This window comes from Muscardinus avellanarius, assembly GCF_963383645.1.
Source record: "Muscardinus avellanarius genome assembly, chromosome: 3".
Taxonomy (NCBI): domain Eukaryota; kingdom Metazoa; phylum Chordata; class Mammalia; order Rodentia; family Gliridae; genus Muscardinus; species Muscardinus avellanarius.
Genome location: NC_137788.1, coordinates 40,032,917 through 40,103,611, shown reverse-complemented (window position 1 = coordinate 40,103,611; position 70,695 = coordinate 40,032,917). Strand labels below are relative to the sequence as shown.

Sequence of the window (70,695 nt, the reverse complement as noted above, 5' to 3'; positions counted from 1 at the left end):
AGATGAGGCCTAATCCACGTTGGCAGCAAGGTGGGAGACCTCAAGGCTTCCAAGGGATGCCAAGTGCTATGCGCCAGTCTGGGCCTCATCCAACTCTGCCATCTGGCTCCAACTGGTAATGCTCCGGCTTCTTGTGGCCTCCCACTACCACTCAGAGAGTCGGGTCTGAGTGCCCGGACCGCTTGGCTATGGACTTTGGTGGGGCTGGTGCCGCCCAGCAAGGGCTGACTGACAGCTTCCAGTCTGGAGGCGTCCCACAGCTGTGCCGAACCTCGCACCACGTGCTGCAGTTGCTGCCGATGCTCCTTGGGCTGTGGCACCTTACAAGGACGCCTCCAGCGTCCGCAGCCCCCACCCTGCCGTGCAGCCTCTACAGGTGCCCCAACCTGCAGTCCATGTGCAGGGACGGGAGCCCCTGACCGCATCCATGCTGGCTGCAGCTCCCCGACAAGAACAGAAGCAGATGTTAGGAGAACGCTTGTTCCCACTCATCCAAACAATGCATTCAGACTTGGCTGGGAAAATCACGGGCATGCTGCTGGAGATAGACAACTCTGAGCTGCTGCACATGCTGGAGTCCCCGGAGTCTCTACGCTCCAAGGTGGATGAAGCCGTTGTTGTTCTTCAAGCTCATCATGCCAAGAAAGAAGCTGCCCAGAAGGTGGGCGCTGTTGCTGTTGCTGCTACCTCGTAGACAAGGAAAAACCGATCCAAGAGCCAAATAACCCCTTACGGGATTAAGCTTAAAGTTTGAAGAATTCCTAGCTTGTCCTATGGACCTCAATATCAAGAACCACAAGTTAAAAATTTAATAGGTCATTTTGTATCAAAAGGTCAATTATAAAGCGCCTAGAATTTTTCAATTAAAAGAATATATTCTCTGGGTTCTGGTATGACCCAGGCAGTGTTGACTTCTTTTTGTATTGTGGGTTTTGATCCCCCCCCTCAAATTGGTTTTATTTGATGTACCCAAGTCTTAAGTTTCTCAATAAAGAAAAAATCTCCATAAAAAGGGGGTGGGGCTGGGGGTATAGCTTGGAGATAGAATGCCTCTGGGTTCAAACTCCAGTACCAGAAAAAAATAAATAAACAAATACTAACTTAGATGGTTTAAAATGTTTCAGAGGCCCTAAATTTCAGGAATGTGGTTTCTTTCTTGTTTTAGGAATTGTTTCCTGATATTGAAATAGATTTACAAATCAAATAAGAGTATAAAGAACTCCCCACAGCCAGGCGTGGTGGCACACACTTCTAATCCCAGTACTTGGGAGGCTGAGACAGGATGATTACAGGTTTATGACCAGCCTCAGCTACTTAGTGAGGCCTTCCACAACTTAGTGAGACCCTGTTTTAAAATAAAGAATAAAAAATAGGGCCAGGGGTGTAGCTCAGAGGTACAATACCTCTGGGTTTGATCTCTAATTTCCCCCCAAAAAACAACAAATTATTAAGTCAGTCAGTATGTACTGGGCATCACAGGCCTCTGCTCCATGCTCTGGGAAGCAGGGAGGTGTGCAATGCCTAGTTTCAGTCTTCAATGATTGTTGGATGAAGTATCTGAATACTAAATAAATGGGAACGATATTTATTCATATATAATCTTGATGATGACAATCACAGTTTTTTAAGGGCTAAGGAAATGTTTACATATAGTTTGAGGTCTTGTTTTATTTCTTTGTTGTAAGCTTTTCTCACATATTTTGAAATTCTTGAGAAACGTCATTTTCAAAGGCTACATACATCTAGCCAGCTGGTTTGCCATGCACCTTCTCATGGGAGCTTCTCTGAATAGCGAGGCATGTCCATATGCCCATATATGAAGTGGATCATCTGACAACTCTTCCTGCTACTTGGAAATACTGGATGAAAATATGAAATGCTCTTTGGAAGCTGTGAGAACTTCTTTATTGACTGGATGCTCAACCTAATCGTAATCTACAGACTAATTAACTGCAAAGGCTCTGGAACAAGGTTAACTGGAATAGAATTCTGGCTGCACATCTACCACCTGAGTGATCTTGGACACATAGCTAACCTCTTTCTTCCTTAGATTTCCCAACTATACTATGAAAAAAAAATTAAATATCCTGTTGGGTAGTGTTCTGTGAGTAGAAGCACATAAAGTTGTCTGTTCAGTACCCTGAGTATCCTAACTGCTCACTAAATGTACGCTATAATCACATTGTGAGCCCAATGGTAAAAACAAAAACAAAAACAAAAACAAAACTCTGGATTCAGAGAGGGAAAGAGTCACAATCATAATTCAAATCTAGTTCTGAAAAAAAGTATCTTCCACTACCACCTCTCATGTTGTTTGTGAAAAATGGTTGCTGATCCAAGTAGGGTAGAGTCACGGTCCAAGGGTTCTGGATGAAGGAGGGGTAGTACTATGTGCAGGTAGAAAACAAATAGTGAGGGGAAAGGTCAGCGGAATGGGGTATCAATTGTTCTATGCCTCTTTACTGGTTTTTTTTTTTGTACTAGGGATTAAACCCAGGGGTGTTCTACTTCCAAAGTACACCCTCAGTCTTCTTTTTTATTTTGAAACAGTGTCTTGCTAAATTTCTGAGGCTGGCCTTGAACCAGAAAACCTCTTGTTTCAGCCTGCCAAGTACTGGAATTACAGGCACGCGCTGCATCCAGTGCCTGGCTTTTCATTTTGGTTTTTTACAGGGCCCAGGATATAAGAGAGAAAGAACTCTGGACCCACAGGTTGTGTAAGAAAACATGGGTTACTGGAAAAGATAAAGGTGAAGGCTGTTGGGAACATTTCAGAAGCTGTTGGGGGAGTCAGTTTTGTTGGGGGAGTCAGTCCAACAAAAAAGTGTTAAGTCAGAGGGTACATGAGATCCTGGTGGGTCTCACAAGCATGGCTGCACCTTGGTAATGCAGGGCAGTCTGACCCAGTCTAAGGAGCAGTTACCAAAAATAGGAAAACAGTCACAAAGGAGTAATATTCCAACCCTGACCACAAAGGCCAACCCTCACCAACCATGAGCAACTGAGTCCGGCTGTTCCCAAAACCAGGCATTGCCCCCTCCCTTGCTCTCTCTCTGATATAAAAAGTTTCTTGCTTCCTCCTAGTGAGCTACTGTCTTGTGAGAGACAGCCCAGCAGCTAACCTCGCCTGCAATAAACTTTCCCTAAATGGACCGACCTCTGGGGTCTCTTGTCTCTTGGGTTGTGCCAATCATGGACTCTAGTTCTATTATGAAGTTTCAATGATGTCTGCCTCTTAAGAACATTTCTGTCATCAGTTTATATCACAGAAATAAGGGAAATAGTGCAGCCAGCAACTGGACTGTGGCGAACCAGACTGTGAATTCTTTTAAGTCAGGGTTCCTGTCTGTTTTCACTGGTGCTTTTCCTACTACCTACCATCCTGCTGGGCACACAGTAAGTGCTCATTGGAATATCATTAACAAGATGCCAGATTAGAGGCACCTGGCATACCTCCTTCCATAAACAAGGACCACAACAAAGAAAAAATAAATACTATGCAGGAGTGTTCGAAGAAGAATGCTGAAGCAATTGGGCTGTGGGAGAGATCTCATAGAGCCCAGAGACCCAGGATGGTGTTGTAAAGGAAACTAAGCACACAGCATCCACCACCACATCTTTCTAATGGAGATAAAACATGAACTCCACACAGTAGGAGGTCCTCAGCAGTCTGTACTGAATGCATGGTTCACGTGTTGAGCATGAATAGCCTTGATAAAGCATGCCCACCAAGGCCACAGGAAGAACCTGAGTAGCCCTTCCCACCCTCTAGCAGCCCTGGGAGGCAACAAGGCATCCCACCCTGAGCAGTGAGCGAAGTCACCATGAAGGCTCTTGTGCTCCTTTGGATAGTGACTGGCACCCAAGCCAGGCCCACTAGTCGTCTCAGCCCCTGCATGAGAGGGGTGCCACACCCCAACTGCTGGGAACGCTGTGCTCAGCCTGCCCAGGCCTGCCAGAAAAGCCAGACCCCCACACAGCCCTCAGACACTGCCAGGTGCCCTGCCCTTACCACTGGACACACAGCATGGTGTGCCCTGCAACCATGAAGTCCTCAGAAACTGAGCAGCACCCTCTCTCCTCTACTGTTGCAGGCAAGCCTCACCTACCTGAGACCAACAGATCATCCCCACCTGTGCAATCTGTGAAAAATAATAGGTTGCTCTATAGCTGCTAGTGAACCTGTTCTCCTAAAAGAGCTGCATCCAAGTCAGAAAACCCCATAAATGCCTACAGCCTAGGTCACTAAGGCATCTGAAAGCATTACCAATGTTGAGTACAAAAGAATCTATAAGGAGAATATACTACGTGCCCCCAAAGGACCCAAATCCAATGTAGTCTACCCAACTGTCAATCTAGGACACATCTCCAGGAAAAGTCTTTTACTACAAATGTCACTCTGTAAAAGTGGGAGAGGTAACTGGTCAACCAGATGCACAAATATCAACTTAAAGACACAAGAGGTATGAAAGAGCAAGTAACATGACACCTCCAAAGGAACACAACTGATTCTCTAGAAACTACCCCAAAGAAAAGTAAATTTAGCCGGGCGTGGTGGTGCACGCTTGTAATCCCAGCATTCGGGAGGCTGAGACTGGAGGATCACGGTTCGCGGACAGCCTCAGCTACTTAGTGAGGCCCTCTGCAACTTAGTGAGACCCTGTTTCAAAATAAAGAATAAAAAAAGGGCAGGGGATGTAGTGGGAGGTCGAATGCCCCTGGGTTCCATCCCCAGGCCCGCAAAAAAGGTAAATGTATGAATTGCCTTAACACACACACACACACACACACACACACACACACACACACACACTAATGATCCTAAGAAAACTCAACAAAATACAAGAGCATATAGACTAACAATTTAATAAAATTAGGAAAAAATTATCTGATGAGAAATTCAGCAAGGAGATGTAGATCATGAAAATGAAACAAATACAAATTATGGAGGTAAAGAACTCGAGAAAAGAAATAAAAGAATAGTAGAGAGCCACAATAACAGACTAGATCATCTAGAAGAAAGAATTTCTAAGCTCAAATACATGTCTTTTGAAATAACCCAGTTAGACAAAAAGAAAAAGTAAGAAAACAGAAAAAAGAAAGACTATGATTTATAAGATACCATTAAGTGAAAAAATATTCACATTATGGAAGTTGCAGAAGGAGAAGAAAAAGGAAAGGCTCAAAAAACCCACTGAAAGAAATAATAGCTAAAAGCTCTACAAATCCTTGGAAAAGATGAAAATGCAGGCCCAAGAAACTCAAAGAAATCCATTTAGATTCAACCAAAAAGTTCCTCTGAGGCAAACTATTATCAAACTCTCAAAATCCATGACAAAGAAGAAATTCTAAAAGCAGCAATAGAAACACAGCAAGTCATATATAAGCACATCCCCCTTAGACTAACTCTGTATTTCTTAGAAAAATCATTTTAGACCAGCTACTTAGTGAGGCCCTTTGCAACTCAGTTAAGACCCTATTTCTAAATAAATAATAATGATAAATAAGGCTGAGGGTGTCACTCGGAGGTACAGTGCCCCTGGGTTCCATCCCCAGCACCACAAAACAAACAAAAAAACAAACAACATTTTAGGCTAGGAGAGAATTGAATGATATATTCAAAATCTTGAAAAAACTGCCAGCCAAAAGAACTGTACCGGGCCAGGCATGGTAGCTCACACTTGTAATCCCAGTACTTGGGAGGCTGAGACAGGAGGATGTGGTTTGCAGACAGCCTCAGCTACTTAGTGGGGTCCTTTGCAACTCAGTGAGACCCTGTTTCAAAATAAAGACTAAAAGATAGGGCTGCGACTATATCTTAGAGGTAGAATGCCCCTGGGCTCTATCCCAGTACAAAAAAAGATACTGTTCCCAGAAAAATGATCCTTCAGGAAATAAATAAATAAATAAATAAATAAATACTTTTCAAAACAAGCAAAATCTGAAAAATTTTTAAAATTCTGAGAAAATTCATCACCACTAGACAAGCCTTACAAGAAACTCTTATGGAAGTTCTACATCAATAATAGGACAATAAATACCATCATTAAAATATATTAAAGTATGAAACTACTAGTAGAGCAGAAACTTAAAGAGAAATAGAAAATATTAAACCTTATAAATACAGAAAATGCCAAACCACAAAGAAAAGCAACATAGAGAAAGAAACAATACACAAAAGGCCGGGCGTGGTGGCACACACTTGTAATCCCAGCATTCGGGAGGCAGAGACCGGAGGATCGCGGTTCACAGACAGTTACTTAACGAGGTCTTAGCAACTCAGGGAGACCTTGTATCAAAAATAAAAAAAGAAAGACTAAAAAGTAGGGCTAGGGGTGTAGCTTAGAGGTACAATGCCCCTGGGTTCCATCCCTGGTACCACACACACATGCACACACACACGAAAAGATACACAAAACAGGTAGAAAAAAATTAAATAAATGACAGAAGTCTTTTCCTATAATTAATAACTTTCAATGTAAATGGATTAAACTCTCCAAATAAAAGATTTAACTGAATGTATGAATCAAGAAAAACTAAACAGGCCATATGATATGTTATCTATAAAAATTCTCCCCAGTAAAAGCACACAGAGATTAAAAGTGAAGGAATGGAGAAAGATACTCCACAGAAATAGAAACCAAAACAAGAGGCAGTAGCTATATAGATTAAATGGATTTTAAGTAAAAAAGAAAACAGCAAAACTTTCAAATAAGACACAAAAATTGTGATATGATTAAAAAAATTCAACAGGAGTGAAGTTCTGGCAGCACCTCTTATGAACTGAGTGCTGCTGAGCAAGTAACTAATCTGTTTCTGCCTCAGATTTCTACCAATGCTATGAGATATTAAAAATATTATATGATGTTGTTGTGAGGGAAAGTAGGTAACATTCTTTGCTCCATTAACTGAACATACTAACTGCTAACTAAATGTTAGCTTTTATCCCATTATGAGCTGAACTAAAAAGAATTCAGGATTCCAAGAGGGATGAGAGGGACAGAAACAGTCAAAGCCACAATTCAAAGCCAGATTAACTCAGCGGTCTACCATCCCTCATGCTGTTGTTGAACCAAGTAGAGCAAAAGTCAGTGTCCAAGGGTATCAGGTCAGGCAGGGAGAATCGAAGGAAGCATGGAAAATAACCACAGAACTAGGGGAAAGTTCACTGGATTGGGGTATTAGTAGTTGCATACCCCTTAACCATAGTGTTTGACAAGGCCCAAGATTTAGGAGAGGAGGAGGAGGCGACGACGATGACGATGATGATGATGATGATGATGACGACGATGACAACGACAACTCTGGTCCCATGCTAATGAATTACTTACCTATTATGAATGGGAAAGGTAAAGGCTGTTATGTGCTCTTCACAGGACAGCATAAGAAGTTGTCTCCTCAGGATTCATTTCACCATTTTTGGCCACTCCAGACAGAGGTTTCTGCATCCTTGTTCCAAGGGGACCAGCTCACAGCACATCTTGGTCTTGTGCACAGGGTGCTGGCTCTGCAGGAATGATCATGATCATGAAATGATCATGGAGGCTCCCACTGAGATTTCAAAGGATGACCTGGGAGGCCAGGACATGTGTGTCAGGTTCAGAATCCCTGGAGGCAGTCCCTGAGACAGAGATAGATGAAGAAGCTGTGAGAGTGAAATGGAAACCACAAAGGAGACCAGAGGAATTAAGAGATGCCGTGAACACGAACCTCTGCCAAGGAAGGCTGCAGGCTACAAAAAGAGCCAGACTAAGAGAGAACATGTGGGATACAATCAGCAAGGTCATGGGGCAGGCTTCCCAAGCCCATTGGAGATCACATCTCACCGCTGTATGACCTGGATTCTGGACATGGAGCTACAGAACTTAGTATTTACCCAGCTGGGTTTTGGGTGTTGCTTTGGTAGCATTCTTTTTTTCTATGCTCATATTACTCCCTTTTGGAATGGGACTATTTACCCTGTGCCACCATATAGTAGATGTATATAACTTGCTTTTGATCTTTACAGGGGCTCACAGCCAAGAGTTTACCTTGAAACTCAGAGGAAACTTTGGACCTTAGAATTTTGAGCAATGCTGGAACTATTAACACATGTCATTTTCATTCCCATGTAAGATGGGCATGAGCTTTTGGGGGCCAGGGGCAGAGTGTTATGGTTTAAATCTAGAATGACCCTCCAAAACCTCATGTGTTGAAAGCATGGTCCCCAAAGCAGCAAGTTTCAGGGTTTTCAGGGACTGGTAATGACAGGAAGAGGTAAGTCACTGGGAGCATGGCCTTGAGGATTCACCTCCCCCCACTCTCTCTTCTCTCCTCTCTCCTCTCTCCTCTCTCTGCTTACTGGTTACCATGAACTCAGCATATTTCCTCTGCTACACCCTGTTGTCAAAATGACTCTGCCTTATTACTGGCAGTCCATGAACTGAACCTCTGAAGCTATGAGCCAAAATTGAGTTAGTCTTTTTGTCAGAAATGTAGTCTTTTTGTCAGGCATTTTGGTCACAGGGATGCAAAAGCTGGCTAATATAATAGTTTAACACAATTTATTATATATTTTATAGAGAACTAAAGAAGAAGAATTCAAAGATTCCCAAAAGAAGGAAACCTTAAAAGCCAACTTTTTTGTGTGGTACTGGGGCTCCTGGAAGCCCTTCTACCTCCAAGCTACACTCCTAGACCTCTTTTTATTTTTTTATTTGGAAACAGGGTCTCTTAAGCCAGTGAGGCTGGCTTTCAACCTGCACCATCCTCCTGTCTCTGCTTCCCAAGCTCAGGGATTACAAGCGTGCGCCACCACATCCAGCAAAAGCCAACTTTTGAGTAGAAGAAGGTAAATGGCAGGTTCCTCAGGTCAAAGCTGAGTTGACTTTCAATATCAATTCCAATACTCCTAGTGATGCCAAGACCAAAGGAAAAGAGTACCCCACAGAGGAGAGGCTGAGGGCCCACACTTGAGGAATTAGAACACAACCAAACTCTTCTGCAAGAGGGGCTAAAAAAACCAGTGGTAAGTTGCATCAAAGTGTAAGGAAAACCAACCTGCTCCAGAAAAGTAAAGAAAACAGAAACCTGCGGTCCATTCTAGAAGGGCACAACATAGCCCTACATCACCTGGAAGTCTGCCATTAAAGAAAAAGCATGGTTATAAAGACCCACAATTAGAAATTATGAGGTCAAAGAAAGTGCCATCTTTGCATTTTACTGCCACATGGAAAAAGAGCCCAGATTTATCTGAAGTGATGCAATGATGGAACCCCAAACATTATTCAGATCCTCAAAGCTTTAAAGATGGAGAATTGCTTTGCTCAGTTTAACAGAAGGTAGAACAGAATTTATTGATAATGTGCCACCAAGAAAGAGAGAAGCTATGGGAAAAGGCCCATGAGCTGAAGCTCAGACTTCTCCTACTGGGGCAAGTGGGAGCTGACAGATGTGCTTGATGCCCACTGGATGCTCAGCCTCTTTAGGCAGTGGCTGAATGCTTTAAGGAGCAACACAAGACATTCCCCAGAGTCCTGGGTATCTCCAGACACAAGCTTCCCATGAAATCATGCACGTGGTGGGAGATGGGCAGTGGTGCCCGGGTGTTCTGCCATCTGAATTGGCAACCACTCACGGGCTGCTGTGAGAACTTGGCATTAGCAACTCAGACGAAAATGTGCAGCTTCTGGACTTCCTGAGGGAACTCGAACTCTCCACTGAAGCCATTAGTGGCTTTAATAAACCAGAAAGTCTGGGGAGAGGCTCAGGCATGGCACCCTCAATTTATATGTACTGTGTCAGCAGTACAGAAATTTGGTGTGACAATCTTATTTGATATTTAGAAAATAAAACTTTTGCAATAAAAAATAAAGAAGGGTGAATTCATTTGAATCACGAGTGGCATGGGGCTGTAACTGTCTCCTGTATCTCTATCTTTTTAATAAACTTCTTTAAAAAAAAAAAAAAGAAAAGAAAGAGCCGGGCGTGGTGGCACACGCTTGTAATCCCCGCACTTGGGAGGCTGAGACAGGAGGATCGCGCAGGTTCGAAGCCAGCCTCAGCTACTTAGTGAGGCTCTCAGCAATTTAGTGAGACCCTGTTTCCAAATAAAATATAAAATGGGTCTGGGAGTATAGCCTAGAGGTAGAAAGCCTCTGGGTTCCACCCCCAGTACCACCAAAAAAAAAAAAAAAAAAAAAAAAGAAAAGAAAGAAAGAAAAGAAAGAAATGAGAAGTATGTAATGATATGGAAATGATAACTGTCCTGATTTGATCAGAACACGCTATTTCCATGTATTGAAATATCACACTCTATCTCATCAATGCATACAAATGAAAATGGTTAAATAGCTTTCAAATTACAAAAGCGAAATCAGGGAAAGAGAAAATAAATAAACACATGTGAGTAATACAGAGATGAAAAAATGGGTGTTATGTAACCATGTCCACTGACAGCTGACAAAAAATGTCTTGGTCTCCCTAAATAGATATTTCAAGTTAATCAGTTCTGAACTCTGAAGCCAAACTCTGCCCTCAGCCTCCTCCCTCCCACAGGTGGGTGGGGCAAACTCCCAGGATTTAGAGAGAGCAGCTTTGGGGTCCCAGTGTCAGGAGAGACAGTGATACTTGAGAAGCCGCTGCACCATGGGTGTCTCTGCACTCAGCCTCACCAGGTTGCCCAGCTGCATCCCTGGGATTTTCCAAGTGGTTGCCCTGCTGGGCCTGCTTCTGCTGCTGTTCAAGGTGGCTCAGTTCTACCTGCACAGGCAGTGGCTGCTCAAAGTCCTCCAGCAGTTCCCGTCCCTGCCCTCCCACTGGCTCTTTGGGCACAAGGTAGGAACCAGGAGGAAGGGGGTGGGAGGCCAGGGAGCTCTCAGAGCCTGGTCAGCAAGTCCACTAGGCAGCACCTCTTGTGTGACAATCATGTAGCTTCCAAGGCATCCCAGCTTACCTCCCAGGCTGAGATAATCCTAAAGCAGGGAGCTCACTCCCATGTAATAGCACATCTTGCTGTTACTCAGGTTTGTCACACACACCTTCCCTGAGCAGATCTCTATCCTGGTAGCCCTGCACTTAGAGGTCTCTTGTTGGTCCTTTCCAAATCTCCTTCTCTTCTGGCTGAGCACCTATAACTCCCTGGGCTGTTCTCAAAGAATAAAGCTTCTCTGCCTCAGTCACTTGATGCCATCCTCTGTATCTTGCCCCAGGTTTGCTTGAGAACAGACATTAGTGTTATAGAATCCTTGCCCTGTGGTGTCCTTGGTGTGTAGTGGCAATAGACATACTCTCAGAACATGTCAGGCCGTAGCAAAATATCTCACTGTCCTGGGGAAAGTGGGTATTAGGTAGAGAGGCCAACTTCCTTGGTTTTCATGAGGCTGGAGAATTTTCCAGAGTCAATTTAGAGCTGAAATCCTGACTGTGGTGGGCACAGGTGAGAGAGATGACAGCAGTCCCGCAAGTGAGAGGGCACTGAGTTTCTAGTTTTCCAACTGAACATGATATGCATAACTCCCATCTTTCCTCTCACACAACCTGGGCTTGGAGGTGAACACCTCACCCCTTCCCAGCCTAGTGCCCAGCTCAGAGCCTGGCACAGGAAGGTTGCGTCTCCAAAGAAGAGATAAAGAAGCAGCTGGAAGGCTGGGAAGTGATGGCATTGATCCCCTGGACCAATGCTACTAGGAGTCTGGGGTTCAGAGCTAGGACACATTTGATGAGGAGGCCAAAGGATCATCAGCAGAGGGGAACTGAATATGGGAACACTTAAAATTGGTCATAAAAATAGCCAATATTTGATCATGTAAATTGTTATACTAATGACTTTGAGATTATTTGTTGATTTCAAGACATTGTGACCTTTTGTTTGATGTAGTTGTCAACAGCTGAATGATGCTCTTTTCGGAGCCAGCAGTTGATAAAATGAATGTTTCCATTCTTCTGAACATAAGATGATTTGCAGCCTCAAGAAATAGAGTGAGCCAGGCGTGGTGGTGCACACTTGTAATCCCAGCATTTGGGAGGCTGAGACCGGAGGATCGTGGTTCACGGACAGCCTCAGCTGCTTAGTGAGGCCCTCTGCAACTTAGTGAGACCCTGTTTCGAATATAAAGAATAAAAAATAGAGCAGGGGGTGTAGCTCGGAGGTCAAATGCCCCTGGGCTCCATCCCCAGACCCGAAAAAAAAAAAAAAGAAATAGATCATTTCTGTGCACATAATATTACTCATGATACTGACTCATGTTCTCAACTTCTGCTGGCTAATTACAGCCAAATATTTCTAGACTTATGATACTTAGATTTTTATTTATTCAAGACCTCTATTACTGGCTAAGATAAGGACTCATTGGTTGAACCAATGGCAGCATCCAAGAGCAGCATTAGCAGGTAGCAGACTGCCCTGGTCACTAAGCAATCAAAAAGGACAGTGAGACAGCGCTGAACACTCCCCTGGTCCTGCAGGGGGAACCTGCGGGGATCCAGGACAAAGCTATGTAGCTGGGAGTTAAGAGATTCCCCCTAGCTGGTCCCTGTATTAGATTAAAGGACTGGGGGAACTTGTATGGTGGGCATGATGAGAGAATATCAAGCAGCTTCCTTAAAAGCAATTTAAGCAGGACAATTCCCAGTTGGGTCAGGATTGTCTACCCATCCCCATCCCACAAGAACATTGGCTCCCTGTTAGTAGGCACTGTACTTGTTCCCTGATTAATTTCTAGCTCCTCAGAAGACACTTCATACACAGTAAGTGCACAGTAATTATCAAACAAATAAATGAGAGAATCCATCCTTCCTCTCATTAATCACTCACTGATTGTAATAGAAAACTTGCACACCTCTTACTAGCTCCCCTTCTTTCAGGTCTCTATTTCCCGAACAAGTTTCTCCTTAACAGGTGAATTCATCCACAGGCAAACCATGGAAATCGCAGTTAGCGGACTAAGTGGACCCTCTGGCTGTGTTGTCACAATCAGATTCTCAGAACAGGATTCGGCACATACCAGAGACATGACCTATGGTCTCACGGTGATGTGCCAATTCAGGAAAGGTAGAAATACCCTGACCTCCATGTAAACATAAGCCGTACAAGGGCAGGGAGGGTTTCTGTTGATTGATGGCTCTTTAGCCAGCTCTACTTAACTTGCCTAGAACATAGCAGGTCCTCAACAAATATTTGCTGGATGAATGAATATGGGAGAAAGGAGAGACTCAAAGCCTGGCAATACGGTCCTCGGTTCTGTTACTGCTACAAAGTGACTGACCTTGTCATTGAGCTTCCCAGGACCTCCTCCCTGTGACCCCAGCCTTCATTCATTCCTTTTATTTCTTATATTAGTTAAGATTATACCTGTCCCCTGAAACAAGAATTCTAATTAAGACTTGTCCAATCACTCTTCCACAGGAACTCATTGTTTCCATCATACACTTATCCATTTCTTTAAAATTAAAGCATGGTTTCTGTATCTCTGTGGGTAGACCCAATACTACCTCCCCACGGTTCTCCAGCTCTTCATCTATACTCCAGGAATTTGACTTAAAAGGAAAAGTAGGAATTTAACTTAAAAGGAAAAGTACTATTGTACTTATTTATCTTGGTGACAGTTTGAAAAGGATGAGGAGCTGCAATATATCCTGAAAATGGTAGAGAAATTCCCGAGTGCCTCCCCTCGCTGGCTATGGGGAAATGAGCTGTTGGTCCATGTCTACGACCCTGACTACATGAAGCTGATTCTAGCAAGATCAGGTGAGAGCAAAGCCACACCCCAGCAGCAGCAACTCTTTTCTCTTGGGTACATCTCCTGCCCTGGCAAAGTTTTATAAAATATGGAGTTCAAATGCTGGTATATAAAGCCACTTGCATCTCTCCATCCAGCTCACAAACTAGACCAAAGACAACAATACAGTACACTGATTGCTGAGTGTTTGATAAAACAGTTGTTTGGGGGCAAAAAACCTGTTTCTGATGTTCTCTTTTTACTTTTAATCTTGTGAACCAAATTTAGATAGTGTATGATGTAAATTACTCAGATATAAAAATGAACCTCATATCCATGCTGACTTGGGTTTGAAACCTCTGATACTCACCTTTCCTGTGACACATGATACAAAGCCACTGCCATCTATTGAAATAACACAGAGCTCTGTCTTCTTTGGCACTGACAACATCATCGATGTTTCTTACCAATCCTGGGGGTGTTCAGCTGCTGGACCATGGAGTCTGTCTTCCTGAATCCAACTGACTATCAGAACAGAGATAGATGGGAATGGGAGGCAGTGGGTGGTGGCACGAACAAACTGCTGACTGACAGTCGTCAAAACTCAAGGAAGCCCAAGGCCTCAACAACATGTGCCTGGGGGCGACCTTATGTGCTTGCCACCACTTTCCCATTAAGCCCTTGCTTACCTTTCAGATCCGAAAGCTCATGGCACCTACAGATTTCTGGCTCCCTGGATTGGTACGTATACTTAAATGTGGTTGCTCCCCTGTTAGAGTTGTAAACTATTATCTCTCTAACTCATGAAGAATAACAGTTGATGGGCCATCACTATGATGTCCATTCCTAAATGAAGGCTCATTTCTCTTCTTCCGTCCAGACCCTCACCTCATCCTCATGCTGCTGTGAGCCCTTCCTGAGGCTCAGCCCCTTCCACATCTCCTCCTACTTTTCTCCAGACAGTATCAGTCTGACATTGGTTTATGTCCCTCCTTGTCCTGTCTTCAATTTCTTTCAACCATTATCTCCTGTCATAATCACATCAAATATATCAACCTAAATGCAAAATTTACATTCTGGGAAAGTGCCAATCATTACTCTCTTTGTCCACAAAATTCTACCACCTGGATATATATATGTATATGTGGTACTGGGGGTAGAACCCAGAGGTTTCCTGCCTGCGGGCTATACTATTTTATATTTTATTTGGAAGCAGGGTCTCATTAAGGTGCTGAGAGCCTCATTCAGTATCTGAGGCTAGCTTCAAACCTGTGCAATCCTCCTGTCTCAGCCTCCTAAGCACGGGGATTACAAGTGTGTACCACCACGCCCGGCTACCACCTGGATTTTTATTCCCCAGAATAGCACCCTTCTCTACCTCATGCACCTGTCTCTCCCAGATTTTTCCTAGTCCTCTGATCCCATTACCCTCACACACATACATACAACTATCTCTGGCTCAGGGTACGGTTTGCTCCTGTTGAATGGGAAGACCTGGTTCCAGCACCGGCGGCTGTTGACCCCAGCCTTCCATTATGACATCCTGAAGCCCTATGTGAAAATCACAGCTAACTCCGTCCAAATGATGCTAGTAAGTCCATCTCTCTCTTTCATCTCCACACCCACTCATAGAACCTACTCAGGGTCTCCTCCCAACAAAGCCAGCCATCAGACACAGTCACATGGAGTAACTCTTCTAGGATATTAGTTTGATAACAGGTTCCTCAAAAGTAGACGGGGCAGAGGACCCAGCATCTAGCCACACTTTGACCATTGCCCAAGGCAGAGAGCATCCTGGTGGATACAGGCCCCACCGCTCACCACCCACTTCCAAGTCCTCACACAGTGAACTGGAGAAGCATTCATGCCCTCAGTCAGCAGGACTGCTGTCCCTAGCTGGCCTGCTTCAGGGCAGGAGCACCTCCCAGTATGTGTCTCCTTTGTATTCTAGCCTAGGTGCCAGGGCTTCTGCATGGACTTGAGTGACTCAAGCAGTGAAATGGACACCAAGTCCATATCTCACTGCCTACCTGCCATTCCGTTGCCTATCAGGACTCTTATTTTATTACCAAAATGTACTCGGCAAAAGCTTGTCAAAAAGCAATTGAAGTCTCTGATATTGCTTTCTTCGATCACCTCCTGGCTCTGTGGGCTCCATGATGCCAGGAATTTTTATTCCCTCAAATGGGGTTGCGCCTGCCCTCGCTCAGTTCTCAGAACAACAAAGTGCTCCCATTAGTTGTTCTCCAAAAAATAATACTTTCTGACTTAAAAAAGACAATTTTCATAACAACATTTTCCTAATATTAAAACCAAACCAATACCACTATGAGAAAACATGTTTAGCTTTAAAATAAAACTGTGAGAAAATAGGTATCACTTTACAAATCCTTGCCACAGAGCCTGAATTTGCTAAAATACATCTGCTCTATAAAGTGTAGACATCCCATCAGATTATTAGAGACACAGAGGGAGCTGAGCTATAATAGCACAAGCCTGCTGGGGAAACTGAGAAGGGCAATGCCCCCTACATCACAGGACAAATGGGAGCGGCTCAGTGACCAGGACGCCCCTCTGGAGATCTTTCAACATGTCTCCTTGATGACCCTGGACACCATCATGAAGTGTGCCTTCAGCCACCAGGGCAGCATCCAGTTGGACAGGTCAGTGACAACCTTCAGCTGCAGTCCCTTGTTCTCACCAGCTGGTGTGGACTCACCTGAGAGGCAGGTGGGCAGTATGGATGCTCATGTCCACTGAGAGGGATATTCTGACCAGAGCCCAAGGTCAACTTCTAATTCCTGACCAAACTCACCATGTCCAGCCACAGTTCCCTGATCCCAGCATGGATGGAAGCCTGGCTGCTCATGCCATTTTCTTTTCTCCTCCTCCTCCTCCTCCTCCTCCTCCTCCTCCTCCTCCTCCTCCTCTTCCTCCTCCTCCTCCTTCCCCTTCCCCCCCTCCTCCTCCTCCTTCCCCTCCTCCTCCTCCTCCTCCTCCTCCTCCTCCTCCTCCTCCTTCCCCTTCCCCTCCTCCTCCTCCTTCCCCTTCTCCTCCTCCTCCTCCTCCTCCTCCTCCTTCTTCTTCTTCTTCCTTCTTCTTTTTCTCCCCCTTCTCCTCCTCCTCCTTCTCCTCTTCATCCTCCTCGTCCTCCTTCTCATCCTGTTTCTCCTTCCCCTCCTCCTCGTCCTCCTTCTCATCCTGTTTCTCCTTCCCCTCCTTCTCCTTCTCCTCTTCTTCCTCTTCTTCTACTTCTACTTTTTCTTTTTTGTGGTACTGGGAATGGATCCCAGGGGCCTTCTACCTCTAGGCTACACTCCCAGATCTATTTTTTATATTTTTATTTGAAAACAGGCTCTCTTAAGCCAGCAGCTGGCTTCAAACTTGCGTGATCCTCCTGTCTCAGCCTCCCAAGCACAGGGATTACAATCGTGCGTCACCATGCCTGGCACTCATGCCATTTTCTAAAGGCCTGCAAGAACACTGTGTACACCTGTGTTACCTGTTTCTACCACATAGGGAATCCCCACTCAGAGTTCCTCTGTCTCCAGGTCAGACCTCCCACTCACATGTTGTGCCTCCTCTCACTCAGGAATTACCAGTCCTACCTCCAGGCCGTTGGTGCACTGAGCAACCTAATGATTTCTCGAGTAAGGAATGCCTTTCATCAGAATGACACTATCTATAGGCTGACCTCTGAGGGCCGTTCGGCCAAACAGGCCTGCCAGATCGCCCATGAGCACACAGGTTTGACTTTCTCCTACTGTCTCACCATTTTTTTTAACATGATCAGCTCTAAAGAGCTGGCTGTGACCCCTCAAGCAGAAGCAGGCCCCTTGTGGTGGACCATGGACCTGGGACACGCACATGCTGGGTACTTCCCTAGTGAAAGTGTTGGGAGCTGAGATGTTAGGGCATCGGGCAGTGTGTAGGGAGTAACCTGTGGCATCACATGTTGAGGTTGAAAGTGACCCATCCCAGGAGCCCAAGCAGAACCTCTATGGGCTGTGCACCTGAGGGGAGGCCTGTCCTGCATCTGATGCTGCTGCACTCCCACCCCTGACCCACGCTTCACCTCACACCTGCATCCTGAGCTCTACTGGGCATCCAGATCAGGGCAGAAGGGCACCTGTGCCTACTGGGGGTGGCTGTAGCTCTGCACTTGCCTGATAACTGCTGTCCTGGGATAGAGCAAGTGATCAAGCAGAGGAAGGCTCAGCTGCAGGACGAGGGAGAGCTGGAGAAGGTCAGGAAGAAGAGACGCTTGGATTTCCTGGACATTCTCCTATTTGCCAAAGTGAGTGTGTGGGAGATCCCTGGAGCCTTGCCCAGAGCAGAGGGAGGAGGAACCCTGCTCACTTGCCCATGGCCTCCCCCAGATGGAGAATGGGAGCAGCTTGTCTGACAAGGACCTGCGTGCCGAGGTGGACACCTTCATGTTCGAGGGCCATGATACCACAGCCAGTGGCATCTCCTGGATCTTATATGCTCTGGCCACGCACCCCAAGCATCAGCAGAAGTGCAGGGAGGAGGTGCAGGGTCTCCTGGGGGATGGAGTCTCCATCACCTGGTGAGTGGGAGCTCAAGAGGTGAGAGCCATGCCTCTGCTGGGAGAAGCCCCTGGTCAGCCCAGTCCCTGCCGGCCCCTCAGGATGGACCTCGTTTTAGGGACCACCTGGACCAGATGCCCTATACCACCATGTGCATCAAGGAGGCCCTGAGAATTTACCCACCTGTACCAAGTGTGAGCAGAGAGCTCAGCAAACCTGTCACCTTCCATGATGGACGCTCCTTACCCAAAGGTCTGAGCTTACCAGATCACTTACTTAAGCTCTCAGCAGGGACCAGGGAGGATTGAAATCCACATGGGCCAGAAATTGTGAACCTTGCTGTGTCTCCCTTTCCTTGTTCTAAATTATTGCTTATTTTGCAGTTAAAATGATATGTATGAGATGGTGGCACATAGCTAGATCACAGAGAAATTAATTAAATATTAGTTTCTTTTCCATACCTAAAGAGCCTTTCTAATTTGGGGACATTGGCTTAAATGACCTGTAAGATCCCTTTTGATTTTGTAATTTCACTGTAATAAAATGATAAGGTTCCTTCAATCTCCAGGGCTAATACTCTATTATATTTGGAGTCCATGGTCTCATGACTGTAGTTAACCTCCACTGGAGTTGTAGTGATGGTATTGATTCCAACACTCCAGGCTTTGATTCCTCCCTCAAAGATTACAGTGCACATACTCATGATTTCTGTCTTCCCTGTCAGACTTTTTTTAAATCTTTTCTGTTTGATAGAATGTGTAGACAACTCCTTTGTGATCCATGCAAAAGAATTATATCACATAACATGGTAAAATGATGCAACCTTGGGAATATTTTCCACATGGATACTGACAGCCTCTGGATGTGGTTTTTACTAGACTCTTAAAATTCTCATTCTCTGAGAAGTAGAGGGCTAGAGGGAAACAGACAGGGACAGAGGAAGCATACTTCTTTCCTTGTGTCGAGGCAAATTAGTAAAATCAGGAAATCCCATGTCATGGGTCAGATGGTGTCTAGTCTCTGAGGAGCCATCATACTGATGGCCATACCCGGGTCCCCTGTCATGGCAGAAGGGTGTCATTGTCTCACCAGCCTTGGGTCTGATCTTGGTCCTGCCACCTCCTAGCTAAGTGATCACAGAAAAGTTACTCAGCCTTTTTGAGCCTCTAGTTCCTTATCTGAAAATGAAGACACAAAAGTGCCTTCCTTGGAAGGTGTTGTGATCACTGAATCAATTATGTTCTCTAAAGACCCATGGAAGGCATTCAGTGAGCATGAGTGGTCACTCGAGTTAGTACAGTGAGCCTCCAGTGCTCTCTTGCTTTGCATCCTTGAACCATGTTTTTCTTCTCCTCGGCCATGATCAGGAACTTTTTCAAGGGCACTCCAACTCCCCGTAATAGGCTCATCCTGCTCCAGGTCATGATTTATACCACTGGGCCTTCTGTGCATGTGTGCCCCTGTTGTCTGAGGGACCATGGCCCTACCGCATGGAAACAATCTTCTTTCTGTCTCCTACCTGCCTCTCAGGTCTCAGGGTTTCTCTCTCCATTTATGCTCTTCACCACAACCCAAACGTGTGGCCAAACCCAGAGGTATGAGGGCCCAGGGAAGAGGGGAGAGGGTGATCTCTCAGGACAAATACTTCCCGCTACTCCCACCTCTGGGAACTCCCACCTCATAGGTTGAAAGCAGGGGTTGATCCCTACCTGACCTGGCCCTGGTGTTCTCTCTGCAGGTGTTTGACCCTTTCCGGTTTGCACCTGATTCTCATCGACACAGCCACTCCTTCCTACCCTTCTCAGGAGGAGCAAGGTGAGACATCCTGTGTGGGGAATGGGGTGGGGGAAAGATAAAAGTCTATGGGCACATTTCGGATGTGTTCAGTCCTCTCAGTTGCCATGTGGCATCTTCACATATGCCCTTGTTTATTGTTTTTTGTGGGAAAGAAGCCTCGTGTGGTTGTTTGTACCTGTGCCCCAAAGTAGGTGGCTTTTCAAGGCATACCACAGAGGTGGCGGCCCACTGCCCTGCCCAAGGGCTAGCCACATTCCAGTGTGAGTGAATGTTCAGTGTGTTCTGGAGTTTTCCTCGTGAGATGGGTATGAGATAGGAATTCTTCTGTAAACTTAACTTCAGGTGTTGTGCTCTTCAGTTACCAGGACTCCTCTCTCCTCACAAAGTCTCAGTTCAGTCTGCCACCCTTTCTGTTTGATGCACTGATCCTCAAATCACTGAAGCAAGTGATTAGTTTGCCTGGGTTTGTTTTCTGGAAGCCAGCATGTGCCCTTGGTTCAGTCACATAGTTGGTTACAGTCGCCCTCTGGAGACAGTTTTCTAGCAATGTGCATTCTTTCCACATTTACAGTCTCTTCCAGCACAGGTTTTGACTGCACGTTAATGTTTACATTTCTCTGACAACTTCACAAGTTGTCAAAACTCAACAGATAAAGTCTATATATTTTTGAAATTATACCTAGAGACCACATAGTTCACCATCAAACAAAAATTAGAACAATAAATTGACTATGAGTAAAAATACACTCATTTAGCCAGGTGTGGTGGCGCACGTTGTAATCCCCGCGCTTGGGAGGCGGAGACAGGAGGATCGCGCAGGTTTGAAGCCAGCCACACTAGCTTAAAAGACCCTGTTTCCAAATAAAAAAGTTATAAGCCAGGCGTGGTGGTGCACGCTTGTAATCCCCGTGCTTGGGAGGCTGAGACAGGAGGATCACGTAGGTTCGAAGCCAGCCTCAGCTGGTTTAAGAGACCCTGTTTCCAAATAAAATATAAAATAGGTCTGGGAGTGTAGCCCGGAGGTAGAAGGCCCCTGGGTTCCATTCCCAGTACCACCAAAAAAAAAAAAGTTATAAAAATGGGTCTGGGAGTGTAGCCTGGAGGTAGAAGGGTTTCCAGGAACCCCAGTATCACCACCCCCAAAAAATCCACTAATTTTACACGACACATTGCTTGAAAGCTTCTGGTGTATAGAATATAAACCCCACTTGAAGCAGCTATAGATCTGGACAAGCACTCCAGAATGGCTGTTCTGACCATCCACAAAGACTCAAGCAATAGTTCTGCTGAATACACATTGCCATAAACCTGTCAATATTACTAGAAACAAAGATTTTCTGAATTATTATGTGAATTCTTCCAATGTCAAATTAACTTTCACATAACAAACTTTAAGCAAATTGACCATTCATAAATTTGTGTTCCAACCGGTGTGGTGGCTCACACAGTACTTGGAAGTCTGAGATAGGAGGATCCCAGGTTTGCAGCCAGCCTCAGCTACTTAGTGAGGCCCTCCACAACTTAGTGAGACCCTGTTTCAAAATAAAGAATAAAAAAATGGGGCTGGGAATATAGCTCAGTGGCAGACTGCCCTGGGTTCAATCTCTAGTACTGCAAAATACATACATACATACATACATATATAACATACATACATACATTTGTGTTCCAAAATTTGGTTTATCCCAGGGCTGAGTACTTCTTCCTTGACATTAGCTACAAATAATGTTGCTGATGCCAAGGGAGGAAAGTACAGGTGGGTCAATTTCTACGTAGTCTGATATTTACTTTCAGTGTGTTCTAATGAGTATTTTTCAAAAGAATGAATTTAATTCCATGAAGATGTAAATGATATGATTCTCTGTGTTAAGTCATGTGCCAAAAACTGGGAACACAGAGGTGTAGAATACCACTCTTGGTTCAGTGACAAGAACAGAAATGGGTAGCACAGAATCAAAAACCTACACAGCATTCCTTCCTTCATTCTTCCACTAATTCACTGTTCCCTGAGCAGTTTGTAGCATGTTCCACCTCCCTGGCACTGTCTGAGACCCTGGACTGTGGTGTGTCCCTGAATAAACATACTTGGGCGTGGGAGCTGAGAGGGAACGGGACAACCAGCAGGGCCAGGTGGTCATTGGCCTGAACCTTTAGGATGTGCAGAGAGAGGTGGAGTTAGCACATCTTCAGTGGTCTCCACAGGATCATCTGAGCTAGAAAGTGAGCTGGATAGGCAAGAGGCGGGAGGAGCACTCAATGGAGGTGTGAGGGAAGCTGAGCAATTCTGACATTGCGCTACCTGTTGGATGGAATAAAAGGGTCTGTGTGAACAGAGGAAAGCCATGGACACCAGAGAAGTCTGGGAGAGAAGACCAAGAGATAGCAAGTAGGAACATTTCTGGAGTAGAATTAGAAGTCTAGAGATACAGGTGGAGTAAGGGGGTGAGAGAAAGAAGTAGCCTGACGACTAAGTGGGACACAGACAGAGCTGATCCCCAACCTGAGGTCCCCTCCAGGAGCTTCTTCACTGACATATGTCTCCTCTCTTAGAAATGTAGATACTTCACCCTCATAGAGGGTGAGTCCTCAAGGTGGTCCCACTCCTCCCCATGGGGCCCTGACCAGTAGTATCCACACTGTGGAACAAAAAACTGTTATCTAAGGGAGTGAACTAACCAAAGACGAAGCATTTAAACACTTTATGTGATGAGACTCTCTTCCTCTAAAAAGTTCATGCCTCTAAAAGTAGAGTAGGGTCAAGGCTAGTCTTGAAACACTGGTAGTTTTTGTCAAGGTCAGGAGAGTGTGAACCAAGGCCTGGGGCAGATGTGTAGTAGCCTAGAAAGAGAAGCATTGTGCTGGGACCAATGGCTCCTCAGCTAGAATGGGACCTGGGGCCTCTTCTCATCGCATCGTTTCTCTGTGGCCCAGGAACTGCATTGGAAAACAATTTGCCATGAACGAGATGAAGGTTGCCGTAGCCCTGACCCTGCTCCGCTTTGAACTGCTGCCAGATCCCACAAGGGTCCCCTACCCAGTATCACGAGTTGTGTTGAGGTCTAAGAATGGGATCCACCTGCATCTCAAGAAGCTCCAGTAACCCTAGTAGGACCTGATGCCTGACATTCTGCCTTCTCATCACCTTCTCCCTGCCCCTTCCTGTATGCACTGCCGTCTCTCACCTGCCTCCAGGATCCCTACCTGCTTGTCTATCTACCTACCTCCTACCTGCCCACATGTTTGACCATGAACCTAAGCCCTGATCACCTGTCTGCCCTCCAGCCTGCCAGTGCCTCTCCTGTCTTTTACTTTTGTGCTGCTTTCTATGCCTGTGTGATCTTCCTGATTTGCTATGAATCTCTATTAAGACTTTAATGTCTTAAAACAATACATATTTATTGTCTTACAGCTCTGGACATCAGATGTCTGAACTGGCTTTCCCTAGATGAAAACCAGGATGCTGCAGGTGCTATAAGGATAGCCCTCTTTCCTATCCTCCAGCTTCAAGATTTCATAGTGATTGGATAGATACACGCAGATTGTGAAAGACCATCTTCTGGACTTAAATTCAACTAATTGTAGGTGTTAACCACAACCATAAACATCTTGTAACAGCAAGAGCTGGACTAGTATTTAATTTATTAACTGGGTTATTTAGCACAACCAAGGTGAATCATAAACTAAACATTACATTCCACCCTTGGCAAGTTATCATCTATATACATCCTCATAAAATTACTTAATCTACAAATAAAGATTTACTCTTTGCCCTTTATAAGACATTTGCATATTAGGTATTTTGCTTATCTCTCTTGCTACATCAGGCCATGGACTACCAGTGTTCTCTTTAGCACTAGAAATAGAGTCATTAGTGACTTTCAAACCAATTGGATCTAGAGAACCAATTCCAGAAACCCCAGTAGCTGATGCTGGCTTTGAACCTGTGTGATCCTCCTGTCTCAGCCTCCCAAGTGCGGGGATTACAAGCGTGTGCCACCATGCCTGGCTTCATTGGTGAATTTTAAATTAATTGGATTTAGAGAACCAATTTCAGAACCAATTCAGAAAACAGATCATAGAGAGTATATTCCCCTTGAGTCATTCTTTGTACCAAGATCTGTGTCTGTCAGAGCATTATCAGAGAAACACAAATAGCAAAACAGCTGCCTGTGCAGGGTAGAGGACAACCCAGCAAGAGAAGGTGACTGAACTGCTCTTCTGTTGCCAGCCAGGGTCTCCTGTAGGAAACATATTTTAGTTCTTGTTTCTGTATCCATTAAGCCAACAGTCAGTATCTTTTAATTGAATAAGTTAGTCCACTTACAGTCAAGGTTAGTATTGGTTAGATGAGTCTTAGAATGTCAGTTTTTTGTTTGTTTGTTTGTTTGTTTGTTTGTTTGCATTATTGGATGTGCAAAGGAAAGGCAGGTGCTCACTCACCAATCCTGGAGGAAAAGATTGTGCACATCTGTGGCTTTGGGGTCTGCAGGTAAATAAGAAGTGGTCACGCGAGGACAGGGTATTCCCAGAGGAGGCTCACTGATGAATGGGTGGGCTTTGGTTGTCCTCTTCCCAGATATAGGACATGGGCCCGGCCTGTTCTCTACATCATGCCCTGAGACCTTTGTTCTAGGTCTTGGGCTTCCCAGTCTTTCCTGGGGGAGCACTTTATTCCAGTAGCTGCACACAGCTTTTATATAGTCAAGCTCATAGAGGTTCCGGAAGCCAACACACTGACCAAACCAGCGTGGATGAAAATAGGGCAATTGATGGGCCTAACATACTTTTTTGTCCAGGCTGCCCATCTACTGCATCAGAAATGGTGATAGAAGGCCAGGACCACTCAGGAACCCAATGTCACCAGCCAGATCTCAGGACCCTTGACAGGAAAGGGAGAAGCTGCCCATGCTGCCCTGGGCTTTTCTCCCCCTGCACACTTTCAACAGCGCTTCCACAGAGCCCTCTCCAGCCTCACAGCCACTGCTCTAAGTCCATGCTACCCTCTTCTCACAGCTGGACTAGCTCTATAACCCCAATTGGCCAACCAGCTTCCATCTGATGCCTCCCACCAACCCTCTCCCTGCACTGCAGCCAGGGAGAACTTCCTTCTCAACACGGAAAAGTTTCTCAGAGCAATGGCAATTATTGTGTATTAGAGAAACCACCTAGATCCCCCTTGATATGTTATTCAATAGGCTTTATTAAGGACCTATTTGTATAGGACTCAGTTCCTGACATCTCAGCTGAATGAGAAAGACATAGTCCTGGCCTTTATTTTATACAGAAGAGGGAAACAAGACAAGTAGACAAGTAAGTGTAATAATCATAGGCAGAAAGTACAGGAAGCAAATAAAGATGGTGCCAGTGGAGAAGCCAAGAGAAGGCCTGCTCAGAGACGGCAACCTTACAAAGCTTCTTGGGGAGCACATTTAAGGTGAACCTCGAAGGATCATAAAGATCTGGCTGTGTGGAGAGTAAGGGAAGGACATTGTGGGGACAGGGACAGCAGGCACAAAGACTGGGGGTGGTGAAATCATGATGTCTCTAGGAGCTGCACCATGATGGGACAATCACCTGAGATGAGGTTAGAGGGGCTATGGGAGGGGAGTGCTGCATGACAGGAACCAGAGAACGAAGGAGAATAATATGTAAAAGCTCTTGTCTCCATGCCCAGGACACAGCTAGTATTATACTAAATAAATGATAGTCAGGAGTTGGAAGAACAATGGTTATATTTTGAGATGATGCTCCTGACTCTCATATTTACTTATTGACATTGAGAAAAATCAATTAACAACTCTGAGCATTATTTCTCTCATTTGTAAACTAATATTAGTAAAACCCGGTAAACTGAAACACAGATGAGTTTTGCAAAGTCTAAGGACTGTGCAAATATAGAGGAGACATTCCCAAGGTGCCTTGCATGCCAGCACTGTGCAGGGTGTTACAGTGAAGGAGCCTCTGCTCCTTCATCTCTGCCAGCCAAGCCATGAAGAAGCGATAAAGCTGAGCGTGGTGGTGCACGTTTTTAATCAGTGCTTTGAAGGCTGAGAAGGGAGGCTTATAGGTTTGAGGCTAGCCTCAACAACTAAACAAGACTCTCAGAACCTAGCAAGACCCTGTTTCAAAATAAAATAGGGCTGGGGGTATAGCTCAAAGAATTCCTCTGGATTCAAACCACAGTACCATAAAATAAAATAAAAATAACCCCAAGAAGTGGTGGTACAGAATGTCCCTAGCCAAAAATGAACATCAGGATTCTGTGCCTTCCTTCAGTCAGGAAAAGCAGCAAATATTTAGGTGTCACACGTGTACGTCTGAGATATTCGACCTTTGTAAAGGAATAATTGTGAGAAAAACGAAATCGCATCAGTATCAGATTCCACTTTATCTAAACCCTGAAAGCAAAAACGGTCATCTAAACACAGAACTGCTTCAAGCACTCACCTCAGGATCCATGGTCTCTCCTCTGCTTTTCTTTGCTTATAAAGGGAACCAGTAACCATTCAGGAATATTTAAAAATATCAATTTACCTTTTAAAATGTGGCCCCCAAAACTGAAGCTAGACTGATTATGGTGATGAGCTAACCAGTCCCAAGGTTTACTCATTCCCTTTCTCTCTCATTTACCAAGCCAGGAAGTATTTACTGGGCACTATCAACAGGCGCAGGCCTCTGTCCAGGCCAGTGGAAGCAGCCCGACACCAATGGCCAGGAGTCTCTGGTAGCAGGGCTGCATGTGTATCAAGAGATGGGAGAAATGTTTACTCAGGTCAAATCCTGATCTGAGATAAAGTAAATCTTGACTTTGACCTCATTACCCAGAGAACCAAGATAGTAGATAGACGAGGAGGTGGGCAGCACATCTCAGCTCCTCCACAGGTTGAAATCAATGGAGTGAGAGAACAGTTGACCAGAGACAGGGACAGGAGGTATGCACAGGCTGGCAATATTGTAAGGTCAGAAGTCTGAAGGGAGTAACTCTGGTTAGTACAGGAAAGAAATGGTTAGCCCTGGACCAGCTTCTGCACCAACATGGCAGGGCTGGGGGTTGGGTAATAACAGGAGAAAGAGGGAGAGCTGACACGGACAGATAATTTCAGACACAGTGGTAGAAGAGAATGCCAGGCTGAGTTAGGCTGGGACAGGGGCTGTTTAGAAGCCCGCTGATCAAGAGCTCCTTTGCTTGGCTCAACTTGCTAGCAGAGAACTGTGGCAGCTGGCCATCTCCCAGAGCCTGCATCTAAGTTTATATCTCAGGAAGCAATTAAATCTGCACTTTCATCCCAACTACAGATGCTACTTAAAATCACAGGGAAAACCCTTGCAACTAGCTGGCCAAACAGGATGAGAGATGGACACTTTCAAGTTCCCACCTGGCTTCAGCAATGGGAAGGAGCAAGGCAGAGTAGAGTGTGTAACACTTTTAGGAAGCAACCTGGAGCCCACTGTGGCCCTGCTGCCCTGATAGGCATCTCCCTGGAAATGGCAGCCCTGCAGGGCTATCATTGGGCTCCATTGTTTATTTTGCCAAAGAGAGGGCTTTGAAGAGAGCAGCTCACACCTCAAATCCTGGTAATCACTGGGAGCACCTTTGATAGTGAGGAACCTGTGTGCACTGCTGCCAAGGGCCACCCTGGGCCATTACCAAGGAGGATGGAGACAGCTGGCATCCTAGCAGCCCCAGCCTCTGCCAGGCAGGACAAAGCTTGACAGATGGAGCCCAAAGGGAAGTGATAAAAGGTTGGTGAACACCTCTGAAGATGGAAGCCCCTGCAAGTGCCACAGAAAGAATGAAAGGAAAGGCCAAGTGTGGGGGGCTACACTCTCAGCCACAGGCAACCCTTGCCAGCAGAGTCTGTACTAGGAAAGGCGGAGCTTGCTGAGCACCTCTGAAGCTGATGACAGCCCAAAGTTTGGGGCAGGAAAAGCAGAGCCAGGGGAGCATAGTGCCCCATGCCACTAGCCGCTATTGGTCCCCCAGGCTCCAACCACAGCTCTTGCCTCCACCTGCACGCTTCAGTCCTGAGCTCTGGCCACTGCAGCTATTATATCAATTCTGAGGGACCATGTTAGTGATGACTGTGTTCATGACTTTTTATTTTCTGTCTGAAGATCACTTGCAATTGAATTAATAGACCCTTGAAACAATGTTTCAGAAAAAAATTATCGTAAGTTTTTTTTGACAATATGAAGGAAAATTCCAGGTAACTTTGAATGTGCTTTTATTTAGGGAAAGGAGTATTAATTTTAATGAGTTTTTAAAGTCATTCTTTGTATTAAAGACACAAAAACAATCATAAGTTTACATACTTGAATTCATATACTATAGTAATAGGTGTCTGATGGGTTTTCAAAAGTAGAAGAAGAAAGTGCTTTGTTTTAAATTTAATTTATAATCTAAACTTTAACAGGTCATAGACACCTAGTAATTTTAAGCAACTTAAAATTCATGATGATTAATTTCAGCTCTTAGATCTCTGTTTATATGAAAATCAGTACTATTGAAAGCATTTACTTGAGTTTAATGATCAGAACTAAAATATATGATCACCCATTGCCTTTTAATTCAATAATTATAGTTGAAAAACTTTAATACACTTTAATTGGCAGCTTTCTAATTGCTTATTATCATTTGACCCAAGTTGGGAAACCCATAAATATAAGATATGTAATGCTCAAATAAAAGTTTAACTTTACAAATAAAAATAACCACACCATTGCTGGGCTCCTGCATGTTATTTCTTTTTTAAATGATACACTTAAATATCACAAGGTGGAGCTCCCACGTAGTCTCAAGACCTGTTTTTCCTTTGAGCACCAACTTGGGTCAAATGATACTAAGCAATTTGAAAGAATTATTTTTTCATTTAATTTTTATAATTATTTTAGTTAACATGTATTAATTGTATATACCAATAATGTGCAGTGTGACATCTCCATGCGTGCATACAGTATGCACTGATCAAATCCATTGTAACTATTGTGATCAGTACTACAGTAAATATGGGTAGAAGGTATCTCTTTGGTAGGCTGATTTCATTTCCTTTTGGTATATTACAGAAGTAGGATAGCTGGATCATATGGTCAATCTACTGTTGGTTTTGTTTGTTTGTTTGTTTGTTTGTTTCTGAGGAAACTCTAGGCTGTTTTGTATTATGGCTGCACTAGTTTATATTCCCACCCACAGTTTATGATTTCCTTTCCCCCCACATCCTCATCAGTATTTGTAACATTATAGGGTTTTGTTTTGGTTTTTGTTAATTTGTTTTGTGTTGTTCTCGTCTGTAAGAGCCATTCTACCTGGGATTAGATGCTATCTCGCATAGTTTTGCTTCTAATTTCCTGATAATGTTACTGAAGATTTTTTCATATTTAAATGTTAGTGATTTGTATTTCTTCTTTATTTTTTTATTTTTTGATGGTACTGGGGTTCCTGGAAGCCCTTCTACCTCCGGGTTACACTCCCAGACCTATTTTATGCTTTTTTTAATTTTTGGAAACAGGGTCTCTTAAACCAGCAGGGCTGGCTTCGAACCAGCATGATCCTCCTGTCTCTACCTCCCAAGCGCGGGGATTACAAGCATGCGCCACTACGCCCGGCAGTGTATTTCTTCTTTAGAAAAGTATTCAGATAATTTCCCCAATTTCCAATTGTAGTACCTGTTTTTTTATTAAAATTTTTGTTCCTTGCCGGGCGTGGTGGCGCACGCTTGTAATCCCCGCGCTTGGGAGGCAGAGACAGGAGGATCGCGCAGGTTCGAAGCCAGCCGCGCGTGCTGGCTTAGGAGACCCTGTTTCCAAATATAAAATGTAAAAAGAGGTCTGGGAGTGTAGCCCGGAGGTAGAAGGGCTTCCAGGAACCCCAGTACCACGAAAAAAAAAATTTGTTCCTTATGTATTCTGGATATTAGCACTCTCAGATAAGTAGCTAGCAAATGTTTTTTTATTTTTTTCCATTCTGTAGACTGTGTCTTCACTTGGGTAATTGTTTCCTTTGCTGTGAAGAAGCTTTTTAGTTTGATGTAATCTCACTTGTCAATTTTTTATTTTTGTTTTCTGTACTAACCATAATCAAACAACTGTAAATTACTGCTATATTAATGTTTTAAAGTACTGGAATAGTCTAATTCTAACTTAGAATTAATTGCATTTGCCAGTTATCTATTTGAAATAAATTTGTATCTGTACAGCTATTGAAACAAATTGTACAGATATTAAATTCATGACTGCTTTGTATTGTGGAGTGTACTTAATAAAAAATCTAAATTTGACCTTTGTCCAATAAATCGTGAGGTAATGCCAATAAATCAAGTATGAGTATTTCACAGTACACTCAATCTGGCTTCATGCTACTGTTACTGCAGTTACTAAATGAAAGCAAATACTCTTCGTGAAGTGTTGCTATACTCTGGGAAAAAAAAAAAAACAAACCAGAAAACCATTACCTCTATCAGTGTCATGAAGTATTTCCCTATCTTTTCTTCTAGTAGTGTCAGAGTTTCAGGTTTCACATTTAAGCCTTTGACCCATTTTGCGTTGATTTTTGTACAGCATGAGAAGCAGGAATCAAGGAAATGAAAATCAGAACTACACTGGGAGAAGGGAGACTATTAGTGTAGAGAAGAATTGGGAAAGGAGGAAGGAGAGGCCAAAGAGAAGTAATGGGGAGTGAAATTGATGATATTACATTATATGCATGTATGACCATGCCACAGTGAAACCCACTATGTTGTTAATACAATAGGCACCAATAAAAAAAATTACACTGAGATTCCATCTCACCCAGGCAGAATGGCTATCATCAAAGAATGCAAAAAAAAAAAAAAAAAGAAAACAATAAATGCTGGGGAAAGTGTGGGGCAGAATAGGAACACTTAAACACTGCTGGTGGGGTTGTAAATTAGTACAAACACTATGGAGATCAGCATGAAGCTTTCTAAAAAAAAAAGTAGAAATACAACTATCATGTATACGGACCAGTGATTTCACTTCTTAGAGTATATACCTAAAGGAATGGGAGTCAACATACTATAGAGATTCCTGTGTACCCATGTTCATTGAGGTACATTTCACAAGAGCCAAGTTATATAATCATGCTAGGTGCTTGTCAGTGGGGGAATAGATAAATAGAACATGCTATAGAAGGAGTGCAGGTTTGAGGCCAGTGCCCAGTAACTTAGTGAGACCCTGTTTCAAAATTAAAAATTTAAGAAAGGCCTGGGGGTGCAGCTCAGAGTAGAATACCCCTGGGATCGATCCCCAGTACCACACAAAAATATATAGTACATATACACGATGAAGTATTATTCAGCCATATAGAAGAATGAAATCACTTAATTTTCAGGAAAATGGGTGAAGCTGAAGGTCACAATGCTACGTAAAATAAGCCAAAGACCCCACCCGGGCAGCTTTGGAAACATCTTTTCATAAGGGATCATTCAAAAGGAAGGCAAGTTAGAATCCAGCTTAAGGATTGATCATAATAGACTAGACCAAAACGAGAGGAGAAAAAGATGGAAATAAGTCTGAGCATAGGGCGAGTGAGGAAAAAGAGGAGGAAGTGCCTGAACAGGGAGGAGAGCAGGGCTCCACTGCCAACACACCTGGTGAGTCTACGCCCTGTTTCCGAGACTGCAGCAGGAGAACAAAGGATGTTCCGAGGCTCTACAGAGACAGCAGCTAGAAGAGGAAGAGTAGCACTGGGAAGACCTTCCGGAGCAGCTGCAGGTCTCCTCTCTCTACAGCAACCACAGGAGGCCACTCACCACAGCAAAAAAGGAGCAAGCCCGGCTACCAGGCTCCTGAGCCCAAAGCCCACTGTGAGCCCACTGACAGAGCTCAAGAGGTAGAAGATAGATGGAGGAAAACTAACCGCAACTCCCCTGAGGCCCAGTCTAAGCAGATGGACAAGGTATTAGAACCACCAGTGCCTTTCCGGAGTCTTTTTCCAAGGACCACTGCGAGTCTGTGCATCCTTCCTGCAGAGACCAGCAGAGCCGCAGGTTCCTGTGAGAACAACTTCTCAACCCCCGGTTCTGTCACATTAGGGTTCCCCACTGCAGGGAGGTGGCCAGCAACATAGCCAAGCAGGATGGAGAAACTCCACCAGCAGTATTGATCCCAGGCTCCTGTGGGAAAGAGTGAGGAAACTGGGACTCAGGCCACATAGTGGCAGCTTCTCAGGGCCCAGCAAGTTGGGAACCCAGCCTGGGTCCCACCCTGGGCCTCAGAGCATCTTGGGGGAAACACTTCAGAGTGAAATCATCACCTGCACGATCCTCCTACGCGATCCTCCTGTTCCTGGAAACCTTTCTACCTCCGGACTACACTCCCAGGCTTGTTTGTATTCTTGATGATTGACATTCTGACTGATGTGAAACTCTGGTATAGTGTTGTTGTTTTTTCTGGTGGTACTGGGAGTGGAACCCAGGGGCCTTCTACCTCTGGGCTACACTCCCAGACCTATTTTATATTTTATTTGGAAACAGGGTCTCTTAAGCTGGCTGAGGCTGGCTTCGAATCTGCACAATCCTCCTGTCTTAGCCTCCCAAGCACGGGGATTACAAGCGTGCACCACCACACCTGGCAAAACCCCGGTGTAGTTTTGATTTGCATTTTCATATTTTGAGATATAGACAGAAACTTATTTAGGAAAATAGGAAGTACACATTCAATGGAGAATATAGACCACCCCAAGAATGAGAGAAACCTTTTGGGAGTGTAGTACTTTTCTTTTACAGGAGACTTTCATAAGGGGTGAGGAGGAGATATATTTTAGGATGATGCCAGTTCCATAGTCATAAGATGATTTAGGGTGTGTTGGTCATTTTTCAGGTCCTATCTTTTACTGTCTTATCAGTAGGTATCTATTTTGTTTAAACTGTTTAAGGACAGCCAACAATGTCTGAGTGCATTTTCATAATTGCTAAAAATGAACATTTTTTCATGTGTTTGTCAGCTATTTATATATCTTTTGAAAAGTGTTTGATTAGTTTGTCTATTTATTGGTTGGATTCATTTTTGTAATATTTCTTGAGTTCTTATACATTCTGTATATTAATCTTCGGTTATAGGAGTAGCTAGCAAAGATTTTCTTCCATTCTGTAAGTTCTTTCCTCGCATTCTTGTTTCCTTTACTATACAGAAGCTTGTTAATGGGATACCATCCCATTTATTAATTATCGGTTTTATTTCCTAAGCTTCCGAAATCCCATTAAGGAAGTCATTGCCAGTGCCTATATGTTAGGGTGTGGCCCCTATGTTTTCCTCTAGCAGTTGCAAAGTTTCTGGTGTAATTTCTATGTCTCTGGTACACTTGGATTGACTTTTGTGTAGAGTGTGAGGTAGAGATCCAGGTTCATTCTTTTACACATGGATATCCAGTTTTTCCAGCATCATGTATTTAAAGGATATCTTTTTACCATATGGCCTAACTATACCACTCATAGGTATCTTTTCCAAATAAAGTCAGAATGCTGTAGTGATGCATGCATACCCAAGCATATGGCAGCATAATTCACAATAGCTTAGTTATGGAACCAGCCTAGGCGTCTGTCAGTATATGAGTGGATAAAGAAGGTGTGGTATGCACACACAATAGAGTTTTACTCAACCATAAAAAAGAACCAAATTAGTTCATTTTCAGGAAAATTGATGGAACTAGAGAATATCATGCTGAGATCAGTCAGATTCAGAAAATCAGGGGCCACATGTTTTCTCTCATATGTGGAAAGTAGAAATAAAAAAGAAAAGGAATATGATGTAAATTAGGAAAAAGAACAGTAGAGTAGCAGAAGGGGAGAGGGGAAGAGAGGCAGGAAGGGAAAAGAGGAATACAAGGAAGAAAACGGACCAAATAATGATATGTGCATATATAAATATGTCACTATGAATCTCACTACCATGTACAATTACAGTATATCAATAAAAATTATAAATTGTTTGATGCTATCCTACTTATTCTTGTTTTAATTTTATGAGCTTTGGGAGTCCTTTGAGGAAGTTTCTATCTGTGCCTATGTGTTGGAATGTTGAACCATGCCCCCCTCTAGTAGCTTTACAGTCTAACTTCCAGGTCTTTGATCCGTTTCAAGTTCACTCCTGTGCAGGGTTAGAGGTAAGAATTTAGTTCCATTTTTCTACATCAGATAACCAGTTTTCCCAACACCATTTGTTGAAAGGCTGTCTTTTCTCCAATGTATGTTTCTGAAACCTTTGCTAAAAATAAAAAAAAGGCTCTCTTTTATTCAATGTATTTTTGGTGCCTTTGTCAAGGATCAGGTGACTATATTTGTGTGGGTTTATCTCTGTTTTTTCTATTTGATTCCATAGGTCTGTGTGTCTATTTTTTATGCCGGTACTATGCTGTTTTTGTTACTATAACTCTGTAGTGTAATTTGAGACTGATTATTGTAATGCCTCCAACATTGCTCTTTTTGTTCAGAATTGTTCTGGCTATTCTGAGTCTTTAATTCTTCTATATAAATTTCAGGATTTTTTTTCTAGTTCTATAAAGAATAGCATTCAGCCTGGCACGTGGTAGGCATTCAGTAAAAAATTTGAGCTGGGTGTGGTGGCGCAAGCCTGTAATCTCTGGAAGGTTGAGAGAGGAGAATTGAAAGTTCAAGAACAGCCTCAGCAACTAGTGAGACTCAAATCATCCTGGCATGACCCTGTTTCCAAATAAAAAATAAAATCAGGCCAGGGGTGTAGCTCAAAGGGGAATGTCTCTGGGCTCAATCCCCAGTTCTACACACACACACAAATGAATAGTATGGAAAGGGAATAAGGGTGTGTGCGTGGCCATTTTCATGGTCAGCTGATAAAGCATGTTTCTTACTGTTTCTGAGAAGAGTGACATTCTCTTACTGTTTCCCAAAGTCAGATTCTTCAAGTCAATTACTTCTAGATCCTGATGTCTGAGCTCTGCCCTCACTTCTCCATTCTTTAACTGTGGAAGGGGAAAGAAAGGGACCAAACGAATACTCAGTGCTTGGCCAGAAGTTTGAGGCAAAAGACTAAGACACAAGATCCTGAACAGGATGCTCAGTGGGTTCATAAAGGCTTATGCTGGTCATACTTCAAGAGCACAGGACACTGGAAGCTCACTCCCATTGCTACACCTAGTCCTGTGGTGAAAAGAAGGAACTCAAGCTCAACCACATGAGCAAAGTATCAATGACCAAGTCCCAGAGGATGGAAGAGGTGGAGACCTGACATTTACGTAAAGGAAGAGTAAGATCCACAAGACAGAGAAACCTAGATGTCCATATGTAAAAGAATCACATTGGATCATTACCTACAATGTACACAAAGAAACAAAAAATGGATAGAAAACATACAAGACTACTCTCTAAATGGTGTAAAATTTTTCATATCAAATGAGTATAAAGAACTCCTACACCTAACAAAATTACAACCCATTGCAAAAACATGCAAAGTACTTTAGTAGACACTTTCCTGTAATACTTTTAGGTGACATGCAAATGTCAGTAAGCAGCACACAAAAAGATGCTCAACATCATTAGTCATTAGGGAAATGAGAATTAAAACCACAGTGAGATGCCTCTTAGAGTAGCTACAATTATTTTAATAGAAAATAAGGAATGTTGAAAGAATATGGAGTAATTCAAATTCCAATGCATTGCAATTAATGTAATCTGGCATAGCCAATTTGAAAAGTTTGGTAGTTGTTAAAAAAGATAACAATAGCCACCATATTATTGGCAATTCCAGTACCGGATATTTATCCAAAGGAATTGAAAGCAGGGACTCAGATACTTGTAAGCCAATGTTGATTGTAGCACTATTCACAATAGACACAAGACAGGACATACCCTAGTCCACCAGTAAATAGATGGATACACAAAATGTGATAAATACGTACAATGGAATAATATTCATATATTATACTATAGAAAAGGAATGGAGTTCTGATACATGCTCCACCATGAATGGCATTGATAACAGTATGCTAAGCAAAGTGCGACAGACATAAAAGGACCAATATTGTATGATTCCACCTATAGGTAGTAGTATAGGCAAATTCAGGCACATTCTTAGGGCCAGAATGTAGACTGCTGAAAGTTGATTGGAGATGACCAGGAATGAAAGGGAGAATGGAGATTTATTGCCTTTTGGTTACACAGTTTCTGTTTGGGTAACGGAAAAGTTTTGGACATAATGGTGATGGTTGTAAAACTCTGTAATTGTAATTAATGCCATCAGATTATACAATAAAAATTAGTGAAATTGTCCAACTTTATTTATTTCACTAATTATAAGCAATTGACATATAACAAAAACATTAAATAGTAGATAGTAAATTTTATAGCATATATATTATATCTAAATAAAGCTGCTTATATAGCTTCTTTCTGGAATATTTAATCAATTTATAGAGGATTATAACTAAGCAATATAGATAAAATTTCATCAAAATCACTTCTAAAAAGAACACGAAGAAAATAGAGCCTAGAGTGATCTACCCACAGGAGTACAGGCTTCAAGAAACCCCATCAGGATCTGCAGACTCTTCTGCTTCTCTTTGCTTACAAGCTGAACCAGGAAGATTACAGGAAGAAAAGTATTAATTCCATTTATAAAATCATGACCCAAAATGTGAACATAGTCTGTTCAAGATGAAGATTCAACCACAGCAAAATTTTGCTCATTCCCTCTCTCCCTTGTTCACCAAATCAGTCAGCATTTATTGATTCTCCAGGAGTCTTTGAAGTGACACTAAATAAAAGAGAAAGATGTTTGCTTATTAAGGAATCTTGATGATGCCCAGCACAATTTTTATAAGAGATAAACACACACTCTATATAAAGTTCTATATTTCATTTTATCCCTTGTAATCTTTACTTATATCCTTCAAAGTTCTCCATAAATGTCATTTCCAATGATTATATGTATCTAACTACATGGTTAAACAGACACCTCAGAGGAGCTTCTCTGGATAATAATAATTTTTGCATTCAAGTGAAAACGTAGACAGATATCCTCTGTCACACCTACCACTTGGAACCACTGGAGAAAAGTACAGTAAATAACCAGGTATGGTGGCACATGCTTGTCATCCCAGTGCTTGGGAGGCTAGACAGGAGGATTGCAGGTTTGTGGCTAGCCTCAGCTTCTTAGTGAGGCCTCCACAACTTAGTGAGATCCTATTTCAAAATTAAGAATAAAAAATAGGGCTGGGGGTGTAGTTGGAGGCAGAATGTTCCCGGGTTAAACCCCAGTTCTGAAAAAAATGCAGAAAATGTGCAATACCTCCGAGAACATTTGGGACTTTCAGTGTATTGATTGGATGCTCAATCTAATCTTCATCTACCTTTCATTAATATTTAACTGCAAAGTTGGGATCCAGGCTAGGGTGCAGTCCTGGCAGCACCTCTTATGAACTGAGTGCTGCTGAGCAAGTAACTAATCTGTTTCTGCCTCAGATTTCTACCAATGCTATGAGATATTAAAAAACTATTATACCCGGGCGTGGTGGCACACGCTTGTAATCCCCGCACTTGGGAGGCGGAGACAGGAGGATCGTGCAGGTTCAAAGCCCGCCATGCTGGCTAAAGAGACCCTGTTTCCAAATAAAAAGTATAAAAACTATTATCAAATGTTGTGAGGGGAAGCAGGTAAAGTTCTTTGTTCCATTAACTGAACATACTAACTGCTAACTAAATGTTAGCTTTTATCCCATTATGAGCCCAACTAAAAAGAATTCAGGATTCCAAGAGGGACGAGAGGGACAGAAACAGTCAAAGCCACAATTCAAAGCCAGATTAACTCAGCAGTCTGCCATCCCTCATGCTGTTGTTGAACCAAGTAGAGCAAAAGTCAGTGTCCAAGGGTATCAGGTCAGGCAGGGGGAATCGAAGGTAGGCATGGAAAATAACCACAGAACTAGGGGAAAGTTCACTGGGTTAGAGTATCAGTAGTTGCATATGCCACTTACCCCAGTTTTTGACATGGCAAATGTAAAGGCTGTTATGTGCTCTCCACAGGACAGCATAAGAAGTTGTCTCCTCAGGATTCATCTCACCATGTTTGGCCACTCCAGACAGAGGTTTCTGCATCCTTGTTCCAAGGGGACCAGCTCACAGCACATCTTGGTCTTGTGCACAGGGTGCTGGCTCTGCAGGACTGCAGGAATGATCATGATCATGAAATGATCATGGAGGCTCCCACTGAGATTTCAAAGGATGACCTGGGAGGCCAGGACATGTGTGTCAGGTTCAGAATCCCTGGAGGCAGTCCCTGAGACAGAGATAGATGAAGAAGCTGTGAGAGTGAAATGGAAACCACAAAGGAGACCAGAGGAATTAAGAGATGCCGTGAACACGAACCTCTGCCAAGGAAGGCTGCAGGCTACAAAAAGAGCCAGACTAAGAGAGAACATGTGGGATACAATCAGCAAGGTCATGGGGCAGGCTTCCCAAGCCCATTGGAGATCACATCTCACCGCTGTATGACCTGGATTCTGGACATGGAGCTACAGAACTTAGTATTTACCCAGCTGGGTTTTGGTTGTTACTTTGGTAGCATTCTTTCTTTCTATACTCATATTACTCCCTTTTGGAATGGGACTATTTACCCTGTGCCACCATATAGTAGATGTATATAACTTGCTTTTGATCTTTACAGGGGCTCACAGCCAAGAGTTTACCTCGAAACTCAGAGGAAACTTTGGACCTTAGAATTTTGAGCAATGCTGGAACTATTAACACATGTCATTTTCATTCCCATGTAAGATGGGCATGAGCTTTTGGGGGCCAGGGGCAGAGTGTTATGGCTTAGATCTAGAATGTCCCTCCAAAACCTCATGTGTTGAAAGCATGGTCCCCAAAGCAGCAAGTTTCAGGGTTTTCAGGGACTGGTAATGACAGGAAGAGGTAAGTCACTGGGAGCATGGCCTTGAGGATTCTCCTCCTCCTCCTCCTCCTCCTCCTCCTCCTCCTCCTCCTCCTCCTCCTCCTCCTCCTTCTTCTTCTTTCTTCTTCTTCTTCTTCTTCTTCTTCTTCTTCTTCTTCTTCTTCTTCTTCTTCTTCTTCTTCTTCTTCTTCTTCTTCTTCTCTCTCTCTCTCTCTCTCTCTCTCTCTCTCTCTCTCTCTCTCTCTCTCTCTCTTCTCCTTTCTGGTTACCATGAACTCAGCATATTTCCTCTGCTACACCCTATTGTCATGATGACTCTGTCTTGTTACTGGCAGTCTCTGAAACCATGAGCCAAAATTAATCTTTCCTCCTCTAAGTCTTCTTGTCAGGCATTTTGGTCACAGGGATGCAAAAACTGGCTAATATAAGAGTTTACCATTTCCCTGCTTCTCTCGTCCCCACCACCCTTCACCCCTGTCCCTCTCTCCTCCACCGTGGATCCCACCTCTTAGGATTCCCTCTGGCACTCCAGTCCCGTGGGCACCTGGGGGAGGGGAGTCCTTGGCTGGTGGAGCTGAGGAAGATCTCCCGGAGCCCAGTGCTAACAGAGGGACTAGGACTGGCACAAAGCAGGTGGTGCAGCTGCAGCCTTTGTGACTGAGTATAGCAGGCAGAGATACAGCCAATTGTGCAGAGCTCTGTGGTGAGCCGTCCAGAGAGAAGCAGCAGTGTGATAGAATCCAGCTGAAATGAGCTTGCCCCTGGAGCCCATCTCAAGCCCTGGTGCCATGTTTCCATCCCAAAGCTGAGATGTTTTGGGATCATCCTGAGAAAAATGAGCCTTGGCGTCTAGACCCAGTAACTGGAACTTCCCTTCCATGAAGAATAGTGCTAGCTCCTGAGAACCTGGGGGGGGGGGGGCTGTGGCCTCAGGGTGATCAGCCAAAAGCAGGCTTGTTTTCCTGCTCAGAACAGAGTGGCTTTCCTGAGTCATCTTTCATGATGATTCACATCAACCTGAAGAAAAAATTTAGCTGCTGTGTCCTGGCCTTTATGCTGTTTGCAGGCATCTGTGTATGGAAGGAAAGGAAGAAAGGGACTTACTATGATTCCCTTAGGTTGCAAACCAAGGAATTCCAGGTGTTGAAGAGCCTGGAGAAACTGACCCGGGGGTCTGTGTCCTCAAGCAGCACCCAGGACCCCCACCAGGGGAGCCAGAACCCCAGAAATCTCAGGGGCCTAGTCAAAGCCAAGCCACAGGCCTCCTTCCAGGTGTGGAACAAGGACAGCTCCTCCAAAAATCTTACCCCTAGGCTGTAAAAGATCTGGAGGAATTATCTAAACATGAACAAATATGTGTCCTACAAGGGGCCAGGCTTCAGGTACAGTGCTAAGGCCCTACGCTGCCACCTTCGGGACAACATGAACGTGTTCAGGTAGAGGCCACAGATTTTCTTTTCAACACTTCTGAATGGGAGGGTTACCTGCCCAACAAGAACTTCAGGACCAAGGCTGGGCCATGGCTGAGGTGTGCTGTTGTCTCATCAGCAGGATCTCTGAAGTCCTCCAAACTGGGCTGAGAAATAGAAGATCATGATGCAGTCCTGAAGATTAATGAGGCACCCACAGCCAACTTCCAAAAAGATGTAGGCACAAAAAGTACCATTTGCCTGATGAACTCACAACTGGTCACCACAGAAAGGTGCTTCCTCAAAGACAGTTTGTACAGTGAAGGAATCCTAGTTGTGTGGGACCCATCTGTGTACCATCGGATCTCCCCAAATGATACCAGCATCCCAACTACAGTTTCTTTAATAACTACAAGAGTTATTGGAAGCTGCACCTCAATCAGCCCTTTTACATCCTCGAGCCCTAGACACCTTGGAAGCTGTGGGACATCCTTTAAGAGAGCTCTCTGGAGGAGACTCAGCCAATTAGAAAACACAGGAAAATGGAAAGTAAATAAACAAATAAATGAATACTTGTGAGTAGTATGGAGAATGAAAAGTGGATATTGCTTCACCATTTGCACTGGCAGCTGACAGAAAAAAAAAAAATCTCTGTCTCCCCAGGTAGATATTTCAGGTTAATCAACTCTGGACTCAGGCTGACCTCTGCCCTTGGCCTTCTCCTTCCCCCAGGTGGGTGGGGCAAACTCCCAGGATTTAGGCAGAGCCGCCTAGGGGCCTCAGTGTCAGTGAGGGACGGTCAGTGAGGCGAAGCCACTGCACCATGAGCGTCTCTGCACTGAGCACTGCCATGTTCCCCAGCAGCATCTCTGGGTTTCTCCAAGTGGTCACCCTGCTTGGCCTGCTTCTGCTGCTGTTCAAGGCGGCTCAGTTCTATCTGCACAGGCAGTGGCTGCTCAAAGCCCTCCAGCAGTTCCCGTCCCCACCCTCCCACTGGCTCTTTGGGCACAAGGTAGGAACCAGGAGGAAGGGGGCGGGAGGCCAGGGAGCTCTCAGAGCCTGGTCAGCAAGTCCACCGGGCACAGCCTCTTGTGTCATGAGACTTCTGAGGAATCCCCAGGCTATCTCTCAGGCTGGGCTCATCGCAGTGACAGGAAGCTCACTCCCACACAAGAAGTTCTGCTATATTCATGCTCTATGCAGATCTGTCCTCTATCCTCTGTCCTGGCAGCCCTGCACTTGGAGGGTTCTGGTTGGTCCTTCCTGAGTCTGCTCTTCTGGCTCAGCACTGCTAACTCTCTCAGCTATTCACAAAGAGCCAGCCTTCTAGATGCTTCCATGCCCTAGTCACTCAATGCCATCCTCTTTGCCTGACCCTGAGCTTACCTGCGTTCACAAGTATCATTTTGATAGGATCCCTGGCCTGAGGGGTTCAGGCTGTATGGTGAAACTCAGGAGGCTTCAGGCACATGGGAGAAGCTCAGTCTTCTAGGGCAGGTGGGTGATGTCAGGTAGAGGGATCAACTGGCTAAATTTGCCTGAGATTGAGGAATTTCCAGAATAAGTGATTTGGGGGGCTGACAGTCATGGACACACTTGAGTGGGACTGCAGCACAGGTCTCCAAGTAAGGGGGAATGACGTTGGAGTTGACCCATTAAACACAGTCTGTTTAGCTCTGGCCTCACCTCCCACACCCTCCACCGGAGTCTCTTGGAGCTGAGCACACCATCCTCCCTCCCTTGGCAACAGAGCCTGGTACGGATGAATGGAGTCACAGAGGAAGGAGGGAAAGGTGCAGCCTGAGGCCTGGGAAAAATAGCACCAACCTCTGGACGGATGGCCCTGGGATGGGGGACACAGCTAGGTAAGGGCCTGCACAGATAGGGGCTCAACAAAGGATTGTGCATTGAACACACCTAAGAGGAGATGGAGGAGATGGAGAGCTGAGGCTCTGATGCTCACAGGTCCACTGAGGCACAGGGCCTCGGGATCCATCTTATATGGCCTCAGGATCTAGCTTAGGGTGAGTCCTGGGAGATAGCAAAGGTCTGGAGGACAGCACAGGACAGGGTATCAACCAGCTTCAAACTCCTAACTTCTGCTGAAACATCCAGAATTATGTCTCGGTGGTCATTCTGCCCTTCACACCGCTGCAAGGAGTAGAATAAACAAAAGCTTTTGCTAATGTGTTTTGTCCTTGGTGACAGATCCAAAAGGACCAGGACCTACAGTATATTCTGGCATGGATGGAGAGATTCCCCAGTGCCTTTCCTCGCTGGTTCTGGGGGAGCAGGGCTTTCCTTACTGTCTATGATCCTGAATACATAAAAGTGATTCTGGGGAGATCAGGTAAGAGTGAAGCCTCATTCTGGTGAGAGAAACTCCTCCCTCTTTAATATATGTCCCTGGCCTGTCAAATTTCAAAACAGTTACATTTCAGCCCTAAATGCTATCAACCATTCATTCGCCACCAATTTGTGGGGCCAATTTTTTTTCTTTCCCCCCTCTTTTTTTAAGCCAAATTGAAATGATCTGTTATGTCGATTGCCACAGATCTGAAAAACTAAATTCATATCCACACTGACTTGGGTTTGAAAACTCTAATTGTCACCTCTCTTAGATCACAGGATTCCTAATCTACCCAAATTAGAAAAAACACTAAGTCTGTCTTACTCTTTGAAACTGAACATATGGCCTTTGTTTCTCACAACTCCTCATCGCTTCCTGGAGTGTTCAGCTGCTGATCCAGGAGGCTGCCTTCTTGAGCCCAACTGACCTCAGACAGTGACTCGGACAGTGGCAGAAGGAAGGGGATGGGGCGCACTGCCACCTGACGGTCATCAAGAACTCATGGTGGCCGGTAGTCGGAACCACAGCTACCTTGGAGCTGCATTACTTGGTTCCTAGTTTCTTGCTAAGCCCTTACTTCCTTACCTTTCAGATCCAAAGGATAATGGTTCCTACAGATACCTGGCTCCCTGGATTGGTGCGTATATCTGAATTAGGAGTGCAGGCCCCAGTTAGGTTTCCCAAGTGCTATTCTCCGGCTCACAGAGAACAACAGGTGATAGGCCACCACTGTCAAGACCCATCCCTAATCAAGCCCCGTTTCTCTCCTTCTAACCAGTCCCTTACTCTTTCCTAACACTGAGATGAACCTCCATGAAGCTCGCTTCTGCCGCATCTCTTTTCCAAATATTCCCAAACTAACATTTAATTATGTCCCGCCTGTCATGATCACAAGAGACACACCAACCCAATTAGGAAATTTGCATTCCTGAAATGCACATGTCCTTCTTGCCTTTGTCTAATAAATTCCAACTTTGGAGCTGTCTTCTCCAGAGCTACCCCATGATACCTCTTAAATTCTCCCAGGGGTTCTCTGATTCCATCTCCCCCACATACATACACACACCCATCTCTGGCCCAGGGTACGGTTTGCTCCTGTTGAATGGGAAGACCTGGTTCCAGCACCGACGGCTGTTGACCCCGGCCTTCCACTATGACATCCTGAAGCCCTACGTGGGAATCACAGCGGACTCTGTCCGGGTGATGCTAGTGAGTCTGTCTCTCCCTCTCCTTTCCACAAGCTCACTCAGAGAACATACTCAGATTCCCCTCTCCAACACAGCCAGCTGTCAGATACAGCCACTTTGAACACCACTCTCAGGGCATTACTGTGAGAGTAGGTTCCTCAAAAGTAGAGGGGGCAGAGAAAACACAGGAACCAGGGCCGAGCCACACTTGGTTCATCATCCAAGCAGAGTGTCATGGTGGATAAGATCCTTCTCTCCTGTTTCCAAGTCTTTATCACAGTGGATTGGAGGTATAATCAGTCCTGACAGACAACAGGACTACCTGTCCCTGGCTGGCCTGGACAATGGCAGCTTCAGAGGCAGGGTGAATCTGCCAGGATATAACTCAGCTGGGCTCTGCCTGGGGCCCACAGCCTCTTCCTGGACTGGAGTAGAGCATGCACTGACATGGACACCGGTCCACCTTGCACAGCCAATATAACATAGCATCACCTCCCATTAGAACTCTGATTTCTGACCCAGTTGTTCTCAGCAAACTTTTGATGGGTGAACAGGAATTCAAATCTATGATGGCTCCATTAAAGAGCCCATGGTGACAACTTAAGGGATTTTTTGTTTTTATGTTTTGGTTTGGTTTTATTGCCATGACGTGTTTGCCTCCTAAAATTGGAAAACTATCAGTCCCTAAGAGGGATCTCAGCTCTCAGAAAATGGAAGAGTTCTCTGTCTTTTATTTCCTAAAATATATAAGCCAGATGTGGTGGCTCATACTTGTAATCCCAGCATTCAGAAGGTGGAGACAGGAGGATTGCGGTTCGTGGACAGCCTCAGCTACTTAGCGAGGCCCTTCGCAATTCAGTGAGACCCTGTTTCAAAAATAAAGAGACCAAAAAATAGGGCTGGGGGTGTAGTTCAGAGGCACAATGCCCCTAGGTTCCATCCCTGATACAGAAAAAATATATATTTGCATATATATACATTTGCATATATATACATGTATGTATTACTGGTTAAACAAAAAACATAACTAGTTGCCAAACTGCAAAACTTATTTCAGATTTTATAGGGTCTGAACATTTAATTTTTTATATACCTTGTGAGAATATAGGTACCATTTAAACAACATTTGCAGCCAGGTGTGGTGGCACATGTTTGTAATCACAATACTTGGAAGGCTGAGACAGGAGGATCGCAGGTTTGTGGCCAGCCTCAGCTACTTAGTGAGGCCCTCTGCAACTTAGTGAGACCCTGTTTCAAAATAAAGAATAAAAAATAGGGCTGGGGGTGTAGCTCAAAAGTAGAATGGCCCTGGGTTCAGCCCTCAAATAAACAAATAAATAAACAACATGTGCTTTTGCAGTTTGTAATGCATCTGCTCTCTAAAGTGAGGGACATGGAACAGGATATGTGGAGCTACAGAGAAAGAACCTAGTCTAATTATCACAGGTGTTCTGGGGAACATGAGGTCAATGCCCCCTCCCACCACAGGACAAATGGGAGCGTCTCAGTGACCAGGACGCCCCTCTGGAGATCTTTCAACATGTCTCCTTGATGACCCTGGACACCATCATGAAGTGTGCCTTCAGCCAGCGGGGCAGCGTCCAGTTGGACAGGTCAGTGACAACCTTCAGCTGCAGAATCCTTGTTCTTACCAGTTGGCAAGGACTCACCTGAGAGGCCAGGTGGGCAGCTTCAACACTCACCTCCACTAAGGGGGAGACCCTGACTCCACCCCCAGGCCAAGTTCTAATTCAAAACTAGACACAAACCTGCCCCAGACATGATGCCCTGATCCCCAGTGCAAGGGGGAGCATAGCTGTTCATGCCATCTCCTAAAGGACTGGAGGGCACAGGTCTGTGTGCCTCAGTGTTGCATGTCTCCACAATTCAAAGAATCTCTCACAGGGCCTACTTAGGTCAGAGCCCTCCAGGTCTAATCTGTTCTTCATCCTCTCCTTCAGAAATTCCCAGTCCTACATCAATGCCATTGGAGACCTGAACGACCTGTTTGTTTCCCGTGTAAGGAATATCTTCCACCAAAGTGACACCTTATATAGTCTGTCCTCTAATGGCCGAATCTTCCACCGCGCCTGCCAGCTTGCCCATGAACACACAGGTTGTGACTCTCCCTCATGTCTCACCTCTTTTACCTAAATCAGCTCAAAGGAGCTGACCATGGCTCTTCAGGCAGAGCCAGGCCTCTGCACAACTTGGGACACACAGATGCTGCATACTTCCCAAGTGCAGGGTTTTGGGAGCTAACATTTTGGAGTGAAAGACAGTATGCAGGAGAGTACTTGAGCCATCACACTGGTGATGTTGAATGAGGCTCTACGGGCTGTGCACCTGAGGGGAGGCCTGCCCTGCATCTGATGCTGCTGCACTCCCACCCCTCACCCACGCTCCACCTCACACCTGCATCCTGAGCTCTACTGGGCATCCAGATCAGGGCAGAAGGGCACCTGTGCCTACTGGGGGTGGCTGTAGCTCTGCACTTGCCTGATAACTGCTGTCCTGGGATAGAGCAAGTGATCAAGCAGAGGAAGGCTCAGCTGCAGGATGAGGGAGAACTGGAGAAGGTCAGGAGGAAGAGGCGCTTGGATTTCCTGGACATTCTCCTATTTGCCAAAGTGAGTGTGTGGGAGATCCCTGGAGCCTTGCCCAGAGCAGAGGGAGGAGGAACCCTGCTCACTTGCCCATGGCCTCCCCCAGATGGAGAATGGGAGCAGCTTGTCTGACGAGGACCTGCGTGCCGAGGTGGACACCTTCATGTTCGAGGGCCACGATACCACAGCCAGTGGCATCTCCTGGATCTTATATGCTCTGGCCACGCACCCCAAGCATCAGCAGAAGTGCAGGGAGGAGGTGCAGGGTCTCCTGGGGGATGGAGCCTCCATCACCTGGTGAGTGGGAACTCAAGAGGTGAGAGCCCTGCCTCTGCTGGGAGAAGCCCCTGGTCAGCCCAGGACCTGCTGACCCCTCAGGATGGAACTCATTTCAGGGACCACCTGGACCAGATGCTCTATACCACCATGTGCATCAAGGAGGCCCTGAGAATTTACCCACCTGTACCAGCTGTTGTCAGAGAGCTCAGCCAACCTGTCACCTTCCATGATGGACGCTCCTTACCCAAAGGTCTAAGCTTCCCAGACTCATTTATCTGAGCTCTCCCCACAGACAAAGGAGGATCAGAAATCCGTGTGTGCTTCAGCCTTTCTAAATCTGAGTCTCCATCCACTTGTTAGTAAATGAGTTGTTCTTATCCACAAAGTGCACTTTCCAATGTGGGAATAAGCCAGTGGCCTCTGAAGTTCCTTCCAATCCTGATATTCCACATAATGAACACCCTAAGCTTCTTTCCTTTAGAATCCATGGTCTTATGATGCTACAGTTAATTTCCACTTGGAGGCACTGACATTCTTTTAATACTACAGATTCTAGTTTCAGAGGCCAACACTATAGGATTTATGAGCATCCCTGTCCTTCATGTATTCTTGTCACATCTTTTTTTTTTAACCATCTTCTGTATTTGACATAATGTGTGAAAAACTTGGTGAAAATGCAAAGAACTCTAGTACATAACAGTATATATGATGCAACTCAACCCTTGAAAACTTCTCTAAAAGCCTCTGTGGGTGTGGTCTCTCATGAGTTCAGCTTTAAAGGTCTATTCCCGGAGAGGTGGAAGGTGGAGAAAGAATTAGACAGGGGTTAGGGAGAGGTGGTTCTTTCCTTGGCTCAAAGCAAACTAAGGAGTGAATTCCATGTCAGATGTGGTCCAGTCTCAGGTTGGTGGCAGAGAGCAGCTGATGACCAGATGGGAGACACCTTCCATGGTAGCAAACCAACTGTTGGCTCATACCTCACTACTTCTGAATCCCAGCCCTGCCACATTCTAGCTGTGTGATTATAGGAAGTTCCTCTCTGAAATTTAGTTGCCTCATCTAAAAAGTATGGTTTTAACAGTGCCTTTCTTGGTTATTGTGAACACTAAATGAATTAATACATACTCCTCAGAGGAAATTCTTCATAGATATATAAGCTCTCACTTGATTTATTCCAAAAAGTAAGGTCCAATTCTTTTCTGCTGTGCTCTCTTGAATTCGTGGTTATCTTCTCTGCACCTCTGCTCAAGTGTTTTGCTAAGTCCAACCACATCTCTTACAACGGGATCATCCTGTCCAAAGCCATGACTTATGCCACCAAACCTTCTGTTACATGCATGTACTCTGCTGGCTGAGGGACCAGGGCCCTACTCTATGGGTATAATCAGTCTTTACTCTGTCCCTACCTGCCCCACAGGTATCACAGTCACACTCTCCATTTATGCCCTTCACCACAACCCGAAGGTGTGGCCAGAACCAGAGGTATGAGGGCCTTGGAGGAAAGGTAGGGGAAGACCTCTCAGGACCAACACCTCCCACTCCCACCTCTAGGTGTCCTATCCTCTCGTGATTTGGAAGCAAGGGATTAACCCCTACCTGTCCTGCCCCTGATGTTATCTCTGCAGGTGTTTGACCCTTCCCGGTTTGCACCAGATTCTGCCCGACACAGCCACTGCTTCCTGCCCTTCTCAGGAGGAGCCAGGTGAGGCGCCTGTGCTGGTAATGGGGGCGGGGGGGGGCGTCTAGCGCAGACTCCATGTTTGTGATCCTTAATCCCCTAGACTGCAGTATAGCAGCTTCTGGTACATGTCTGTGCCCCCAAAGCGGGTAGCATTTCAGGGCACACCATGGCGATGGTGGCCCGGTGCCCTGCCCAAGGGCCAGCGGCATTCCAGTGTGAGTGGCTGTTCCACACTTGGGTGTGTTCTGGAGTTTTCCCTCACTGTCAGGATATGACTCTGAGAGCTAGAATTCTCTTGTCAATTTAACTCCAGGTGTCGTCCTCTTCAGTTGCCAGGATTCTTACATGTGGATTCCTCTCTTCCCATGCATTCACAATCTAGCACACTGCCCTTTCTGTTCAAGTCCCTCATCCCCAAGCTCAGAAGCAAGTTTGTCTGGGTTTGTTTTCTGGAAGCCTGGACTGCCCACTGTTCAGTCACATAGTTGAAAGGTTACAGTTGCCTTGAGTCTGGAGACAGTTTCTCACAGAACCTACATGCATGCTCATAGTCCCCACATTTGTAGTCTCTCCCAACACAATTTTTTACTCTATGCCAATGTGAACATTCCCCTGACAGCTTTCCCAGTTGTCAAAACTGGAAAGATGAAGTACAGTCTACATACCTTGAAATGACACTTAGGGACTATAGAGTCCAGCTTCAGACAAAAAGCATAACGATGTGGACAGCAAACTGCCTTTCAGGGAAAACCCACTACTTTGTATATGACGCGTAGCATTTGTAAGGTTCCTGGGTGTACAGTATAACCCTCCCTGAAGCAGCCATAGAGCTGGACAAGCACGCTCCTAAAAGGCTCCGTGATCATCCATGCAGGCTACAGAAATCACTCAGGGGCACGATGTACTGTGAACTTTCAAAGAGGTAGCAGAAATGGGGGTTTCTCAGCTCATACTTCTATGAAATCTTCAAATCAAAATTCATAGGACAGGCTTTAAACAAATTGTTTCTCCAGAAGTTGGCTTTCTAGAATATGATTTATCCCAGGACTTAGTACTACCTCCTACATTGGCTGCAAATCATGTCGCTGCCTCTAGAGGACGGGAGAATATTAGACAGCTCAATTTTTATGTCCTGTGGTTTCATATTATTAATTCTTATACTTTTATTGCTATATTATAACTATTCATTGTAGTGAGATGCAAAGTGATATGGTTTTACATGCACACATCATTTGGTATATCAGTGTTTTAAATTCAGTTGAATTAAATTTTCTAAATCAAGTGGAGTTAATTAACTTAATTCAATTGCAAAGGAAATTAGTAAGCCAGTCTCTGTGCACCAGGTCTTATACTCGGTGACAGGATCACGAGATGAATGCATGTTGGTACTGTCCCTGCCTCTAACAGGTCACAAAGACAAAACGCCTTCCTGAGTCGGAAGCAGATGGGGCTGAAGCTCGAGGATCCCTAACCTGCTGCCCCTCTAAGAGCTCCCTTCTCAGGAACTCAGTTCCTCCTGGATTCACCTAGATAGAGTGAATTAACCAATGGTTAACTTTTTTTTTTTTTTTTTTTACTTTGTACTGGTGATTGAAGACAAGGGCATTCTATCTCTGAGCTATACTCCTCTTCATTTATTTTAATTTATTTATTATTTATTGGTGTATTATAAATATACATCATAGTGAAGTTCAAAGTGCTAAGACATTCTATACCTTTTTAATTTTATTTTGAAACAGGGTTTCAGTAAATTGTTGAGACTAGCCTCAAACCTGAGGTCTTCCTGTCTCCGCCTCCCAAGAACTGGAATTAAAGGTGTATGCCATCATACTCAGGCACGATTAACTCAATTAACTCTTTAAATGATTCATGTGATTGGACTGGATATTGTCCCTTAGAGTTTTGGTACTGACCTAACAAAGATTTCATGCCTCTGGGAGTAGAAGTAGGGTCAGGGCTGGCCCTGGACACTGTTAGGCTTTGCCAAATGTCAAGAGAGAGTGAGCCAAAGCTTGGGGCTGAAATGTGTGTGACCTGTAAGGAAAGGGCTGGGTGGGGCCCCTGAAGGAAGGCCCCGTGCACCAGTTCTGCGTGCTGGGCAAGGGGCTCCTAGCTAAGCCTGCTAGCTCTGAATAAGGCCTGAGGCCACTCCTCACTCCACTCTCCCTGCCTGACCCAGGAACTGCATTGGGAAGATATTTGCCATGAATGAGCTGAAGGTGGCTGTGGCGCTGACACTGCTCCGCTTTGAGCTACTGCCAGATCCCACCAGGGTCCCCTTCCCCATACCACGACTCGTGCTGAAGTCCACCAATGGGATTCACCTGCGTCTCAGGAGGCTCCACTAATGGTGGTGGGTCAAGGAGGGGCTCTGAGGACCTCCTGCCTGCTATCCTTTTACCTACTCCTATCCCCAGCCTCTCCTGCCCCTTTCCCACCTGTCTGCTCTCCTGCCTCCTGTCCTCCTTTCTGTCTGCCCCTTTCTCTTCTTCCTCCCGTCTCCCACCTCCTATATCTCTGACTGGGCACCTGACCGCCCCCCATCACCTGCCCACCCTCCAGCCTGCCAGCCCCTCCCCTGGCTTCTCCATCTCCACCTGCTTCTTTTTCTCTGTATGAGCTTCCTGATGTTGCTGTAATATACTACAACAATGTTAGTGGTTTAAAATAACAGAAAGTTATTCTCTTACAGTTCCGAAGATCAGATATCTGAAATAGGGATCACTGGGAGAGGACCAAGTTGTTGATGTGGCCAGCCTTCCTCTGACCCCTCGATGGTTTAGTTTAGAGCTGCATTCCTCAGAACTGGCTCTTGTCTCCTTTTAATCCAATTGTCTCTCTTACTGTCTTCATATTTCTTTCCCCTTTACAAGGGCCCTGATGATTACGTTAAGCCCATCCAGGTAACCCAGGATCATTTTTCCATCTCATGAGTCTCTACTTAGTCACACCTTCAAAGTTTTTTGGGGTTTTTTTTTTTTTTGTGTGTGTGTGTGTGTGTGTGTGTGTGTGTGTGTGTGTCTCACTGGGGATTGAACCCCAGGGGCATTCTACCTCTGAGATACATCCCCAGACCTATTTTGTTTTATTTTTTACTTGAAAACAGGGTCTTGCTAGGTTGATGAGAATCTCACTACTTGATGAGGCTGTCCTCAAACCTGCCATCCCCCCATCTCAGCCTCCCAAGTACTGGGATTACAGGCATGCACCACCACGCCTGGCTCAAAGTTCTTTTTGATACATGAGGTAACACATGTAAGGTCTCCAAAGTTGAGGACTTGAAAATCATGGAAGCCTTTATTCAGCCTAAAACAGCTCCTCCCAGTTGATGTGCCCATCAAAACCTCTCCTGCATGTTCTGTCTACATGACTGTCTCTCACATGAGCCTCTCCATCTCCCTCTTCCATGCAATAAAGTTCTCAGTGTTGCACTTAATGTTTGTCTTCCTTTAGAAGATGGAGGAGAAAGAGAGAGACAGAGGGACAAGTCCTCTCTGTGGTGCCTGGCACAATGCAGCCACTCTCCCCAGGCAAGCTCACCCTGTGTGGCCCCCGATGCCCCACACCTGCCCTGCTGCAGACAGAGGTGCCATATATCTTAGTTGAGACAAATATCTCTTTTCTGGGAACTCAGAGGGAGAAGCTCACTCCTGTTAGAGAAATAGATCAGGCCTTCATTCTATTTTAGGGCTAACATTCCTCACACTAGGCTTCTCAGAATAGGTCGGAGTTGAAGCCTGTCAAGCTGAGCAGGAAAGCCTTACCATCCTGGTCTGGTATGAAGACCTCAGGGTCCTGAAAGGGGAAATTTCTAAAGTTGTTTCCTAAAGCCTAGACCTCCTTCACAATCTCTTGGCCACCCAGGTCACTGGGCCAGTTCAGCCCTGCTCTGAGGAGGGTCAGAAGAGGGCAGACTGGACATTCAGAGCTTGACCAAGAGGGAAGAAAAGAGTTGGGGCAGGGGAATAAGCTGATAATGTCACCAGTAGGATGTTCAACAAGTCCCCAGGCATCATATGATGTACAAGGGCTCATGATGGCCATGCTGAGAAAGAACAGGAAAAGAGGAGCTCAGAATTCTGTGTGGCTAGCCACATACAGGTCCTCTAGCCACAGAATTCCATAGGAGTAGATGTGTGACCAAGAAGTGACTCTGATGCCTCCAAGCAATGGGCAAGACACAGCTTGAGCTCATGGGCACACTCCCCATGACACATGCATAGACACACTCAGGTAAGCTACTCCTAGACACATTCATTGCACACTCCACACTCTACCCACACACATATGCACACAGAGGCCCAGGATCACAGGAGGCAGCAGGGCATGTTTAGAGAGCTAGAAGGATTAAGAAGAATTCATCTGCAGTGCCCACCAGTCTCAGCTTCCACCTTCCCTTTCCCAGGAAGCCTCCTCTTCCCTCTGGTACCTGAGCACTCAGCTCTAGTTCCCACTGACACATACTCTCAGGGAGACTTTCGATACTAATGATAAGAGTCTTGCTCAAAACATACCAGGTGGGAGGCCTCAGCTCAAATTATGCCTAGAGCAGGTCCCTTCCCTTGGTGTTGAAATGGGATCCCAGCCTTCTCCCATCAGAAAAAGGGGTGCCAACCCTGCCCACACTTTGCGGCTGCCCCTGTGCTGAAGATTCAGAGAGGAAGTGGATGTCGTACGCTCAGAGGCCACCCTGGGGCATGAGGTAGGTATGACCTCTAGGCTCATCTCCCAGGTGGTGACTGTTGAAACCTTCTCTTCACTTGCACAAGAAAGGTATATCCAGGACCAAGAGGGGAGTTGGCATGAGGCACAGGGGAGACAGCTAAGAGGCACACCTGGCTGGGACCCCTGTGTCTAACCTTGGGTGAGCAAGGAGGTCTGAGTCTTGAGGGGGCTTTGCAGGAGTAAGCATTGACCTGTGGCAGACCTGCCAGGGCTGTGGCTTTCTTCCAACAGAGGTAGAATCAACAGCAGGAAGGTTGCATCTCCAGATGGCATGTCCCCTTGGCAACTTAGAGACATCACCAAATCCCAGGACTAGAATTCCTCTCTCCTGCCTCCCACCCCAGTCTCCAGGGCCCTTCCTTCCATACGTGTCTAATTTCTGAACTGGAGACTACTCGTGGCTTTAGACCTTGAGCTCTAGAGGTGTATGTGCCTACAGGCACCAAACAGCTACTTTCGGGACAACCAGGGAAAGACCTCTGAGTTGTCTAGAAGCCCCCAACTTAACAACCTCCCCAAGCATCCTTTTTTGCATCTTTATACCTAACCCATAATTCTATGCCTAATTCAAGAGCAACTTTCTTTTTTCCAGAACATCCTCCTCTAATGCCACTCTGCCACCTTCCCCAGCCTAACCCTGAATGCCCAGAGTACTGTGAGACACCAATGCTAAGAGTGGCAGGGATGCCATGGAGACCCAGCCCAAGAGGGACAGAAAACACCGATAAAACCATCTTCCATATTCCTTGACTGTGGTAGTAGGATTTTGCTTTAGAATTATTATTTTGTGTAGTTTAAGGTAATTTTCCTTGTCTGTAATATTCAAAACATATACATACAAAACTAAACAAATAAACACATCTCAGTGAAGGGTAATTCCCTTAGCAATCTGCTTGTCACATACTACCTGGCTATAACCACGAATCCCAAAGCAAAGCTCCCATTGGAGTCACTGTGAGTTGTGAAAGCTGGGATGTACATTTTTGCTACATTTTAGAAAGACTGATGATTACAGAAAATAAATGAATTTTCTTGAATCAAGTAGGTGCTCACCAAATGTTTGTTGAATGAATTAATCAGCTCTAGAATACATGTGGAACCAGCATGTATAGACAGCCCTGCTGGTATGGCATCATCATCTGGGAGGTTGTCTATATCAGTACATACTTCCCAGACCACAAGTCTCCAAAAGGCCGGGAGCCACAGATACTCCACATTCTGCCAGAAGGGCAGAGCCCAGGAAGAGGCCACAGCCTGGGCTGTCCAGGACCTTACTCTTTACAGAGCTACTTCCCAGGCCCACGGCCCAGAGACTTCAGATGAAGATGGATACCATTCTTAGAACGTAGGATCAGCTGGGGCAGCTTGATGGGTGGCTGCAGTGGGTCCACGGAGAACTCAAAGCGAAGCAAACAGAGGGCTGTGACCACCTTCATCTCATTCATGGCAAACTGCTGCCCGATGCAGTTCCTGCAGGGAGCAGCACAAAGAGACACTGAGGCACATGGTGTGTCCAGAGTGAGGAGATGGAGGGCTCTCAAAAATCACACTCTTGGTGGCATAACTGGCAGATGGATTAACTGGAGCTAAGAAGCAGATCTTGGGAGCATGATGAGGGTCCCTGGCTGAGTTACTTTACACTGGGGATTCTGGTCTGGGTCCTCTCCTGGAATGATTCACCCATTTCACCCACTTCCCCAGGACAGGACTATAACATTAAGAAGGTCCCTGGAGCTTACTCTGTATTAGGATAGCCACAAACCCAGCTTGGTCCCCCTCATCATGAAGAACCCCACAATGATGGCTTTCCCATGATCCCCTCAACCCTTTTTTTCTCTCTCCCCAACCCTGAGGGCTTGGGGGTGCTCCTAAGCCTCCCCTTACCTGGGCCCAGCAGAGAAGGGCATAAAGGCGAAGGGATGGCGTCCTGACGAATTCTCAGGGGAAAAGCGCTGCGGGTCAAAAACCTAAGGGGATGGATAAGCCTTGCTTAAACACCCACCAGGTCCTGCCTTAGCATAGCCCTATAGCCCCCTACCCTGTCTGACCTCCAGTCCCAGAGATAGGGTACCTCAGGGTCAGGCCACACCACGCTGTTCCTATGGAGAGCATAGATGTGCAAAGAGATCAGGCTGCCTGAAAGCAGAACAGAGGCTGGTTATCAGGTGTTCCTGGGGCAGCCAGGCCCACCTCCACATTGGGCACAGATCCCTGGGTGTCTCCCTATCTGTGACACTGGCCCCTGCCTGACCACTGAGCTCTTGACCACACCTGACACATCAAAGTACCTTGATCATAATCATGCCCAGTCCCTATGAGCCCAGCACTAGGCACAGCCCCTGACACAGACATTTTTGGAATAAAAAAAAGGAGGGATAATCCACCCTACCATAAATTATGACTGGCAGGGACTATTGTAGCCTTTTAATTAACTAACTCTCAAGAAGTACATTATGTTATCAGCGTTATAGGTAGCATTCAGTAGGTGCTTACTGTATGTTTGGCACAGGTCTACACACTCTTTGAAGCCATCCCCTACAGTTGTACATGTTGCACACTGCTCAGCATCAGAGTCTACGTGAATTGTGCCCCATATAGTCGTCCAGGGAGCAACCTGAATATGAATGGCGGCATAAGAGAGCCCTGATGACATTGCCTCTTTAATCTCGACCACAACCTGGAAAAGCAGCTATTCTTCTCTCCCCTATTTTGCAGAAGAAGAAATTGAGGCACAAAGGTAGAGAAATTCACTTTCACCTTGTGGATCTGGGATTTGACCCAGGGCTCTGAACTCGAAGCCGGAGCTTTTTGTTCTTGGTGCAAAGATTTGGCCAATGGCATAGAGGGTGTCAGAGGAGCATCCAGAGGACTCAATTTCACCCCCAAATCCAACCCATCCCACCTGCAGGTAGAGAGCGGCCATCCACAAAGTTGACAGGCTTGCTGAGCTGGCGGTACACCTGGGGCACAGGTGGGTACAGGCGGAAGCTCTCCTTGATGCACATAGTCAGGTAGGTCATCTTGGACAGATCATCCCTGCCAGCAACACAGGACACTTGAGAATGCTGAGCCCCAACCTCCTCACCACCACATCACCCTCCCCCCTCACCACCACCACCACACATCAAAGAGTCAGAGAGGGAGTAAGGGCCCCAAGTGCCCAGGCCAGATGGGACACGGCTGGCCACTCAGACCAGGGATCCGCCTCTATATTCTATTCCCTCTCATCTTTATGGCTAGGAGGGGCAGGCACTAGACTCTAGAAATGTATGTGCACTCAGCCACTGAAGACAAGGTTCGTTCTATGCCTCTTGGGGCCCTGGGGAAGCCTCACAAGGGACCATTCTTTAGGTTCTATTTGGTTTCCCCTGTGGACTTGAAATGGAGTGGACAGGGGCTCATGCATGTTGACTGAATCAGCTAGTGTTCATCTTTTCAATGGGTGAACAACAATAAACTCGGGTAAATATATATTAACAAATATATTTTAAATAGATTTTCTTTATGTGGATATATAGAGTAATATATGCACACGTATGGCCACCAGGAAGCTCAGACCAAATGCAAAATCCACCTACAAGCCGGGCGTGGTGGCGCACGCTTGTAATCCCCGCACTTGGGAGGCAGAGACAGGAGGATCGCGCAGGTTCGAAGCCAGCCATGCGCGCTGGCTTAGGAGACCCTGTTTCCAAATAAAAATGTAAAAATAGGTCTGGGAGTGTAGCCCGGAGGTAGAAGGGCTTCCAGGAACCCCAGTACCACCAAAAAAAAAAAAAAAAAAAAAATCCACCTACAACTATTGTGCAATGCCTTATTACAAAGCCCCAAACTCCAAGTCATTTCCCTCCTGGTCCTGACTTACCCTTTGTTGTTCTATTTTATTGAATAAGTGTCCTCTTAAATTGCTTCAAGTTCTAGATGGAATGAAGTAAGAATGGCATGTTTGAACTCCCTGCCTCAGGCTGTGCGTGCACTGTTTTCCAGCCTGGAATGTCTACTTTCTCTTTTAAAGAGTTTTAACCCTCCTTAGAAAGTTAAGGCAAGCCCCACCCCTTCTGATCCCTCTGTCCTCAACATCCAGTCTCTCAACTTTCTCCATCCTGTGGTTGTCTCTGGCTTTTCAGTTACATGAGCCTGTCTCTCTAAAACTTCCCCAAGACTAACAACTTAGCTCCTCCCCTTCCTGCCTGTACTCCAGATAGCACCTGGCACCGAGCTGAACACCCTGGCAGGGTTCCCACATCTGACCAGTAAAACTGAATAATGAGGACACCATACTCCAAGTCTCAGGTCCTGGAGTTCTAGGTCAGTCGCCCTTGAGTTTCAACATTACTGAGCATTTTCTGCCCCCCTCCTCTGGGCCTCGCCCTATTCTAGAGGCAGCTCAGGGGCCCAGAGGGCATGAAGGGAGGAGGCATAAGGGCAGGAGCCTGAAAGTAGAGGGAGAGAGAAGCCAGGGAGAGAATCCCAGAGATCGTACTGCAAAAAAGAGGTTGGGACCAATCAGTGTCATGTTCAAGAGTTCAAGAAACAAGAAGAAACCTTTGCAAGTTCTTAAGGGAGGGACTTTCTCCTTTGCCAAAGGGAGAGATGTAGAGTCTGTGGGGGAGGCTATGTGCTGCTATCCAGGGGCTGGCTCTCCCCACTGTTCCATCTCTTTTACCCATTTCCCATTTTCTCCTCTTTCCAGTCCTCCCTACTCTACCCAGGAGCCCAGAAAGATAGTCAGGTTCTGCCAGCAGAAGAACTCAGCTCATAGAAATCAGCCTTCTGGATAACTTTCTCTATGTGATCCTGAAAAGGCTCCATTTGAGGGAGTGTGCTCAGGGGTACACCCACACTCACTTCCCCCCTAATATAGCACCAGAAGGATTAGGGTGCCTCTGCTGCCCTCACATCTCTTCTTGGGTGGCTCTGGATTGTCCTCAGATGACATGGGACAGGATGGTACCACTCACCACTGGAAGGAGTCCTGGTCCCCCAAAATCTCCAGGACCTCCTCCCTGCAGCGCTGCTGGTGCTCGGGGTACAGGGCCATGCAGTAGAGAAACCAGGAGATTCCACTGGTGGTGGTATCGTGACCTTCAAACATGAATGTGTCTACTTCAGCCCGGAGGTCTGCATCTGACAACTTGATCCCACTTTCATCCTAGGTTAGGGGATAAGGGGACATCTCAAGGCCTTTGAGCTAGGTACCAAGCAGAACTGGGAGCAGCAGTTGTCCAATGAGGGCATAAGGAAGGGAGCAAAAGCTGCTTTGCAGACTGGGAGTTAGAAGCTTCCCTAGGGTCTTATCTTCCAAGCCCAGCCTGGATGCCCCCTGCTTCCTCTGGTTCCTTTGACCAAGTGCTCTATGGCTTTGCCCCACCCCAACTGTCAGCTCCATTCACTTGGCACCTGGAATGCCACCCAGGAGAGGAAGACATCTTTGCCACAATCTACCTGTTGTCCACTCCATTAGCCTGTAAGCACATGGAGGGCAGGGCCAGGGCCCTTGCACCTCTCCATCTTAGTACAGGAACTAACTCAATGTGTAGGTGCCCAGAGAAGGAAGTGGAGAAACAAAGGACCAAGTGAATTAAATCTAAATTCTAAGAGTCTACAATGCCAAAATTCTTGGGGATCTTAAAAACCTAGAAATGTCTTCAGGCTGCTGCCTGATGCAGAGGGCTCACGGCCTGGAACCACGTGACCAGGCTCCCCACTGCCCACACACACACTCAGCACCTCTGCGCCTTTGTTGCTGTGCATCATCAGACAAAGAGCAGGTTGTGCTTGCTGGGGAAAGAGGGGCCAGTGTTCAATGGCCCCTTATGTGGGCAGCAAGCCCTGTCTAGGAGGATGTGTGCAGACCCCTCTGAGACCTGTTCTTGGCTGGGAGAGGGGGAAGCCACTGAGCACTCACCTGAGCACCCAGGAGAATGTCTAGAAAGTCCAGGTGCCGCCGGTTCTGTATCTTCTCCTGCTCCTTCTTGTCCTGCAGGGCTGCCTTCCGCTTCCTGATGACCTGGTCTGGGCCGGGAGCATAGAGTTCACTGCCTGGAAACCCATCCTCTGCCCAAAGGGGAACTGAGGTCCTAAAATAGGAGGTATGCAGAGGGGCCAAGAGGAAGAACCCAGGCTTCCCAAGGGTGGGCCCAGTGTGAAAGGCCCACCTGTGTGGTCATGGGCGATCTGGCAGGCCCGCAGGAAGCGACGGCCATGCGGCGTGAGCCAGTAGATGAAGTCGTTGTGGTACTGGAAGGACTCAATGCGCTGCTGCGCAAGCAGTGTGAGATCACTGACTGCCAGGTAGTAGCTGTTGTCCCTGCCCAGCAGAAGGTGGAGAGAAGGATGGTTCAGACCCTGACCCAGGGCCAGACCCGAGCAGCTCCCTTCCAGGCTTTTGGTCCAACCACAGCACTTCCTGCCCTTCCTCTCCCCTCCATTAAGCATCCTCTCTAAAGTAAACACGAGCAAGGCCTGGCTCACCTCAGCTGGGCTCCCTAGGACAGGACCTGATGTCCTCTTGCCCCAGGGCCCAGGAGTCCTACCAAGTCTCTGCTCCAAGCTGCTTAAAGAGGGGGGAAATCAGCCCTGTGGCGGCTCCCAACCTGTCATCCAAGCCGCTGTCTCCTTTCCCAAAGGTGCACTTCATGAGCGTGTCCAGTGCCATGTGGCCCACATCAGAAAAGATGTCAAAGCTCTTATTCTCCTGGGCCTTTTTCTCCCACTTGTCCTGGAGCCGAGACGAGAAGCAATGAGGGAGCCAGCTGGGCTGTATGCACCTCCAAGCCCTCCAGGACTCACGGCCTGCCTGCCAGCACCAAGCCCCCCTCCACACGCTCTTGGCTCTTCCTCTGTCCTGCATCCTGCTAGAATACAGTAGCCTCTGGGCCTCGGGCTCAGAGGGCAGGACCAGGAGGCAGACCTCACACAGCACACAGCCAAGATAGCCTATAAGGGAGCAAGAGTGCCAATGCAGGGCAGCTCCCCAGCACAGGGAGGAGGTTCTTGCAAGGGAAAAGACCAGCCCAGGTAACCTCTGGGAATTCCCAGCCCTGAGGCCCTAAGCCTGACTTGACATCCCTCTTAGAGATGAGCTGTAACTGTGTTGTTAGTTGAGGCAGCTGTGATAGGCAGGAAATGAAAAGGAGATACCTAGATGAGAAAAGATTTCCTGATACTCTTAAATATAGGCAGCCTTCAAATCTGCTCCATTAGAGGACTTTCCAGAGGAAGCTTCCCAGAGTCCTTTGATCTGACAAAAAAGAGAGCAAGGACTCCTGGCAGAGACAGAACCAGGCTGCCTAGACAGAGAGCTTCAACACCTGGCCAGCAGTGCAAACAGCTGGGGTAGCAGAGCAAGGCTTTGGCCCTGCTACTACAGACAAAAGGTGGATTCAGGGATGCCCTCCCCCAGGACAAATGAGGGTGTGCAGGGCTGGCCCAGCAGCCCCCAGCTCCAGGAGCCAGCCACAGGCAGCTCACCAGCATGGCATGTGTAGATTTGGTGAATACAGCCACGTAGGGCTTCAGCACATCATAATGGAAGCCAGGTGTGAGGAGCTTGCGGTGCTGGAACCATTTGGGGCCCTCAAGAACCAGCAGGCCTTTACCTGGGAAGGGAAAGAAGACAGAGAGTTGGTGAATCCAGGCAATCATGCCCCACTCCTCGCAGCCTGAGACCAAGCACACCCGATCTCCCCATCACCCCACAGTGCACACAAGCATGGAACCCTTACAGGGGTAGGGCACTAACAGACCCAGTGCTGCCCTCTGTGCCCCCATCGCGGAGCCTACTAGGACCTCGGGACACTAGCGGCAATTCTTGGCTGAGTGAGCTCCTGCCTCAGGACAAGCTGACTTCTCTGCCCTCAGGTGCACCCACAGAGCCTGGGCTCACATGACACTGACTCAGACAAAAGGAGATCCCAAGAGGCAAGGGGAAAGCCTGCTGGACCTTGGCTCTCAGCTGCTGGGACTGAGGCCACACCTTCAGGATGTGGGGACAAGCTGCCAAGTCTGTGCTTTGCGGCCGCAGGTGGGACCCTATGCATCTGTCCTCCATACCCAGCCATGGAAATGCATTCCTTTCTTCAAAATTGCATCTCATTTTCCTAAGTCCTATCTGTCTTTTCTTTCTGTCCTCCTTTTGATCAATGAAAAGAGAGTAAGAGTCACTGAAGTACACAAAAACACTTCCCTGCATTACCATGTAAAGGAAATATTCTTGGGACTGTTTTCTTCCTCTTATCCTGCTCTTTCTCAGCTCCTAGAAAGTGGCTGAGGATCCTTGAGGATTGTGAGTAAAAGAAGGGCTTTGGAGAAGCATAAGGCCTTGGCTCAAAAATATCCAATGGCTCCTACCCATTTTTAACATCAGTCCGGTCCTCATTATGACAGCCACGGTCAGCTGGCCCTCCCTGTTCAGCCTCATCTCCTAATCGAGGTCCACCTTCCAGCCACCCAGACAGCTCTCAGCCATGGTCCTACTACTACACCTTTCCTCTGACCCTTACTCTAGACAGCACCACCTACTTAAATGTCCTGAGCAACTCCATAACCACCTCCTCCAGTACGTCATTCTTCATACCCACACATTCCCATGCCTGGAAGGGAGGGGAGATGAACTCTCCTGAGCTAACCACAGGCACATGGGGATCAGGCTATCCAGTTGATGTGATAACTGAGTGGGCAGAGCAGGGCAGGGTCCTGGTCACCCAGAACCAAGCATGGGGAAGGAAGGGCAGGGAGGGCAGGTGCTCACTCACCAATCCATTGGAGGAAGAAATCATACAGATCCGGGGCCTTGGGGTCTACAGGTAAATGAGAAGTGGGTCAGTCAAGGACAGGGGCTCCCCAGAAGAGACTCATTGGTGAAGAGGGTGGGGCCTTGGCCATCCTCTTCCCAGACTCAGAACAGAGGCCCAGGCCTCCTTTGCACACCATGCCCTTTGCTCCCCGGAAGCCCCAGCCTCTCCCAGGGGTGCCTCACCCCCACGGCTGTACACAGCTTTGGCATAGTCTGGCTCGTAGATGTTCAGGAAACCAAGGAACTGTCCCAACCAGAGTGGGTGGGCGTAGGGAAACTGGTGGGCCCAGGAGACCACCTTATCCAAGCTCCCCGTCTGCTGTATCTGAAATGATAACAGAAGGCCAGGACCACTCAGGAACAAAGTATCGCCAGCCAGACCCCAGACCCCTGGGCAGAAAGGAAGGGGTAGTCTGTGCAAACCCTGGGGCTTCCCTCCCTCTCCCGCACACCATCCCCTCAACAGCTCTGGCACAGAGCCCTCTCCAGCCACGCAGCCATTAATCTAAATCCAGGGATCTTTGTATGACCCAAGCCACAATCCTCAAAGGTCTTGGGACTTCTTTGCTCTCCAGCCGTCAGCTGTGCCTCCTCTGGGGCTCATCTCCTCCCAGACCTCAATACAGTTTGGTATAATCTCTCCACGGTATCATCCCTGATGATCCTGAGTTCACCCCAAGGTGGTTTAAGAGTTTTCAATGCTCTTGAGCACACAATGTCACAAAGAGCACCAAGTGATAAAAGTTATCTCTATGCACAGGTAGGGAAAATCCTAGTATCCCTGCCTCCTTTTTATCTGGTATTCCTGGCAGCACACCCTTCCCCCATGTCTCACTCTTCTATCTGCCCTCCTGGATTTTCCTTACAAACTTTCTGGCTGTAAAAGCTACTCCCTCCCTGCCCCACCCCATGCCCTGCTAACCCAAGTCCAGGGACCCCAAATGGACACTGTAGGGAAAGGGTGAAGTCACAGAAAAGCCAGACTCCTAGGGTCTCAGGGTTGGAAGGAGCCTACAGCTACTCTGGTTTATATGAGCCTGCTCTACTCCTTACCAGCCATGCCTGCCCCCCTACAGTATCCCTGGACAGACAGGAGACCCTGGCATCATGCTGCCCCTGCCCTCTGCTAAGCCAGATCACCATGGCCTCCCTGGGCTCAGCTTTCTCCAACATGCTCCTGATTTCACCAGGAACTTAGTGAGAGTGAGGATAGCTCCCAGCACTTGGCTCTGCTCCTACAGCTGCCCCTCCCCACAAGAGTCCTGAGATGTCCTCCTTTGGGGGGACATGTGGCTGCTGGCCAGCTCTTCTGGGTTACACAACGGGATCTTGTCCTCAGCTGCCTTGAGCTGGGACATTTACTAGGTCTGGAACAGCTTGTTTTTCTCCAGAAGGAAGGAAGCAGGAGAATTCAGGAAATAGAGATAGTTCACAGAACCCAGTTTCCCAACACCACACCCCTCATCTTCCCATTAGCAATCTTTGTTGGCCCTGCTTGGAGTAAAGAATAGGAGGGGCTGGGAAGAGCAAGCATGAGACACCCCTCTCTTCTCTGCTCCCCAAGAATATGGGTAAGCTTTGTTCTAAGAATCAGACAAATGTTATCTATTAATGTTGCCTAGTCAAACCAGGACCTCTCTTTATAGGTGGAAACAGTGTAGGCCACAAACCAAAAAAACCACCCCATATGAGTTAGGACAGACCAGTGATGATGAGTTTATGTTGTCCTTCTGTTAGGAATCCTGTTCAGGTCACAGGCCAGTTGGCCAGTGTCCCAGGAACAAGCTACCCACTTTATCCTGTTTGCTGCAGCCACAGCTCTCATGGGGCTGCTTAAGAACAAAAATTAATATTTTAAAAAATGGTGATGGTTGTTCAGAAAAATAAACAGTTGGTAAGTGGAGAGATCGAGGATTTCTTCTTTCCCAGCATGCCGGGGCCTCCTGAAGGCAGGTGTTGTTGATCTTAGATGCCCAGTAGCAAGGTTGCCCAGCCCAGTACCTCCACCAAGTTAGTTTTTCCTGCCCCAAGAGTTCATACATCTCTAGGGACAGGAAACTTAACTGCTTTTTTCAAAACAGCCATCTTTGCACTGCTCAAATTCTTAACAAGATTTCATAGTCACCAGACTGAAAGTTATCTTCTGGGAGCATTTCCCATGAGTTTCTGCTCTGCTCTCCAGGGCTGCTCAGGCTCCCACCGCCCAAAGAAGTCCTGCAGGGGCCAGCCTGGGTCAGCTTTCCTCCCGGATAGACACCATTAGGTGCCCTTGGGTACCCTAGTCTCAGTCGTCTTCCCACAGTTGGCACTACCCCACCACACACACACTTGTTAGGGCTCAATGTACGTCTGAGCCTAAGCCAACATCCAGATTTTAAAGAAAGCTAAAAAGTTAGAAGCAGCTGCTGAGAAGAATCAACCCAAGTGAGAAGAGGCAGCACCTCTGAAATAACCACAAGACTCAGCATCAAAAGGGATTCAGCAGTGGGGATGAGCAGAGGCTTAGAGCTAGGGGACTTCCTGTACAATGTTCCAAGGGGCAGGGAGGTGGCTTCCCCTCACTCTACTAACAAGCAGGTGACTCCATCCTCCTTGCTCAGAGACAAGTGGGTGTGTAAGCATGCAGGTCACAGAAAGAACCTCTAGCTCAAGGAAAGGAGCAAGGAGGCTGAGTGAGATCAACCTGGGTCACCACGACTCTCCTAGCCACCACATTTTGACTAGGAAGTTATACTGAACTTGCCCAAAGCCACACAACTAGCATCATGCCCAGGGACTTAGATTCCAAAGCCTGTACTCTAATCCAGCCTCCTTCCTGTCATCCAAAGATGAACTCTAGCCCAAGAAACGACCAGGCTGAAGGGGGCATGCAGGCAAGCACCCGGACACCTAAGAGGAAGGGAGATCAAGGGGCCCAAGAAATGCCCCTTAGGGCATTCTGTGTGAGTGGCTTTGCTGCCCTGGGTTGGGCTGCCTGGGGATTCGTTCAGTCATCCAAAACATGGGCACTGAGCACTCTCTCCATACCAGGAATTGCTAGTTACTGGGACACAGTGGTAAACAAGCAAAGCCCTGCCCTCCTCCAAGTGTACATCCCACATGGGGAGAAAGAAAATAAGTAAAAACCAAATATAGCAAAATGGGATTTCAGGTAGTGACAAGTCTAGGAAGAGAAACAAAGCAGAGTAAGAGGCCAGGCTACTGCTGCAGAGTGGGCTGGGGGTGGGGTGGAAGGCCTCCCTCTAGTGCCATTTGGCAGAGACCAGCAGAAACACATCTGGAAGCCCTCTAGCATTGGCCACAGTCTGTTCCCTCCCCAAAACAAACAACACGTCTCCTCTCTTATGGACTGCCTTCATACCTCTGCTCCCCACACCCAATCTATGAGTCTTGCTCTACCTCTTAGAGAAGACAGAAGTAATCAGATAAAATATCCCTAAAAGTCAGCCACCAGACCTGAAGAACCACTTCACCTGTACCAGCCTCTCCCTAATCCTCCTGTTTCAGCAGAGGAGGCCTGGGAGCCTGTCCAACTTCCTTGGAATATTCCCCTCCTCTCTATCTCCATCTCTCTCTCTCCCAAATCACAAACCTACCCTCTCTACTGGCTCCTTCCTGGGCATGTTTAAAACACACTCAAATCCCTCCTGATTTAAAAATAAAAAGGGAGGCTGAGCGTGGAGGCACATGCTTGAAATCCCAGCATTTGGGAGGCGGAGATGGGGGGTATCATGGTTCACAGAGAGCCTCAGCTACTTAGTGAGGCCCTTTACAACTCAGTGAGACCCTGTTTCAAAAAATAAAAAGACTAGCTCAGCATGGTGGCGCATGCTTGTAATCCCTGCATTTAGGAGGCAGAGACAGGAGGATCTTGCTGGTTCGAAGCCAGCCTCACTGGCTTAAGAGACTCTGTTTCCAAACAAAAAATATAAAATAGGTCTGGGAGTGTAGCCCAGAGGTAGAAAGCTTCCCAGGAACCCCAATACCACCAAAAATTAAAAAAATAAAAAATAAATAAAATTAGTCAAGCACAGAAAGAGAAGGGACATGTGTTTTCTCTAATATGTTCAAGCTAGGGAGTAGTGGTAATACCAGAGGGATTCCAGATGATGGAGGGGAAATCTCAGCAAAGCTTGAACAGAAGGATAGGAGAGGAAGAAAGCTGAGGTTGTTCAATGGAGGAGCTACATACGAATATGTGTAATAGCATAAATACAACATGATTAACCTGGACACTCTCTATTGACGGGGGGGGAGGGAAAAGGAGGGGGAAGGGCATGAAGCACAATGTAAATGTACACCACTCTCAGTATGTTTCACTTATAAAAAATTAAAATTAAAAAAATAAAATAAAATAAAAAGACTAAAAATAGGACTGGTGGTATAACTCAGAGGTGCAATGCTCCTGGGTTCCATCCCCAGTACTACAAAAAATTAATAATAAATAAAAATTAAAAAGGAAACAATACCCCCCTTGGCTCATTCTCCCTTTATAACCTAACTTCTCAGAAGTTAGCCTACTTCAGCCCCCTCTCCCTGCCTGCCCTTTGAGGTGTCTGGCGCTCTCCCTGGTATTAAACCCAGAAGGCTGCAAGCTGCTGCAACACAGTCGACTTTGCCTATTTCTTGCTCTCTCTTGCTGTCCTGCTGCATGGCCTCTTTTCATCCTTCCATCCCGTTCCTTCTCCTTATAGGCTCGCCTTCTTCTGTGGCTTCCTTTGCTACCTACCTGCCAGCAACTCCTCACTCAGTGGCTCATTCCAGCCCACAAACATTACTGATACCTTCAGACACCTGTCTATGACATCCTCTAAGCCCCTCAGACCCCGCATTTCATATGCACACATGTGTTTATGCACATTGCATTTGCCTCCAAAATCTGCCCCTCGTCCTGTCTGGAGGAATGAAACCACTACATCTCAGTGCTGGATAGAAATATAGAATGTAAGCCAGGTGTGGTGGCGTACACTTATAATCCCAACATTTGGGAGGCTGAGACCGGAGGATCACAGTTGGCAGACAGACTCAGCTACTTAGTGAAGCCCTTTGCAACTCAGTGAGACCCCATTTCAAAATAAAGAATAAAAAATAGCTCGGAGGTAGAATGCCCCTACATCCCATTCCCAGTACCACAAAAAAAGAAAAGAAAAGAAAAGAAATATGAAATGTGGTTTTCTCCATGGTTTAGTGAATCCACAGGAGGCCCTCTGTGGAGGCTGGCCCTCCCTGCTTTGGGCTCACCAAGTGACCTTTATGTTGGAATTAGCAAAGGAGAGCTAAGAGAACCAGATGTAGCAGGTTCCAAGAGGAGGTTCCCACCATGAAACTCCAAATGTAGTACCCGAGGTTCCCCATTCACACATTGACAGGTGATGCCGCCTGGAGTCTCTCCTCCTGGGTTGCAGATCCCTACATGTTTGAACTTAGACATAGATATTCATTCATTTTGGTTGTAATCCTCCCAACCCCACCCTCATGGTTGAAAGAGTCTTTTTCTCTCTTTAGAGGGTATTGCCAAATTCCCCTCTGATCCAGCTGGACTGATGCCTTAGTTTAACAAAGTTCCAAGGGCAATCTTTGTCCCATTCTCCTAGTAGATGAAGGAGACCTCACTGACACTGTCACGTCTGCAGCAGAGGCCTTAATGCCCACCTCTCCAATGCCCACTCTACCCTCACTCCTCTCCACCTGCTGGCTTACTTCTTAGCACTTGGGTTGCTTCCACCTGCCTCTTCTGCCTCCATGTACCCTCCATCCTGCCCCCACCCTGCCTCCTGTTTGCCTCCCAACCTAACCTCACTGCCTCCTGTTTGGCCCCAGTCCATCTATTCACCACCCCAAAGCCAAATGGAGGACCTCTCCATTTCTCAGTTTCAGGTGTATACCCAACCAAGAGCAGAGGCTTGATAAGCCCTGGAGACATGAAGTGGCTCTATGCCATGATTGCCCTGGAAACCTTTGTAGTGCTTAAGAGCAGACACTCCTCCTTGATCCTTGCAAGCTCTTCCTGGTGCCTAGCAAAAGCTCTTCAGGTAGTTGTGTTGGAGAGAAGAAGCGAGGGCTGGGCTGAGTTCCAAGCCCTCTGGTACACCCCCAAGGTGGGGACAGGGGTAGCTGGGGATAAAAGACAGCCATCTCTGGCATGGAGTTGTAGAAAGAGCACAGTCCCTGTCCTTAGGAAGCCCACTGGCTGGGGAAAACCCAACTCTGACAGAGGCGCGTAGAAGGGGAGAGGGCACAAGAGGAAAAGACCTGAATATCTCCCTCAGTGCCCCTCTATTAGTGTTAGACCCCAACCTTCCCATGACCCTCCTTCCATACTTGGCAAAGACAATCTTCCAAACCCTCCAACCCCTTTTCCAATACTCTCCCCTCTATGGATACCCCCCTCCTATTCTCCATCATTCCCTGTTTAGACTAGGCCTGGACTGTGCCAGGCTTTGTGCTGGACCTTGAGGGCACAAGGATAAATCAGACCAGATATCCATCTTCTAAAGGTCACAGACCAGTGGGGAAAGATGGACAAGCACTTAGAAGAAAATAATAATAATGGAGCTGATGTGGGGTCTTGGTGAGGGACTTCACACAGACAGTGGCTCTGGCATCTAAATTTCTTTCTAGGCAGAAAATTCCTTGAGAGTCTCAGCAGAGTCAGATTCTCTCCCCAGCCTATCTCCCCTTTTTTGTCTAGATTTCCCCTAGGGTATCCCCCCAGAATTATCTGTAGAGGCAAGAATAAACCTAGAGGTAAAGTTCATTTCCAGTACCAATTGCAGAAGAAAAGCAGTTTCCCAGATTGAGGATGAGGAAAGAAGATTCAGTGGGTAAGAGAAGGATTACCCCTTTCTCTCTGAGCTCTAATTTCTGGTATCTATACTTGGGATCCCAAACCTGGATGAAGAATGAATTGCTCGGGGAAGTTTTTAAACTGAAACTCTTAGTCCCAATGTGGGGGGGGGGGGATTAGAATCTCCAGGTACTGGAGGCCCAGGAATTTGCTTCCCTTGGTTGGCTCTAATTCCCTGTCTGTTTGTATTTCCTATTCAGAAACCTCTGATCTGGGTCCCCATGACAGGAAGCATTACGAGTGGGAGCTATGGTGGTCCTCACTGTGCTCTGGTAGCAAGTGGATGAGCCAGGAGAGAAACCATGGTTGCTAAGCCACCCATAGAAGTGTCCAGGAGACCCTCCCCTTCATGGGGCACCAACATTTGGGGCACTGTAGGAGGTCTCTCATGTGACAACATTTTATCTCTGCCTTGGTTTTCATTGTTTGCCATAGAAGTAGATGTCTTTCCACTACACACAGAGAAGACTTACCACTTTAGCTTTCCTCTTATGCTATCACCAAGGCCCACCAAGGCTGGGCCTCAGGATGATGGGAGGGGTCTGTACCCTGCTTGGGCCCCAAGATGATGTGCTCACTGCTCCTGAAGCCAGCTCAAAAGATAGGAGTAAGGGGACAGTCCCTGCAGGAAAGATGCATGGGAACCACGACCCCCTGCCCAAGCTGACAGCCTCCCTCTACAGCCCCCAAGGAATTAGGCTGGGTAATGGAAGGAAAAAGGAAGGGAGGGAGGGAGGAGGGAAGGAAGGAAGGAAGGTAGGAAGGCAGGCAGGCAGGCAGGCATGTCGGCCGGCTGACCTCCTTTCTCCACCCTCCACACGTACCTCCAGGGCATGCCCGAAGAGCCAGTGAGTGGGGGGCCCTGGGAAGTTGTCCATGGCCCTGGCCAACTTTTGCCTCCGCAGCAGCAGGCGGGAGAGCTTGAGGAAGCCTAAGACCAGTATCACTCCACAAGCCCATAGGCCCAGGCGGCAGAAGCTCAGGGAGAGGAAGCTGGGCCCCATGGCTAGAGTCACACAGCCTAGATCAGATCTGCCTCTAGCTGCCCCTGGCTCCCCTTATACTGTGCACCCAGGCTCCCTGCCAGTTCCCGCCCCCAACCACACCCTGCCACAGGCAGCAACTGGGCTGAGTGCCATAGGGTGGAGACAGCAGCCTCCGAAGTTAGAGACAGAGGAGAGAGCTTGGCTGCTTCTCCCCAGACTCTGCTAGCCAGGCAGTGGGCATCCCACCTCAGTTCCTTGGAGGGGCCATGAGAGGGCCGCTCTGAGTGTAATCACTGGCATGATAACCATGCCTTTTCCTATGAGCGCCTTGTATGCTTCAGGTGCTTCTTACGCGCTGTCTTGTCTAACCTGGATAACAAGATCACAGGTGCTCACTCTTTAGCTAATTTCCCAGATAATGAAACTGAGGCACATTATCTGACCCCTTGCCTTCTCTGAGTCAGTAGCTACCATCTGAGCTCTGAGATCTGAGTTCCAAGTCCATCTTGTTCTCATTCGGCCCTGCCACCTCCCCAATGGAAGAGTCTTTGCTCTTCTCCCCCTGCTGGCAAGCTGACTTCCACGGACAGGCTCCCCAGGTCCCCTGTGCTTTCCTATAGGAAAGCCACAGTGTCCCCTTCAATGTGGGCCCCCGGGAGGGGACTTGTACTTCTGTCAGGTTTACAATGATCCCAGTCTTTTTTGTGAGGCACCATCAGGAATGGGGTTCCAGTCCCTGAAGGGAGATCCTGAGTCCAAAAAGTCAGCTGTACCTCCAAACCATAGTATAAATTTGTTACATAAGAGCATAGAATTGGGAGGCTGAGAAAGGAGGATCTCAGGTTTGAGGCCAGGCTCAGCAATTTAGCAAAGGCCCTTGGCAATTTAGTGGGACCAGATTTCAAAAT

The 70,695-nt window shown here is 46.4% G+C and overlaps 3 protein-coding genes and 2 pseudogenes across 8 annotated transcripts in view; 4 read left to right on the top strand and 1 right to left on the bottom strand.

The window, feature by feature from the left end:
* LOC308260074 (polyadenylate-binding protein 4-like) overlaps positions 1–694 on the top strand; it is an 18,754-nt pseudogene extending 18,060 nt beyond the window's left edge. The window contains exon 5 of the transcript in view: positions 1–694. This exon is cut by the window's left edge and continues 501 nt beyond it. The product of the transcript in view is annotated as a polyadenylate-binding protein 4-like (transcript).
* A 9,932-nt stretch (positions 695–10,626) lies between these two features.
* LOC308261524 (cytochrome P450 4A10-like) lies at positions 10,627–23,144 on the top strand (the record flags this gene model as incomplete). The annotated part of the gene is made up of 12 exons (XM_080693500.1): positions 10,627–10,815; positions 13,585–13,726; positions 14,394–14,438; positions 15,161–15,288; positions 16,236–16,360; positions 17,290–17,444; positions 17,888–17,994; positions 18,077–18,267; positions 18,366–18,499; positions 19,778–19,842; positions 19,986–20,062; positions 22,976–23,144. 12 exons carry the CDS (start codon positions 10,627–10,629, stop codon positions 23,142–23,144), a joined length of 1,527 nt encoding a protein of 508 aa, XP_080549626.1.
* Positions 23,145–39,925: 16,781 nt separating this feature from the next.
* On the top strand, positions 39,926–40,829 carry LOC308261526 (beta-galactoside alpha-2,6-sialyltransferase 1-like; annotated as a pseudogene). The gene has a single exon. The product of its transcript is annotated as a beta-galactoside alpha-2,6-sialyltransferase 1-like (transcript).
* Positions 40,830–41,155: 326 nt separating this feature from the next.
* Positions 41,156–50,783, top strand: LOC308261523 (cytochrome P450 4A6-like; the record flags this gene model as incomplete). 2 transcript variants are annotated; one of them, XM_080693498.1, is made up of 12 exons in its annotated part: positions 41,156–41,344; positions 42,541–42,682; positions 43,275–43,319; positions 43,764–43,891; positions 45,358–45,482; positions 45,831–45,985; positions 46,393–46,499; positions 46,582–46,772; positions 46,871–47,004; positions 48,172–48,236; positions 48,380–48,456; positions 50,615–50,783. In XM_080693498.1, the coding sequence occupies 12 exons, from the start codon at positions 41,156–41,158 to the stop codon at positions 50,781–50,783; spliced, it is 1,527 nt and encodes a 508-aa protein (XP_080549624.1). The 2 variants fall into 2 exon arrangements, with proteins under 2 accessions (XP_080549624.1, XP_080549625.1); XM_080693499.1 differs by lacking the exons at positions 42,541–42,682; positions 43,275–43,319; positions 43,764–43,891.
* Positions 50,784–54,446: 3,663 nt separating this feature from the next.
* Positions 54,447–69,805, bottom strand: CYP4B1 (cytochrome P450 family 4 subfamily B member 1; the record flags this gene model as incomplete). Of its 3 annotated transcripts, none has more annotated exons than XM_080693496.1 (12): positions 54,447–54,630; positions 55,045–55,127; positions 55,232–55,296; positions 56,063–56,196; positions 58,119–58,309; positions 59,066–59,172; positions 59,316–59,467; positions 59,754–59,878; positions 60,631–60,758; positions 61,914–61,958; positions 62,138–62,273; positions 69,620–69,805. In XM_080693496.1, the coding sequence occupies 12 exons, from the start codon at positions 69,803–69,805 to the stop codon at positions 54,447–54,449; spliced, it is 1,536 nt and encodes a 511-aa protein (XP_080549622.1). The 3 variants fall into 3 exon arrangements, with proteins under 3 accessions (XP_080549622.1, XP_080549621.1, XP_080549623.1); XM_080693495.1 differs by having other exon boundaries at positions 62,138–62,279; positions 69,626–69,805; XM_080693497.1 differs by lacking the exon at positions 61,914–61,958 and having other exon boundaries at positions 62,138–62,279; positions 69,626–69,805.
* Positions 69,806–70,695: the final 890 nt, after the last annotated feature.